General features: G+C 43.4%; 2 protein-coding genes across 3 annotated transcripts; one reads left to right on the top strand and one right to left on the bottom strand.

Annotated features, from left to right (window-relative positions):
- Positions 1 to 22227: 22227 nt before the first annotated feature.
- On the bottom strand, positions 22228 to 38678 carry SLC4A1AP (solute carrier family 4 member 1 adaptor protein). 2 transcript variants are annotated; one of them, XM_053938264.1, is made up of 14 exons: positions 38127 to 38678; positions 37231 to 37414; positions 36417 to 36539; positions 35544 to 35604; positions 34552 to 34691; positions 34266 to 34426; positions 33676 to 33745; positions 29753 to 29942; positions 28817 to 28928; positions 27997 to 28237; positions 27162 to 27236; positions 26078 to 26145; positions 23864 to 23936; positions 22228 to 22676 (listed from the first exon to the last, which is right to left on the bottom strand). In XM_053938264.1, exons 1-14 carry the CDS (start codon positions 38661 to 38663, stop codon positions 22627 to 22629), a joined length of 2085 nt encoding a protein of 694 aa, XP_053794239.1. In that variant the 5' UTR covers positions 38664 to 38678; the 3' UTR covers positions 22228 to 22626. The 2 variants fall into 2 exon arrangements, with proteins under 2 accessions (XP_053794239.1, XP_053794240.1); XM_053938265.1 differs by lacking the exon at positions 22228 to 22676 and adding an exon at positions 22711 to 23163.
- Positions 38679 to 38909: 231 nt separating this feature from the next.
- On the top strand, positions 38910 to 56790 carry SUPT7L (SPT7 like, STAGA complex subunit gamma). The gene is made up of 5 exons (XM_053938267.1): positions 38910 to 38948; positions 39172 to 39833; positions 46619 to 46943; positions 48385 to 48622; positions 51585 to 56790. The coding sequence occupies exons 2-5, from the start codon at positions 39421 to 39423 to the stop codon at positions 51845 to 51847; spliced, it is 1239 nt and encodes a 412-aa protein (XP_053794242.1). The 5' UTR covers positions 38910 to 38948; positions 39172 to 39420; the 3' UTR covers positions 51848 to 56790.
- Positions 56791 to 70892: the final 14102 nt, after the last annotated feature.

Genomic DNA, 70892 nt, shown 5'->3' with positions numbered 1-70892 from the left:
TTTGTTGTTGTTGTTTTTCCATCCACACATCATTGTCTCTTTCTCTCAACCCACAGACAACTAAAGAAAAGAGTTTTGAGAGAAAGAGGTTATTCCTAAAACCTCAGGGGACGGATCCTGCTTGCAGTGACTGTGGCATAAAATCTGGAGCTGTGATAAACCAGTGCTGCAGAGAGCAGACCACAACCTTTGGTTTACTAACTGGCATAAATCTAATGTAACATTATTGATCTCTGTGGATTTACTCTCAGCCTCATTGCCTCCTCCCTTGTTTTCTTCACAGCTCACTTTATCCATGCGGAGTCACTGCCTCTGTGGCTGCAATATGCCAGTAAATTGCAGTGTTACACCCACTTCTCAATGGTGTAAATGATTCCCTCCATTTGGCCTCTGTTCTCAGAAGAAAGCAATTCTCTGTGCTCAGTGGGAAAGCATCAGCCACAGCATCAGCCAGAGCATCTCCTCCCACCTCCCCCAACCTGCCAAGGTGTCCACAGCTGAGCCCTCCAAAGAGGGGACAACCTGGAATGGCTCTGTGCATCTTGATCTATGAGCATATATGTCCTGCTCAGAAACATATGCAGGAATCTGTAGCTGTAAAAGCCACTGCACCACCCTGTAATCCAGCCCAGATGTGCCTCTCCTTTCATGGCACACTCAAGGGACCCCTCCAAGCTGAGGCAGGCAGGGATGGAAAGCATTGCTGAGGTTCCCTCACCCCAATGAAAAGTGACCCTTGAAGAAGTCCAGAGCAAGAAGGCTGGTGGGGATGATTGACTTTGGGATGGGGATTGGAGCAAGAGCCAACTGATCCTGGTCTTGGTGCACAAGCTGGGAGGCTGGCGAGCTTGGAGCCTCTCTGAGAGTCAAACATGAACGTGTGCAGTGCAAACGCTGCTTTTGCTTGAGCTCCCAAAGCTTGGTGCAGAGATTGTGCAGGCAGCTGAGCCTGGAGTGATAATGTGGTGGGGCTGCTCACCTCCTTAAAGGCTTCAGACTTGAGAAACAGAGGCCAAGTAATGAGATTCTGGCAGGGGAGATTTAATGCTGATCCATTTGGGAGATCAGGGGAAAGAGTTTATGCTTTGTTGTAGGTCATATTTGCAAGAGAGCTACCAGGATCTCCTCATCTCCATGGGGTAGCAGCTTGGACTCGTGGCTTATCCCTGCTCTTATCAGTGACCTTCTGAGTAGCCAAAAAAGTAGCATTTCAAAAAAACTTCTGTGATGGCTGCAAAGTCATCTGGGAAGTTACTCTTTCATAAAGCTGCATGTCCCTAAATAGAAAGTGTGGAAGCAAAGGTCTTGTCCCCAGGGCTTTGCAGTCTCAGCACAAAGAGTGTGGTTATAAAGCAAGTCATGGAGTCCAGGAAGGAAATTTATGGCTCAGGAGATGGATAAATAATACGCCAAGATCAACAGCAGTGGTAATGTTGAATTGTACCGAGTGGAGTTGCTCTGCTATTACAGGGCTGTAACAGGCTTGGAACCTTGCACTGCAATGAGCCAACTGCTGGAGAGCTGCTGCAGCAGTGGGGCCCTGGCATGGGCACCACCAACTCCTGACAACACCTGAAGAGGCTGTTTGGATGGGAGAGAGCAGTGCCACTTACCAGGGATGTGTCCTCCCCAGCACGACCTTGCTCCTGGGGTCAGCGCTGGCTCATGACAAAGATGGAGATTTTACAGTCACGGTCTCACGCATCACCTCCCAGTGGTGATGTGACTTCATGGGGTGCTGACATGGCTCTGGCTCTTCTTTTGTCGGCCATCTGGAAGCCTTTTGGGCACCCAGATGTGGTGAGAGGAGGATTGGGGTTTGTGTAGCTCTTGGAGGGTGGAAGGAGACAAAATTTCAAATCTTGGCAGTCTTTTGTGGCTCTTCTCAGCTTTCCTATCCACCTTCTTCCTTCTGTTTGACTTTATTCTCTTCTCTCATCCTGGAAAGTAAAGTCACTCCAATGTTTACTTTCTCTTTTCTCTGCCTAAGTTGTTAAACATGTCCTAGGTCACCCCTGCTAATGGATAAAAGAGTGGTGGAAATCCACCAGTGGACGTGTCTTAAAGGAGAGGTTGGAAAACCATGTCAGAAGCACTGCAGGGACAGCTGATGCACTCTTGGGATTGGTGATGGACTAGACAACCTCCTGTAGTCTTTTCCAGCCCTAATTTCTGAGCTCCTCTGACCCCTAAATTCTGTGCTTTGCAGAACATGTAGCCAGTGTTTAGTTCCATACTTATTCTCCATGTGCACTGTCTGAAAGCAGAATTAATTGTTTGGGGGATCATCCCAGCCACCTCCAGCTGCTCCCAGCCCCTGTGCCCGAGCTGAGACACCAGAGATAAACTTAACCCCTCTCCTTGGAGTTTGCTCTTTGAATACCCTTGAAGCTCCAGCTCCTGGAGTGCTGTGCTTACACATGGCTCTCATCTCCCACATCCTCAAAGCAATGACAACAGGGCTCCTGGGGGCAGAGGAAAGCTTGTGTGTAGCTTTCACAGCAAGAAAGCGAACCAAAGACCTCAATCCTTTAAAAAGAAATCTTACATTTTAAGAAAGATCTTCTGATTTTGGTAGGGAGAATTGCCTGAAGCTTGGCTTTGACAATCCTCGTGGTTAGAAGACCTAGTGTGAGAGGGACTTGAGAAGCAGCTGGAGAACAAGACCTTCTAAGATGGCTAAAAGGAGCCTGGAAGATTATTATGGAGGGATCCATAGTGGGCAGCGGAGGATCAGCATTTTGCTCAGCCCTTCTGCCTATGACACAGTCTTGCATCTGTCCAAACACTGGCGCTCCCCTCCGCTTGCCGACTCCAGCCAACGAGGGGCAGCACGGTTCGCATCCGTCTCCCGCGGGGATGGAGAACTTCCCGCTTCCCTCCGTGTGGGGCTGGCTCGCTGCAGCTTGCACCGGGTCAGGTTTCAGGCTCTGGGCTCTGCGTGTGTGCACTCACATGTGCTTTTAACTCACTCTGAAGTCTTCGCAGGAAATTAATTTGTGTCAAACGATTGGGTTTTGTCTTCCCTTTGGTTTCTGGAGGGCAGGGGCTGGAGGATGCTCTTGATTCAAAGTGCTGCATCTACTGCCCTGCTCTTCTGGCCCCACAGCTGTGTGTGCCTGGTGCAGCTCTTCCTCAGAATCAACTAAGTAAGGGGAAACCTTCTGGTGACAGCTCAACCATTTTGGGCATAGTTGTCAGGAATGAGCCCGAAAAAGCAGTAGAAGTTGTTATTCTGGAGTTCGAATTGATGCTTGCACAATGGCAGGGTAGCAAGTGGCTGAATTATCCAGAAAATGAGTAAGAATGACAGGCAGCAACCTTCTGTCTGTTCCTCAGGATGTAACATCTCCAACACATGCATCACACAGCAAGTGCTGCAGCTGATCTGTTTGCGATGTAGGTGATACGCCCATGGATCTCCTCACTCCTACTGCAATCCTGTCAGTTCATGTAAGTCAAAGAGTTTTGATCCAGGTTGGCCCTTGGCTGAGAGTCCTTGGAGAAGAGGTCAGGGTGTCTCCAGACGTGACCACCTCTTTTCTGTCTCAGTAGGATTGATCTCTGTAGCCTACTGTGACAGAGCTCTGTGAGTATTGACTCCTGGAGACTGAGCTGATGAAACAGGGCCTTCACATTTCTGTGACCAGGAAATATGAGCCTGGGTCATGCATGCCTCTCACAGCCAGATTTCACTCTCTTTCTTTGAGCTGTGGATTTTTTTTATTTCTTGCCCCAAATTGCTGTGCTTAGAGATCCCTTTTGCTTGCTAATCTACAGCAATTTTGCTGGCCCAGGGGAGCTGTATTTGGGAATTGAGTGATGTACTGGTGATTAATGTGCAGTTCATAAATGCTCTGCATCCCTTCAGCTCAGTGGCTGTGGGAGGCCATAGTGGACTCAGCTATACAGCCACTAGAGTGGTGAACTGATCAGATCATTATTTTTCCACTGTCAACAATTGTCTGCGAACCCCGCAGGCGAAGTGTCCAGAGCAGGCTTACACAAAGGATGACAAATAGCTATTGCCCTCACTTACTCTGCCAGTTCAGGGCTGAAGGCTGCATAGTAGATCTCATGGATGTGAGGTTCCTGCTGAGGTTCCTGCGGGTGCAAGGAAGATATCATGCAATAAAGTTCCTTTCCTCTTCTCGCACTGTGCTTTAAAAAAAACAAACCCTATTGCTTATAACCACTTCCTGCCCCTACCATTGAACAATTAATTCTGCCACTGTGACCTTAAATTCTGCTGTTTACCACTGTTGGAGTGGTCACATTCTGACGGTGATCTTTTACCAAAAGAGCTTTGCTCACATCTGCATCCCTGAGTGGGTGCACATTGCATGTTACAGCCATCCATGACCTCTCTCATGTCCATCACCATTGGTGGAGAGCAACCTTCCATGGCATGGTGGGTTCAGCAGGACGTGCAAGTGCTTCGGGGTGGGGTGTGCACACACGTGCAGTGGGGGTGCCATGCTGCAGATCAAAAGGAAAATTAATCTCTAAAATATTTAGTTTGTAAAGTGTATTGTTGTTGCACCGCTGCCCAAGGTCTTCAAAGGGCCCCAGATTTATTGTCTCAGCACAGTTCAGAGATATTTGTTGTAGATTAAAAATGGAAGAAATAAGAAGGGGGGTAAGCATGTAGATTACTGAGTAAAAATAGAAGCTCTCACATTTGTTTGCTGTATGAATTTGGGTTTTGTTGCTTTCTTCCCCTGCTAATTCTTTTTCCCCTCCCCCTTACATTTGTTCCTAAGAGCCAAGGGGTCACGTCTGTGTTTTCTTGTGTGGCCGCACGCAGTGTGTCCTGACAGCTCTGCTATCTCTTAGGTAGAAACTGAGATTATCCAGACATGGCTTTTGGAAAGTAAAACTTACTACAGGCAAATCTGCTTTGCTTTTAGTACTGGAGGTACCGTTTAATCTCAGCCCCTGACTGTTTCTCTTCCCACAGCTCCTCTGCTTGGAGGAAAGTCACCAACACAACACATGACAAACGAATTAACTCTCTTTTGTGGCCACAGATTTTAAAAAGAAGAGCAGTCATTTGAATCCTGCCCAGCTGGTTGTGTAATGCAGCCCAGAGAGCCTGGGCCGTGGTTTCCAGCTTACTGAAATGGCAAGGTTGGCATGTCCCTGGCAGGATCTGACAAGGCACCGGCTGTGATGGTGCTGTGGGCAGGCACAGAATGCACCTACAATGCCTAGGCCCGTGCAGGGGCTTGTCCAGAGCTTCTGCCCTCTCTTACTACTTATATACTGACCTTCCCCACCAAACCAGTCTGCAGTCACTCCTTTCTGCTGTGTAGTTGGGGTGATGGTGGGAGGCGGCAGGGAAAAGCACGTGCTGTGAGGTGGAGAGATGAAAAGCATAAAAAGACAACTCTTTTCACCTTTACTTGCCTGCATTGAGCTCTTTCTCCGACTTCCAGTGGGCTGATGGAGGTTTGTTCACACCATCATGATCTGACTTTGCCATGGAATGAGGCAGAGTTGTCCACATACACAACTGAGAGAAAATATAAGATCTCAAATACTTCTCCTCACCACCTCTTACTGGGCTAAATGTGCTGGATATATCCTCACTGGGGCACTGGCTATAGCTTGTTAGGCAAAATCTCTAGGTATCAAGCATTCAGTACCAACAGAGCACCTTTCTCCAAAAGCTTACACTGCAGGCTGAGAAGACAGCCACAAGGAGGGAGATACAAATCCAGAGAGGGAAAGTACTGAAGGATTTTGGGCCAGAGATGGTATCGAACACCTTGTGTTTGATTTGTGGTTCTGGTTCTCCAGAAAGCTTTACTCCAAATGGTAAATTCCCCTGTGCAACTCTGAGCCCTACCTAGGAGGCCTGGGCAAATTTAAAGGGCTAAGATTTGGGATCCTACATACTATCACTTGAGGGGAGCATAATCTTCATGGTAAGGGTGAGCCCTAGCTGTGTGAATCTTAAAGCCACAGCTAAAAGCAGAAATACTTCATCCATCTTGTGACCCTCTTAGGAGACAGAGCACCCCACATAAGTCCCCTGCTAATGTCTATCTCTCAGGGATTCCAGCTAGAAATCCAGTAGCTTTCAGCTGAAGAGTTGGAAGTTGTGGCCATCTTGCTGGATGCCAGGAACCTCACTCAGCTGTGTTTGTGGTGTTGGGTAATCTTATGAGTGCTCACACCACATCTATCTTGTCACCTCTTACCTCTGCATCATGCTGTCCATTGCAAAGGCTGTCATACATTAAAAAAATCTCTGTCTTCAGTGAGTTTTAGGTACAGATTTTAGTATAATTACAGCATGTAAACAAAATACCACTCGATTATTGAAACCATATTCAGTGAAGCTTAGCTCCCATGCAAGAAATACATATGAATTTAATTGCTGCTAAATCTCTGCAAATGTACTTTCAAGAAGGCACTGGTATTATTTAACACACAGATTAAAACAACTACTGAACTCTAGAGCCAGTGCTGGAGATTAATCAGCAGGCTTTGGCCATTTCACTGTACAACCGGTTATTTGTGGGACACTTCCTGCATTTTGGCAGCTGGTAGGACAATGTCACACCCATGACATCCAGCTCCAGCTATTGCTCAGACCCATCCAGGGCCTTCCCTTGAGCTGTCCTCCTCATGGGAGAGCAGCTGAGACATAGCTGCTCTTAACAGCAGTGGCCAGGCTGTCTTTCATACCAGCGGGATCAGCACTGGGAATGGGCTGGTGAGTGCCAGCGGAGCTGGGTGCTGCTGTGGGGACAATGGCAATGCCACCTTTGCTGGGATGTCCCCTGGCTGGGCAGTGTGTCCATCACATCCCTCTCCCGTGGCTGCTCTGTCGCCTGCAGCTTGGCTGCTCCCTTCTGCTGCTGACATCTGGAGCAACAACGTATACAAAAGTCTTTACAGAGCAAAAACATACACAGAAGAAGGAGATTAGGTTCTTTTGAGCCTCTTCCAGGCCCAGCCTCCCCCAGAGCTCTTAGCTATGTTTTGCTTTGTACACTGGGAGGAGAAAAGCTTGGGCAGAGAAGAAAGGACATCTTACAGGTTAATGAAGTCTAGATTTGATCCAGGTGTTGCTTCCTGGGTCTTTTCATACTCCAGTGACAATTAAAGATGTTTTGCAGAGCTCAGAGGATGGTGGGGAAGCTTGGGACAGCTTACAGATGTGTGCTTTCCCTGGCCTTTCCAGCCTGACAACCCAGCAATGGCTGTCTTTGGCTCACTAAGGGTGAGCACCTCTGCAAAAGCAGTGAGCTCCCGAGGCGGAGCCCTTGTGGCTTGTGGGCACTGCCAGGAAGTGCTCTGGGCAGCAGTGGTGGTGGCACAGAGCCTCCAGCATGAGTCCTGGCTCAGGAGCACCCAGTGAAGGACAGCAGTGCCCCTCTCTGTCTGCCAGTGCTGCCCACCTCACCAGGAAGAGCTTCTGTCGCCTCAGAAATGCCTTCCTTAAAATTTCACATGCTGTTATTCTCATTTTACATACAGTTTCTCAAAAATGTTTAGATATCCAATTTCCTGCTAAATTGAGCACTCAGTACCTAAATGCCTACTTGGACCTAGGTGATTTGCTGATAACATGTTGTAAATGAAATTTTGACCTTCCAAACTGGTGGTTTGCTGGTGGCCTTAGCCCGAGGCATCTGTTTCTGCCAGAGTATGGGTCCCTGCTCCCACATGAGACAGCCAAAGAGCTTGTGGCTCCTTGGTGGGGCTCACCTCTGCCTCCGGCCCTGTTGGTGCTCCCCTGTGGCACCGGGAGGGCCTGAGATGCTGTGGGGATGGGCTTGTGCTCAGCGGAGATAGGACATCAAAGTCCTGGCCACACACAGCAGGAGATATTCTACAGCTTCTCCTCCCGCTCCTCTGCCCCCTCCTCCCCCAGCAATGGGGTGCCACCCTGTTGTTTTTGGCAGTTCCCAGTGGGAATAATTACATTGTGCATGCCTTAAATTCCCCCTTTTGCAATGACAACTGGATGCAATTTCCTTCGGAGCCTCACAAATGAAGCTCTCACATTGTTGGAAGCCATTCAGTGAGTGCTGCAATATGTTCAGAGGTGGCTGCTTCTCAACAGGACCCCAAGCGATTTCTAGAAACCTTTCCATAGCCTGTTGTGCACCTTGGGACCCACTCAGCAGGTGATACAGGGCAGCAGGGTCTTTCAGCTAAATGCAGGCTTGTTATTGCCACGCTGCAGAATACCAAGACAGCCTGGTTGGAGACACACACTCACATAAGAGAGAGTGTGAAATGCAGACCTGAAGGTTTAGATTTCATATGTTGTTGGGATTTTGCTCAGGAAATGCCAAAGCAGAACTGAAACCTGTGCTTGATGTTTGATTCTCATTCATGCTCAACATAAATATTACTCTTGCTAACCAAACATTCCCCGGAATAGCTCTACAGAGCTGAGTCTCTGCAGAGGACTTTATGGACAAGTTTTGGCCTTTGCCTGTGACAGCAAAGGACTAGATCCAGCCCAGGGCTCTTCCATTCTTGTTGTCCTGTGATGAAAGAGGGAGACTCACTAGAGCAGGCTGCTCAGGGAAGTGACCATATGCATGTACATTAAGATGGTCTGTTTGGTAGGAGGGGAAATAGTCCTTTTGATCTGGAGACACTGAGGAAATAAAAAATATGTCCTCCAGCAAAAGGCTGGAGGACATGGAGGAAAATACCCTTATGATAATACTCTTATGACAAAAGAATACTCTTATGACAATGGAAATCCCTCCTTGCTACACACTGTGCTGTGCTGAAGATGGCCAGCATCAAGCCATCAGGCTCAGCACCAAATCAGGCTCTGAGCAACCTGAGCTAGCTGGAGATGTCCCTGCTCACTGCAGGGGGTGCACTAGGTGATCTTTAAAGGTCCCTGCCAACCCAAACCTTCTATGGTTTGGTGCTACTTTCAGACTTCTCCTGTTGACTTGCGAAGGTTTTCATGCCACTGCTCCGCCAAAGTTTTTGACCACTGAAGGACAGCCTACAATGCCCTTCCAGAATGTTCTCCAGGGAGCTCATGAAAGAGCATGATAACTCTGATGAAACCCAGCTCCTGCCTGTGTGGGCAAATGGTCTGTGCAATGTACATCAGGAGGAGAGAGGAGAGGAGAGGAGAGGAGAGGAGAGGAGAGGAGAGGAGAGGAGAGGAGAGGAGAGGAGAGGAGAGGAGAGGAGAGGAGAGGAGAGGAGAGGAGAGGAGAGGAGAGGAGAGGAGAGGAGAGGAGAGGAGAGGAGAGGAGAGGAGAGGAGAGGAGAGGAGAGGAGAGGAGAGGAGAGGAGAGGAGAGGAGAGGAGAGGAGAGGAGAGGAGAGGAGAGGAGAGGAGAGGAGAGGAGAGGAGAGGAGAGGAGAAAAAGAATGACTCTAGGACTTGCAAAAACAATGTCCAAGGGAGGTAAACGACAGACAAAGGAGGAGAAATACATATTGTGGTTGCAGGGAAGGGGTAAAAGAAAGACCATGCTTCTGTCATTTGTAATCTGGAAGGGAGATCTTGCACAGACAGTTTATTCCAAGTGCCTGATCTTTGCCCTATCTGGGGAACACAGGAATTAACTCAGATATTAAGCAAATGCTTTGGTCTCACTGGAAAGCAGCTTGCACTTATCTGGAGCAAGTGAGGCCTTGGGCAAAAGTCCATGTCAAACAACACCTTGGGGAAACTGTGCATGTGGTTCTGGATAAAGAAATGCCATCTCAGTCCTTGAGCATGGTGGGAAAGAAGCTGCCTTAATAGCTGAGTATGGAGGAAACCAGCAGGCCCAATAGAGCAGTGAGGACATTTTGGGAGCTCTGTTGGGCTGTGATCACCTGATAGGGTCAGCTGTCCCTCAGTGCTTCATGAGCAGAGCTGCCCTTCCAACAGCAGCTGGGCAGGTACTGCTATGGTTGTGTCACTGTTTTTTTCCCATTTCCTGACAGTGGTAGCACCTCAGGTGTCCTTAAGGCATGGCAGCCATCTCTCTGTGCTCTGACACAGCACAGTCCTTGCCAGCCTGCAGTCCATGCAGTTCTCAGGCATCCAACAGTGCTCAGCAAATGTACAAAGAGCAATAAAAACCATAACATTCCTGCACTCGCAGTCCAGTGCGTGCAATCAAACCTGGGGAATGTAAAGGAATAAACAGGCACTTAGAGCTGAGGTTCACTTTTACCTGGGCCTAAGTACAAATCACTGTGGTGACTGTGCCATGGGATGCCTCCAGTGTATTCAGGAAAGGCTTAGCAGACCTTTGAATAAAGCACATACAAGATGCTGGTCTAACATTTTCAAGGCAGAAACTTGGAGAGCAAGATGGGAGCATGGTAAGCACATGGTCCTGAGGTGTCCAGGTGCTCAGAGTCAAACCCTGCTCTGCCATTCAAGACTCTATGGGACCTAAGGACTGCTGCTGTCCTTTGAGGAGTTCTTCAAGGCTGTACTCCTTTCTGTGGGCACTGCAGGATTGTGTTCTGCCCAACATTGCAGGCTGGTGCTTAGGGACACTGTCGAGTAAGGGCTTATGGAGCACTGGGGACAAGAGAAAAATGTCTCTACTTCAATAGCTTCAGTAGAAAAAAGATATCTTTCTGCATACAGGGTGGAATATGATGGTGCTGGCCACACTCAAATCCAAGAGCAACTAAAGGTTACAATAGCTTTCCAACACCTGCTCTAATTTTTTTCTGGTTTCACAGCTTACTTGCTGTGCAAAGAGGAAATTGTCCCAAAAGGAGGGAACCAGGGCATTTGCTTTATTTATACTTCATTTCCCTCAGTGATTGCTTATTCTTGGGGAACATCACTACCCAACCAGTCATCAAAGCATTAGGTTCTCATAGTCAATGTCCTGTCCTTGGACTGTAACCACAAAAAAATGGAAGAGTTCACTTTGCTGTGGCCATTTTGGGTGTTGGCAACATTTGGAGATACAGTCCCATGCTGGTGGTGCCTGTGTGGTCTAATTAGCCTTTATTGCTACTCTCGCCTGCCCGCTTACTTCCATGTTAATTTATGTGTCCCAAGATGCTCCTGCTCATCTGTTCCTTATTTCCTGGGAATGCATTTATTTTCTTGCTGAGTACTGAAAGGGAAGGAGATGAAATGCATTGAAGATCTTGATTTACAGCTTCAGTATTTCCCTAAATCTGTTAAGAACTGTGTTTTCATGTCCCCCTCCTCTCTACCCTCTGTGATGGCAGGGAGACACCCAGCCTGGCAAGCTGGAACATGAGCACCAAAGCAGAGACAGACTCCTGTCACTTCCCTGACCACAGCCAATAATGGGCACTGTCTGCCCTGCACCCAGTCCTGAGTGCACTTTTTGTGATATCTTGACCCTCTAGTGCAGCACTGTACACTCATCATTTGGTTCTTCCAGCAACTCTCTTGTGTCATTTTGAAGTTGAAGATGTAACTGGAGATGGTGACACACAGGGACTAGTTGGGGACGCAGCTTGTCTAAGACAAGCAGGAAAAGATGGGACCAGGTCAGAGCAATTTTAGCTCAAACAGCCACCACCCTGCCTGACCCCTTGGCTGTCCAGCTGCCTCTTCCTTGTGATGTTTTGCTACAAGGAAGAAACTTCTGTCAGTGGAACAGACCTAACCTGACTCCACAATGAATTTCATCACATTTCTTCTCCTTCACTTGCTGTGCTTTGGCCAGTGATGCCTCACACGTGCACATGTCAGAGCAAGCCTGTGCCACCAGAAGAGAGGGGACAACTCACAGGCAAAGCTCAGGACAGGATGATTCCCTGAACAGAGTGACAGCCAGACTGCTCCAGGATGTCATAGCCTGGACTGTCCTGTCCACTAAGCCTTCATGTTACTGTAGCCAGTCAGGATCACAGGGAAAAGCAGCTGCTGGTTCATCCAAAATGTTGATGTCAGTGGTTGATTAGGAAAAATCTATCAGGGTGCAACTGCCTCTCAATCCCTTGAAAAGGGACTTCTTTTGGTGGTGAGTCCTTCCTGGTTCCCCCACAGCACATAGCTGCCAATCCATGCTGCTGTGATGAGAGGGCTTTGAGTCAGCTGGGATAGCACATCTAAGAAAGGCCACTGAGATAGGTCATCCCTTCCTGCTGCTTCTGAGGTCCTGTATGACAACTAGCAAGCTTTCCCAAGCAGGAATTATGCCACTCTGGAGTTTACTGAACCATTTCTCCTGCGCTTCCCCAGGCCTTTCCTCTCAAATACATTAAAACCGCCAAAGTCATGGGAAGAGCATTTCTCAGCTTCTGGAAAAGCCTTTATTTAGGTGTTTGAAGCAGCTTGTTTGAACATGTTGTGTCCAACCACTCTCCTCACTTCATTCTTGTCTGGGCATGTATGATGAAAGGAAAAACAGAGACCAGGGACAGTTTGTGCCCTTGGCTGTTTTGGGGAATCCTGCCCCTGCACGGGTCAAACCCATATGCTTGGACCCCTGGGGATCAGCAGAGGTAGAAGAGGTCTGGAGGTCTTCTGGAAGACTTCTGGAGGAGGCAGAAGGACTTGCACTCCTGACCAGGATAATTCCTGTTAGGAGACTAAAGAGCAAACATCCATTAGCTTTAACTTTGGTGGCAAAGGAAGGTGGCAGGCACCTGGGAGAAGCTCCTCCCTCACCTGTGGCACATGAAAATTCCCTACCAGGCTGGCAGCCACACTTGGGTTGGGGGAGGGACCTCATGCATCCCTGGTGGACTCCCTGGCAAAACTGGCATGAGCCATTCATGATGGTACACGAGCTGAGGACCCTTACAAGGCACCCCAGTGTCATCCCTCTGCCATGGATGGCCTGAGGAGTCTGTGCCAGTTGCTTGGAAAACCCCTGGCTGTGCCATGGGACTAAGTGAAATGTAATTTCCCAGCCTAATAGACAGATTGTTAAATGTACAATGATTTACCAGCTCTTTCGCTGCAATAACTGTTCGCACATTGTCTCTTTGCCTCTTTCACTGTTTTTATGATTCATGCTATTTGGTTGCCCAATTGACATTTCCAAAATGAGGTTTCTAAGCCCCAGCCTTTCCTTCCTCCTCTCTCCCCTTTTTCTTTGACAGTTTATAGGCCTGAGAGAAGTTTTTCCAATCACGATAATATCTTCATGTTTTGTTGACAAAAGGTCAACCTAGGAATAAGCCAAACTGGTTTTAGAAAAAATATTTGCTTATTTAGTAAGGGGATGTGTGTAGGAGATCAAATTTATGAGGGTGAAATTGAATCTAGTTATTTGAAGGATTCTGAAATAAAAGCTTCCCACCCCCTCACAAGGGGAAGAACAAAACTTATAAATTGCTTTAGGCTGAAGCAGAATGTAGACATAAACTAAGTTTCTGTGCAAAAGGTAATAGTATCCAAAGGAAGAACTAAAACCAGAGCTTAAGAGACAACAGCCCCTTCACTCCCTCATGCACAGTGTTCATTTCACACTATCATTCCTTACAGAAGAAAGGTCATCATCAGGTTCCCCAGTATCTGACCTTCCAGTTCCACAGCATCCATCCTTATCCATTGGTCAAACACTTGCTCAGTCTCAGAAAAGAAAGATCCAGTCGCTCAACTGGTCACCTAGCCAGGGAATCTCTTCTGTAGCATGATTTCTCTGGTTTGACTTTACATTATAGTTCAGAAACAGTTCTCTCACAGCTTTTCATGAGAATGGCCCATGCCAGGAGCCCTACTCAGGTCAGGAGAAATTTGCATGAATAGCACTGCTGAACATGTGTGTTTGGAGGGTCCTGTCCCAAATGTCTTCTCTCTTTTCTCTGAAAAGTCTAGCCAGCAGTGCAACAGGTTAAGTCACACTTTTCCATAGAGAATATGAAGAGGGAATGTGCCACATACATGCATATATGTATCTTCATATATTTTAAAACTCTATATGTGAATGTGCATGTGTATGTATAAACATGTATATGAGTTAGAGTAATTCAGGCTGGAAAACCCCTTTGGAAGTGATCATGTTTAATCCCTGGAAAGACAGCCCAACCTGATTTTTCAGGCCCTTGTCCAGTTGAGTTCTGAGCCCTTCCAGATGCGAAGAAATTCTCTTGATATCTAATTGGAATTTTTTTTCCTGCACCTTGTGACTGCTGCCTCTGTCCACCATGCACCTCTAAGGACAGTCTGACATACATAGGAGTACATCTGGGCACACACACATATACACATACAAACACACACATAAGATTTCTTTTGTCCTTCCTCTATGCATCTGAAAGATAAACAAGCAAGTGGACTTTGCTCCGGCCCAGTGCAACTATTCCTATTTCTAGTAAACTCTGAGCGACTGTGGGAAGGATCTGGCATTTTCTTCCTTCTCCTGCTGTTGCACAGCTCCAGTTCCTTTGTATTATTTAGAAACATGCCCCCCTCTTAGCTTGGAACATGACATTTCTTTCCTCTTTAAGCATGATTATTACAAAACACAAATCGGAGCAAGAACTACAGTTAAAAAAAAAAAACAAAACACCTCTTTAATGAAGTCCCATTGACACTGGATGCTTGTTAAAAAGCTCAACAGAACATTAAGCAGGTCTTTGCAGCTATTAGAAACAAAGATGAGCCATTATTGAAAGAGTTCAACTGGTTTGGGTTAACCCTACTGTCATGCATGACACATTTTGGCAACTCTAGATAAAGAGGAGGCAGGATTCAAAAATGAAATCCAATTTGCTGGAGATTTTATATAATTTTTAAACAAGATAACAATATTGTTTTTAGCTACTTGGTATTGTTTATAGATATCCTGCCTCTCTTTCTGTATGTAGCCACCACAGATGATCACTGTAGGACTGGAGATGAGCTATCATCAAATCCTGCTGGACACAGGACTTGCTTGGGCACAGCTGCATATGTCTTGGGCTTAGAGCCATAAGAAGAATGAGGCCAAACTATCTCCCAGCATAGAGGCAAAAATGATGAAGCTGCTTGATTGTGAAACAATCTTCTTGCTGGGAAAGCTGCTTGGGATTTCATAGTTGTTTTGTCCCCAAACACACCACAGCTGGTGTGACCTAGCCTGTGAAAGGATGATTAGAGAGAAATACATGGCTAGTGTTCGCAGGCACGGAATCTATTTCTGATAGAGGTAAATGGAGATTAATCTATCTGTACCTGTGGGCCTCCCAGCCAATTTTCTCCCTAATGGATGGTAGAGGTTTTTTCATTCATGCTTCTCTCACTTTGTAACATGAAAGCAATCATACAGTCAGAGCTGTAACCTCTCACCATTACTCTAAGAAGAGCACATCTTCACATTTGTCTTTGGGGAACAACCAGGGCCAATTCCAAGAGGATTTTAGTTATTCCAGTGCCACAACAGCTAACCAGCATAATTATTTGGGCATAATAAAATTGTATCTCCTGCCCATTTGCTCTCAGTGGCCCATCAAAGTACATAGAAAGCTTTTTCAGTAGTAATTTCAAACATAGCTCAAATTCTGCCCTTTTCTACACAAGAGAGCTCCTGTCATCCTCCCCTCTCTCCCTCCCACTCCAAACACCAACCCCATCTCCAGGGGGAGAAGACACGTGGTGGCACCTGGCTAACAAAGCTCTTCACAAAGGCCCTACGTGTACTCCCAGTGTCTCTCACAGAGATCACACTCACCGAGTGCAGCTGTGTTTCTGTAAAATTAGCCACCCTTTACTGCTGGATGTGTCAGGCAGCAAGAGGTAAAAGCCATAGGGAAGTCAGAAGTTGGGAGTAGGTCAGGGTGCAATCTCAGTAGCTGATTCTGCTTGGGCCAGAGCCTAAACTGTTTAATATTTGTCTGTGTGTTTTGAGCAGTCAAGGAGAACGCGCAGAGCATCAGTGCTTCACAACATGTCTCCTTGTCTGACTGCTTTGCAAGAGCAGATGACAGTTCTCAGGCAAATCTGCTAATTTGGAGGGAGAAAATGGTTTCATCTGTCTTGCGGCGAGACACCTGAGAAGCCAAGGGAGCTGTTTCAGGAGAAAGCACAGAGAAGGTCTGTGTAATTACAGCTGTGCTTTCAACACAGGAAAATAAATCATCTTTCCACCACAGAGCCCATTATAGTTACCCTCACATGTAAGAGCAATTAGGATGTTACTGCCTTGCTGTCATGGAGCAGCCTGAAGAGGTGTAATGGGAGTGGGGTTATTATTTGTGGTTGGGGAATAAGAGTATGAATGAGTGAATTATGAGATTTCAGATAAATAATCCTCCGGCTTTTTGCAAAGAAGTGTTGTCCCACCCCCATCACAAGCTGACAACTCTGCCATTTCCTGCCCAAAGAAATTCATAAGAGCAAATCTCAACTCTTCCCTGACTCCTCTCTGATGAGGGAGAACAAGAAGGGAGAAATTTGGCAATGGCTGTTTGGTGTTGTGCCACTTCATACTGCTGGCTCAGAAGCCAGCAGCCTGCTCAGCTCTGCCCGAATGGCAAACGCATCTCCTGCCCAGGACAGCTGCCACAGCGGGAGCCAGCCCTTCCTGGCAGAGGTAAGGGCGCAGCATGGAGCTAAACCCAGTTTAGCCACAGATACTGCCCACTTCACTCTGTGCTGGATGGACCCACCCGAAAAGAAAGATGTGACAGATCCAAAGAAAAGGAGCAGCTAGGAGACAGTTGTGTGTCCCCCCCCCAGTCTACTTTCCCAAAAGAAAACAAATCCCAAAAATTGGTTCAGGTTCCACTGGGATTGGAGGCTCCTCTCAAATCTTTGAAATACTTCAGATTCTGCTTCTTGGATGGGAAAAAAATCATGGTTCAGGCTGTTTCTGGTTAAATTCAACTCCCAGCAGAACCCCTTGTGCAACTCAGGAACAGAACAGAAGTGTGATGGGGGTGTTTAGCCATATGGGTTAGTAGAGTTGGGCTCAAGAATGAAGATGAATAAAGGAAGAGGCTCAGCACAACGATGTCCTGTCCCATGGGAAACAATGAAGCTTGAGCTGACTTCAATATACAGAAAAAGCAGCAGTGGAACAGAGGAGGAGCAGCAGCAGCAGCAAAACAGTCTGGTGTGAGAAAAGATACAAGATCAAATTAAATCAGGAATGCTATTGTCAAGGGGTGGCTTCAAGAGGTGTCTGTAAGTCCCCAGCTTCTGCCTGAAAAGAAAATGATCACTTGCCAAACAAAAGAAACTCAGAGAAGCCACTGGGTAAATCTTTCCCTTTAGGAACTGCCTTTTTGGAGCAAACTCTGCTCTGCTTGTATTACACATGCCAGCTCTTAAAACCTTCCATATATATGAAGATTTTTGATTCACACGAACATCAAGTTTTGTCAGAGTCCATGTGCTGCATTTAAACCGAAGCACTGTGCACGCTGCCTACTGGCCATGTGGTCAAGGTTTCAGCAAGAATATCTTTGCATGCAGGGGTATCAGCATGATCCATACAGCAAGTGAAGCTCTTTGCCCTGGGTCTGGAGGAGCTGGTGAGCCTTCTAATGTGCATCCAAGCACCCTCATCACTTGGGCCAGCACAGATGGGTTTTGATCTGCTGTTCCATGAGCCTAATCGCCATTAGACTTCCCTTGAGCAGTCACCTGCAGGTGGATTCATATCATATGCTATTCTTAGCTTACATATCTCATTTCTGGGTGTTACAAGAAACTGGATTAGAAACAGGTACTCAGCATAAACAGGCAAGCTGCTCGAAATGCCCTGAGACTGCAGTTTCAGCAGCCTGCATCCAGCAAAAGAATAAACTTGAGTTTCAAGTGGTTTAACAGAGCAGAGGAACAAAGTAATATATTCATGGTTGAAAGAGTGCATATACACCTGCATATACATCCACACAGCTGCACAACAATCAACAAAACACTGCCACAATTTAAAAGCATAATTAAACAAATTAGGCTGATATATAGATCTTTTTTTGACTTAAAGAACATTTTTAACGTCTTACCTCACATTCATGTCACTGAAAATGAAACTGAGAGCTCTTAAGACAGCATTTCATTTTCAGAATGTAAAAAAATAAACCTAAAAATGTACCCCCTCATCAAGTCTACAGCTATGCTGAGTTTATTCTGTACCTCAGAACAGCAGAATGTGATGCTACACAGCTTTCAAAAATATATATTCTTTATGCATAGAACTGCAACCAGCTGCCCAAACATTAGGTGCTCAAGGGCCTTAGGGCATTGATGCCTCATAAATTTGAGAGTATATATTAGGTGAGTACAGAAATGGAAGTTTTGTAGCTATGGAAAGTAAGTATGATAATGAGGTAAACACATGTTCCAAAGAAAATACGAGCTAATCATGCCCTCTGTGCAGGAGACAGCAGCTTTAAACAATCACTTGGGGAATGCTGGAGCAAGGTCTGCAAGCTGCTACAGGATGGGCTCCTTGTTAATGACATCTCTCTGTGTCCTGTAGCTTTTTAATGCTGTAAACACAATTTGACAAGGAGGTAACCAGATAGCTGTTCTGCTCCTTTGAGTGCTTTGAAGAACCTTTTGAATGCTCCTTTCCATTCCAAAAAAAGTGGAATGTTACATGCAGCCTCAGTTTTTCTTAGACAAGTAAGAGGAAGCATCCTTCAGGGACCATAACCACAGGTACAGCCGGGAGTCCTCCTTGGGTTGCAGGACACCTCAGGTGTGGTGAGGTCTGTGCATCGTGGGCTCCATCTGCAGGTTGCTTGCTCTAATCTGTACTTTCGGAAGAAATGGAGAAGAAATGCAGCAGTGCTGGGTCAAAGTCACCAAATCATCTGGAATAAAATGACTGTGCAAGCTGATGGGGAGGTGTCACACAGAGGCTGGCGGATGAGCTCTTCTTGCCCTTGGTAAGGGGAACCTTACAGCTATGCCTGAGATGAAACCTTTGCTGCAAGTTTCCTTATCCATTGGTCAATGCAGCAAACATGGGACAGAAAACCCAGCACACAGCCAAGACTGTCCTGTCAGACTGCTTATGGTGGAAGCAGCTGCCCTGACAAGTCCTCAGGGTGCGTATTTGAAAGTCTGTCTCTACCCCCACTTTCCAATGTAAAGAGGATGCTAGAGGAGACATCAGCCCGATCTGTGGCTTCCACAGAGCAAACACAGCAGTGGGAATGGTCACTCCAGAGGTTCAGGGTGAGGTAGCACGTGAAAAAGGAGAGGTTTGGCAATCTGAATGAGGTACTGATGCATGCAGCTCACAAAGCACTTGTCTGAGATGGGACAGAGCAAGTTCCTGATGACTTATTCCAAATGTCTGATCCTGGCGGTGTTGCTCAGATCTTTCCCACAGCTTCCACTGCAGTCTTCCACTGTCATCTTAAGCAATAGGAATGATGAGAAAAGTTTCAGACTGAGTCATTATGCTTGTGCAAAGTCAAAGAGAACTGACGTGTGACCAGGCTTTCCACCCACTACTCTGGCAGCAAAAGCTGTTGGGAGTGGGGTACACAGGACCCCACAGCCTCTCCCTGTTCTCATGTTAGACAAAAATCAGTGCTGCCTGGTTAAAACCCACCAGTGATGGTTCTTTCTGTTTTGCTGGAGATCTCAGAGTGCTTGTAGCAGTGAGGGATTGGAGTGGTGCAGAACTGTTGAGCAAAGCAAGAGAGTTCCATGAAAAACCAGTGTTCAGTGCATAGAAAGGTCATGCTGAGTGGGATCTCTTTGCTTGAGGACCTGCTGCATGTTAATGTACTCATCATCCTCTAATCTGAATGGGAAAAAATGCTGGGGGGTTCTTAAGCCAAGGAACCGTTCCAGATATCCTGGGGCCCTTTCCTCTTCTGACGCAGTGAACATCATTGTGGGGTTAGGGAGGTCAGGAAAAGTATTTGGGGTGAGAAATGTCTGTGACATTTGCCATACACCCTATAATCACAGCCATAGCTGTAAATATTATTGCCAGCTCTGCTTGCTGCGTGACCATGCACTTCACACCACCACGAAAGGAGATGTCCCAGCTGCAGACTGCTGCATGGGCCTGGGGAACCCAGATTGTTTAGCTCTGATTTTATGTGGAAGAGCACCTCAAAGGTAGAGGCTGGAAGTGCAGTCTGTGCCATGAACAGGCCTGTAACAAGCCAGCAGCAGCACTCCATGTCTGGGATCAAAACCCCATGAGCAGGGCTGGACTCTCCTCTCGAGATGGAACGTGCAGGAAACCGTGCATTGCCCAAATTATATTTTTGCCATGGAGTGAGTGCCAGATGTCCCATGGGATGAAGGAGTGACATGGAAAATTGAAGGAGAATGGGAGTTTTAGGGGACACGTGGACTTTAGTCAGCTGCTTAATGACACAAGTTTCAGGGCTACACTTCTCTAATGCCAGAGGCTATCACGGCTGCTCCATTGTCAGGCAGCTTCTGAAAGAAAAAACGTCTGCAATTAATTACCCAGGGTGTTAAACTGATGTGCAGAGTTTTCATTTTCTTTTACATTTTCATGAAACTAAGCAGTCTTCCATAAGTTGTGGGTATCAAGTTATTGCAAAAGTTATTTCCTCCATTTTTTGAACAAAAAATCAGTTACATAGGTCCACTTCCACAAGAGGATTATTATAGGCTGTACAGTGTGGTGCTTAAGGAAAAAAAACCAATTATTGACATGTACACAGACCATCAGGAGATCTTTGACTTGCAGGAAAAGCTGAGTTACTATTGCCAGCAAGATGTAAAAATTTGGAGGGAGGCCTGCAGATCATAGAGATAAGATTATGGTGATGGACTATCACACAGTGGATGAGAAAGGAGTTGATGAAAAGATGCAGCTTTATTGCTGTGTAGATCCCTTTCTGTGTAATATGGTGACCTCTACTCCCATGTCTACGTACTGGTTTATAGCTCTTATTGGAGGAAAAAAGGTTTTTGATGAATGACATACACACCTGGCCCAAAATAAGAACATTCAAACCTGTCATGCATTACACAGCTGTTGAGTATCAAGAGAGAAACTGCGCTGGGGATGGCAAAGTGATCATTGATAGGAGGACGACTTTCAAATAAAATGGGTGCTTTTTCCATGGTTTTATCAAATGCCACCATGAAAATGACTGGAACCATCCAGTGGGGGTGACCTTTGGGTGTTCATGTTACATAATGAAGCAAAAGATGGATGGCCTAACGAAAGCGGGGTTTACCATGAGATTCAGATGGGAGCACAAGTGAGCTGCTATGAAAAGAAACAGATGGGGAGCTCATGGTCTTAACCAGGACCAAACTGTCCAGGCCCTTATCCCCAGAGATGTTTTCTGGCAGCAGGTCAATGCCCTTTGTCTGTACTACAAAGCAGCCCCTGATGAAAAGATACAGCAACCACCTACTTCAGGATGGTAACAATAAAGGTGCACTTACATGGGCTCTTTGCCCTAGTGCTTTTCATGAGCATAAATGGCAAATTATTATTTTTCCTGTCTGAAACCTGCCAGGCCTGCTGGTGCTGAATGGAACTCCCTTGCAGTTGCCTGGTACACCCTGGAACTGAACAACACTCTGGGGAAGTGCTACAGCTGTGAAACCTATGAGGCCTGGCATTTGGAGTAGAGAGGCAGCAGCCTATCCTTGGATTACATGAAGATACACCTCTGCCAGAAACAGGAAGCTTTAGGCTGCCCAGCCTGGTGTGCAGATGCAGACAAAACCCAGTTACATATGCTGAAGATTACAGGCAGAAACATGCTGTTCTGTGGCTTGAGCCTTTTAAGTAAGGAGCTGTATGGTTATCCCTTCACCCCAGCTTCTGATGAACCCTCCTGTGATTTGTCCATGAGGATGCAGCCACTGGCTGGTGGAACCACCCCAAAGGATGTGTGTCTGATTTTCAAGACAGTAATTTCTACAGTTCTCTTTGTCCCTGTATGGTTGTGCCTACAGCTATTTAAACCCTCACACTTCCTGCATGACTTTGCCTTTACCACAGCACAGGCTCTGGGACAATCCTGAGTCACCCAGGGGATTCCTCCAGACAAAGACTATTTATCAGGCATGCCTTGAACTGCATTAAGATGGCACTTTGCTCATGTTGTGGCTCCATTATAGGCTTTTCCAGGATATTCTTCCATCTGTTTCTTCCGTTACCCCCTGTGCCAAGCAGTGCCAGCCTCTTCAGTTATTTGGCATTTCTGGACCTTTGTAACACTGTACACTCACTATTTCCTGTCCACTCCATACCAGGTATTCCAACAACTGTATGAGGGAGAAATGAAAACAATTTTCTTTTCAAAATGTAAGTTGTTCTTTTTTCCACAGAAAATGAAAAAAAAATGAACCCTCAAGTTTTACCAGTATTTTCAAACAGCAGCCACAGAAAGATACCAGTAGTGTTTCTTATTTTAATTGCATAAACCCAATATGAATAAATTTTATCAAGCCTGTAAGCATACAGATGTGTATTCCTTTAATATTTTTGTCTACTTTTATTTACAAAAGGAAAAATGAGCTTACAGTTTCAAGCCAAATTAAAAAAAACCAAAAAACAAACAAGGCTAAAAGTGAAAGAAGAGGCAGAAGAATGTGTGCGCATTTACCTAAAAAAAAGTATCTGGAAGACAAACACAAAGGGAGAGCTAAGAGCCAGAGCAGCTGCTGATGCCCTTGGATTTAAACAGCATCTGAAAATCCAAGTCTCTTATCTGTCACTTAACGTGTAGTGAGAGAGCCCAAAACAGAGCAGTCCTTCAAGCCTCAGATGTACTCTGGGGCACTGGAAGCTTAGTAGCCATATTTTTCATTGAGATGAGTCTTGCCATCACCACTTTGACCTAATGGACAAAGAGGAAGAGTTGAATTATTCCTTTTACCCCTTACCTAAGAGAAATGTGTATTCCTGTATGAAAAAGTCTATAGGTAGCACCAGCCATACAAGCACAGAGGATAAAGTCAGACTGCATATTGCAATGTGTCTTTTGATGTACTCATTTCAATTTTACTAACAGTGTTAGGAGTACATCAGGTACTCCTGTTTTTGTGGCTGTTTTGTTTGGGTTTTTTTTCTGGAGTCCTCATAATGCCAGCTTAGAAGGAACGTTTGACTGTTTATTGTCAGGCAGAGCCAAAGAACAGAGCTCCCTCTTATGGACACTGCTTGCTTAACTATCCCAGATTATACTTTGCAGTTACTGAATCCAGTATTCTGCTCCTGTGGATTCATATGTCAGAGATGTGCAGTCTTTTCATTGAAGGATGATTCACCAGATAACAGTTTTCTTCAGTGAAATTTATTCTTATTTCTGTAACCTTGCAACAGCCCTACAAAAATTATAGTAATGAATCTATCAAGTGAAGGCTTAGCTTTGAACTTACTCTGAAAACCTCAATGCATGAAAATAAGTTTTCTATTTTAGAGGAACTGAACATTCATTACCCTGTTTAAAAATAACTTCACCTAGCTAAAAACACCCTGGAACTAAAGATAAAAAAATATTCAAGTTTAACCTATGTTGGATGAGTGCATTAATTATTCAGTGCCTTCACCGAAGCATTATTGAGACTTTCTCTGAAACAGCTGACCCAGTGTTTGTGTTCCAACGATTTTTGCAAAAAACTGCAAAGAAGCATTTTTGAATTTCACATACTTCTGTGAAAACTGACAATACTAACATTGCTGAAGCATTTATCCCTAGGGAAGGTTTGAGCTCATCTTTCAACTAGGTTATCATACCACCATGTGTGAATGCAGGTAGCTCTCTCAGATGTTACAGAACTGAAAAACAAACTTCAGGTCTATCTCTCCATTGCCATGAAGCTACTACAGATATAGTCTGTATTTCACTGCAAGACTTGCATGACCATACAACAAACATGGGGCATAGCATGCCACAAAACATCAGGTTCTGGGTAAAGTATTCCTGAATTAGCTTTTTTTCAAGGACTTGCAAGGACATCCTGACGACTTATTTGGAAGATTCCTGAGTTATGAGACAAAAACTAGTAAGGAAATGGTTGATACCTGCAGGAGGAATCCATATGCAGTAGTCTGGGTCATCATCTGGGTATTGTGAGGAAAAAAAAGGTTGTTGAACCTGCAAAGAGAGGAAGATTTTTTAAGGTGATGTACCCCCCCACCACTGTGTCACAGCCACTAAATCCCTCACTAATTCAAAGACAAATAATGAGAGGTGAGGATTATTTCTACAAGAGTCAAGGATGAAAACAGTAATACAGAAGAAAAATCAAACTCTCAAATAGATCCAGTTCATTTCCATTAGAGTCACAGACTAATAAACATGCTGTTTAGAGGGGACCTCTGGAGGTCATCCAGTCCAATTTCCTCTCAAAACAGAACCTGTCAACTTCTGGACAGTTTAATCCTAATGTTTGGTGATGTCATTTGACATAGGATTTCTTTATGCAGGTAAAAGCTTTAGAGCAGCATTTTCAATAGGTGCTCTACTGATTTCAATGCGCAATACCACTGAAAACTTTGGGTTTAAAGTGACTTTCAAACTGGAGCTTATAAAAGTTTAGATGTTATGTAAGGGTAACTTAGTTTTCAAAAAGAAAAGAATGCTCATTGTTTTCAGGTCTCACTGGCATCTTGAAATGTTAAAGCAAACCACAACAGGTCACTTGCAATGAAGTTGTTGACACAGCAGTATCTTTTTGTCCCTAGATTTTTAGATTTTGCCACATCAGCATCATTTTCTCAACAACTTCTGTTTCCAACAACTGCAGGTAAAAAAAATCATACAACTGTAGAATGAAAGACTTAAGAGCTCAAAATAAGGCCAAATTACTCAGCACTGATTTGCATTACTCTGTAGCATCATTACAGTCTAAAGTTATGCAGTTGAAACAAATTTCATTCCCTCAATAACTTTTTCAGAAGACTAATGTTTTCCAAAACATTAGACTGCAGAGTTGTACAGCTTTTAAATATGGCTTGTGAACAATCACTTGAAAATTATTTTTCCAGTTTTACATGATTCAAAGTTATTGAAATATTACAAAAAGAAAAAAAAAAAAAACAAACAAAAAAAACCCCATAAAAACCCAACTGACTTCTGGTTGATACTTTCCATGCAAGATCTGAGCCCAAAGGCAGAGACAGCATGTGGAAAAAGTGATTTGTGATGGGAGAAAGAATACACTTAAGCCATCTGGCATTTGGAGAATGCTCAGTGTTAGAGCAAACTCTCTGCTGATGAGAGGTGCTGACTTGACTGCCTCAGCATGAAAAACTGCCTTGTCCTCCCATACTCATAAAAGTGGTAAAACTTGGGCTTTACCAGCATAAATAAACTCTCGATTTCTTCAGCATCTTTAGTGAGGTCAGCAACAAAAGACAGCTCTGAGGACTGTGCCTACCCAATCCCTGGGTCCTCAGCCAGAACTAACAAAGCAGCAGTCAGCACACACAGGATGCAGGGCTCTGAGGTTCAGTAAGTGCTCCAGGACTAAAATTAGATGGTTCCCACAAAGAAACTGTCCCAGTGGTCAGAACTTGTGGTCCACCAAGTCAGCAGAAGGGTGGGATGCCCTCTGAAGGGAAGAGCCTTACAATAATCATTAGGCTGTCAGAGAAGATCCTTACCAGCTCCAGGAAGTCAACAATTGACTGAGTCCCAAAATGTGCAAAGTTTACATACTTTACATTTTAATACAAATCTTATGCACAGGAGAAACATTATCTGGTACAACTACTCAAATTTAGTGATAACTTGGTTGCAAGACATTAATCTCTCAAACTCATCTCTTTCACATATTACAGAGAAGGATGAGGTTTGATACAGACTAACTGCAGCTTTAGTACCGTGTGTTCTGTGTCAGCCAATATGTATTTCCCAGGCTACTTTCCATGGAAAGATTTGCATTGACATTCCAAAGCCTGGAGAGCACCTATGTTCTACAACACTTCTGATACAGGAGAAGCAGCAATCAGTAACTGCCAAGTGAAAAGGTGTAAAAAAAAAAAAAAACAACCCAAACCTTTGTGGTTGAACAGAGAGCCTCTAGGATGCCTGAAATGCTGTGTTTTACCTTTTCATCCGAGACCCCAAAATCTGTGTTCAATGGCAGTGTATAGTTCTACATTTGAGTCTTAGTCAGCAGAGGAGCACTGCAACCACCAAGTTAGACTCCATCAACTTGTTACTATTTCACTAAAAAAGAGCCTACAAATTACTTCCTCTTAAGCTGCAGGAGTCAATGTGTTGTAACTGACCTTGCTTGAGTTATTGATTTTAACTTTCTCAGATGTCTCTTCAGGTTCCTTATTTACTACCTTGGATGCTGGGAAGAAAGCAGAATTGTTTTATGACACAGCGCAAATGACCAATTCTACAGATATAAACTTATAGGAAGTTCACATAAAAATTAATACATCCATAAGGAAGATGAATCCAAGATATTTCACTGTACCTCAATTCTTACTTGAGAATAATACTGCTGAACACCTTATTGTTTTTCCTAGATTTAACTTATGTTAACTACACTATCAGTCATGTAACTGAATGTAGTTTAGTAAGATCCTCTATTAGTGATTCTGTAATACTAACTTTTTAGCTGAGTTAATGTCAAGATATTTATTTTCTAAAAGACACTACCTGTAATCACTGCAGTGATTGATTTAGAAAGGAAGGAGTAGGAAATGTGCAGGACAAATTTGCTTTTTAAAAAAACAAACAAACTCCAAACTTTAAGAGTTGATGGGTGAAAAGAATTCCTTGGTTTTCTGCCATTTAGTATTTGAAATACTGATACTCTCATGGCTCTCTATGGGTAAGATGATGAGGACAGATTCTAAGGAATCTCAGTTACAAAAAAATAGAAAGGTCATAAAGATCTCCTCTATGTACACCCAACATTCTTCATTTTCAAGATCTGATTTTTTGTGCGTACATGCAGAGGCATCATCTACGTCACCAGCAGATTATTACCTAATGTTATTTGTCACTTTATAAAAGAAAGTTTTGTCCTTCTGTATTGTTAAGAGTTAGTGCAAAAGAATAACAGAGGAAAAAGCATCATCATAGTCTCCTAAATTAATTATTCTTCTCATGATGATTTTTTGGAACACAAAAACTCTAACCAGTTAATGACTATGAAAAGCAAGGGCAGCTGTAATATAATGGAAGTGCCCAGTCTTTACCATACCCTTTCTACTTCCCAAGCAAAACACCATCTTCATTTTAATTCTAGACTCTAGATTAGGCTCAGTTTCCTTTGACCCACATAAGATAATAAGTCCTTTAGTCAGTTTCTAAACCCACATCCTATTACAAAATAGCCTGTATTGTACTGTTCACCTTGGGATTTCTCTTGTGAGGGTCCCATTTGAGATTCACTCCTCAGTACCTTTGGCTCAGGCAGAAAATCAATCCCTGTAACACAAAAAAGGAAGAGCTTAGAGGCTCTACAGTAACTCTGATGAGCAGAGTGCATCTCTGAGACCAAGCACAAAAGGGAACTCTTTGCTACATTTGTCTCAGGAAGAACTCTTCTCTCAAAAATCTTCCAAATTATTTCATCCAACAAGTCCATTGCAATACAATAAAGAAAATTCTGTGATCTGTTAAAACACTTTTCTGCAGCAACATGTCCAGCATTAAGTCAAAAAGCTTTCTGTTATCAAACATATTGTTCACTGAGAAATATCATTACTGACTTTTCAAATGCATCAGGCTGATACAGGAAAGGAGGGATTGGAGATACCTCACAGGTACCTTTCCATTACCACTTTTGAAATTGTTTTTCTTCCTTACAAATGGATCTGAAGTTTTGCACAGACTTTTTTTTTCTTATTATGTCACTTTTACTGCCAACAAAACATTGCAGTTGTTTTCATTTGGACAATCAACTGAATGGAAACAGGGCATATCAAAATAGGACTTCCTTACATCCAGGAGATTTGTTCTAAGTCACCAAAAAGCATGAAAAACTGACTGCCAAGCAGACCTTCACCTTGAACCATGTGAAACTCAGCTGCTGCCACATGGACTCTGGACTCATGGCAAAAAAAAAACTGTGGAAAAGAAATAGTCTGGAGAACCTGTGACTCAAAACATTTGATTCACATAGTTCTTAGAAGTTCAGCAGTAACAGACATCTTCATTACTAGAAAAATCAGAAACAATGGTTTACCGTCCTGAAGGGATTCTAGATTTTTGTTACTGCAAGGGGAGCCATCAGGAGCATGAGTTTCTTCCCCTGTTTCTTTCTCTATTGTCATCTTCATTTCTAGGTTTGACACTCTGCTGTTTACTGCATGTGCTTCTTGCTGCTCTTCAATTTCTTCTTCTTCTTCTTCCTCCTCCTCCTCTGGTCCATCATCTTTCGTTTTTAACAAGCTTTCAGGGATGTCTGGACGCTTAACAGGCAACTTCTGCAAGACAAAGACTTGAGCATCAGTGCCAAGACAGAGGCAGGTGTCACAGATACTCATTACAGGAAAAGCACTGACAGCTGGTAAGGAAACACTCTCAGGATGACAAATAGTTAGGGTTTAAGGAAAAGCTATTAGTAGCGATGGAAGATGAAAAAACATGTCCAGTCCATCAACAAGGAGTGCAGTCTTTTCTTAAGAGGGACACTGGAAACTGCATCAATCATAGATATAATCTTGGCTATGAGGATGGAGAAAAACAAGAAAAGGACTGGCAGCTGAGGCAGAGCACTGGTTCAGCCTCATGTCCCCAGACTGCCTCTCTTGATCCTCTGCCTTTTGACCACAGCTGTGCCCCAGGAAACTGGCTGTACAAGGACACAGAATGGCAACTGCTGGCAGCAAACGACATCCAACAGCCCCTGCTCATTGCCCATGCACCTTCCACTTGCACAAGCTGCACCTCCATCCTGTTTCCATGCATGTTAGAAGACACAGTTGCCACCTACAGCCTTCACAGCCTGAGAAGGTGGTCCTACAAACAGCCACTGACCTGCAATGCTTACAAGTCCAACTTACCCCTAGGCTTCCAGTTTTCAGTTTGAATTTGCTCCCCCCTTTCATTGCACCAAAGAGAGGCAGGTTCATCTTTTTAGGCTTGTTCTCTGCATTCAGACTGTAACTCCCACTCCTAATAAAAATTAGACACAAAGGGAAACAGTATACAAAGTATCAAACAAGTCATATATACCAATGCAAAAAAAAAAAAAAAAAAAAAAGTCTGCCTATGAGAAGTGGATATATAAAAATCATTTTCTCTCTCCCACTTGCAGCATCCAGGGAGGATGCTGCAGGAGATGATTCCTCCCATCCTACATATATGTTATAGGATTCAGACACATGCCATAATAGGAAGCAAAAAATAAACGAACAAGGGAAAAAACCCTCTGTATCACATAGTCTCACTTAAATTCAACTGCATAAATACACACATATTTATATATAAAAACACACTTGGAGGCCAAACCTTAACTTAAATGAATTAGGTAATTAACCTCTAATCAAGCTGCCACTAGTAAATGAACCCAGCACATACCCTCTTAAACTGCAGTGATGCTGCTAGGCAGTAGCTGAACAGCCACTACATTTGACTTCCAAATACATTTAACAGAGTGAAAGTGGGTTTCATGATGTACATAGTATCTGTAAAATTCTTCAGTTCCTTTTGGATGCATGTGGGAAAAAATTAAAGAAGCTAACAGTCTGCTTCCAGTCCCTTACCTGTGTCATCCTGCCAGCTTGGGCTGGTCTCACTCCAGTGCTGTGCGTTTCCCTCAACCATAGATGCTGCAACAGCCCAGGGGCATAGCAGCTCCTTAAAGAGACGAGCCAGGCAGTCTGGAAGGCTGTCCTGCTTTTGTGATTGGAAAGCTGCCTATTTACTGGGCTTGCACAACTGCCCATGGATAAGAATAAAGGGAAAAGTAATTGTTTTATGTTTTCACCAAGACTTACTGGGGCTTCAGCTCAGGCAGTTCTGTAGGCTTGACAAGCTTTATTAACCCTTTCAGTCTCTGCTGCTCTTTCTTCAGTTCAAACGACCGCAAGTGAAGCTTCTTTCGTGCCACGCTGTCTAACGTGCATCCTGATTTTATTTCAGTCATGAACTCATCCAAAGAATCTTGAGCTGCTGGATGGGACTGGACTAGGCAAGATAAAGGGAAGATATATAATGTTATAGGGGGGACATAACTGTAATCATCAGATCCTGCCTTTAGAGAATAAGGTACATAGGAACAACTATCCTCCCTGTGAGTTTCTGTTGAATTGTGAAATAATGGAGGTTGTTAGGCCTGGAAAGATGAAAGCATTTCTCCTAACAAAAGCCTGAAAGTAAACTTTAATTCACTTATCTGAAAAAGCCTCTCTTAAAACAGAATGTTTCTTTGTGAGTGCTATTCCTGGTTGTTCATCTCACTTCAAGATCCGCTCTCCCTAAAAAAGTGGCTTTTAGGGATTTTTTTGTAGTCACAAACTAAACTAATCCCAGCCACATGAAAACCTACACCACTGCATAGGGAATCAGATTTTGACATTTCTGGGATGTTTATATCATAACATTTGCAAAGTTCAAAATCAATCAACGCTGCCTTCTACTCCTGAAAGAGTGCATACAAACAAAATTTCATGCATTAGGCCAATCACACAGTACCTTTATTTTGACTAGATTTTCTGCAAGAAAACTGCTTTGAACTTGAAAAAGAGTAATGACAGTCTTTCTACTCCACCTAATTTCAAAATATTAACAATATTATGCATACTTGACTAATTAAAATAAAACTCAGGAGGTAAAACTAAATCTCTAATGACTAAGAAAAAGAAATACTCTTCTAATACCTGGATTTAAAATAACCAAACAAAAATATCCAGAAAATGCCTTTCTTTGACTTGAACAGTGTTTCAGAAGTTGTTATATGGTATTCAAAAATAACCTGGAGGCAAACAAAGAAAAATGTTCTTGCCAGAATTTTAATGAGTCTTTTGACAGATAGTTTTCTGCCTTTTAATATTCAATGAAAAGTGGCAAATCCAATATGTATTTTCTGCTTTAAAAGTGTTTTTGTATATATGCACAAGTGTAATTATTTGATCAATGAGTTATTTTCAGTTCAGCTTCAGCTAATTAAGTAGCACTTGAAATTTTAAATGCATAAAAATAAAACAGACTAAGTTATTCTAAAGAGTACATATTTGAGCAGTTTTACTGCTCAATTAATAATATTAAGCAGACTTATTACTATTAAGACTTAAATAATTAGAGGAAAGTCTAATAAGACTCATGCTTACAAATGGATTCAATTGAAAAGGATATTTCTGATATAAAACAAATTTGAAAATATTTGAAAATACACAAAAGCCGTAACAGTAACTGTTCAAAGCTATACAGAATTAATAGACTTCAAAAGATAAGAAACAGTTGTAGCATCCACCTCCATGCAAGCAAAAATGATGACAAAACATGTCATAAAAGAAATTCTGATAGAAATACTCTTTCTTTTCATCACAACTATTTATATGAACCGAGATAAAAACCAACAATGAGAAGGTATTGTTAACAATGTCTAAACCTCCTTGCAGGCAGGAGCTGAGCAGAATGATAATTTGATTTAAACATAAAATTACAAAGATGTGGTTTAGTGAGTAGTCATATTCTTCAGAACAATTAAAGCTTCACAATTAAACCCAGAGCTTGCTGTTGCACTGCAGAGTGGTGTAAGTGTTTCAGTCAGTGAGTGATGCTGAGGGAGCTGGATCACCCCTTCTTGCAAATTGGATTCTCTGCTCAATTCCACTAACAGTGCCTAATATCAGCCAGTTCAGCTTGCAGGGTTACAGTTAGCATGCCTTATCTGCTGCAGCAGTTTTCTACACTACTGAATTAAAATCTGACATTACTAGGAGGTGAATCAATCATGTCTATTATACTTTATATCCCAGTGACAAAAAGCTACAGGGCTATTTAATGCACCATCAACTTATTGATATTTTTCCTGAACAGGCAACCAAAGATGAGAATGAAGAGCTCCACATATTTGATCTGCATTCAGCAGCATCAGTGAGTGAGTGATACCAAGTCAGTCCACCAGTAATTAGTTCTGAAGAACCCCAGGGAACTATTTGTGAACTTCTACTGAGACTTTTTTAGACAACTACTTCATTTCTCCAAGCGCTTGGTAAGAGGTGTAGCAATTTAGCCTGTCATTCACTCACTGGTGTCTCTACACTCTTGTCTTTAGGCTCCAAATACTCACTTAGAGCAAACAAACATGCATTGAGGTTTGAGAACTGGATGTAATGCAGCAGTTTTGCTGGACAGATCATGACACTGGTACAAATGTTCCATGGTCAATAACCCTGCTCCTGGCTTTCTCAACATCTGTGATTAACCTAAAACATTCAAATAAGAGAAAACCAAAGGAACTACAAAACACCCAAACAAACCAGCTGATTGATGCAATATTTGCTACGTTTGTTTTACTCTGGCCTAGTTCTAGGGAATTCCCATCCAATACTGAATGATTCTGTGTTTCAGTAAGTGCCAAGACTGCACTTTTTTCCAAGGCTCTAAACTAGCTGTGTAACCACCTGTAACTTACAAAAACACGTGCATTGGGATTGCACAACCAGGTTTTGGTAGGGAAGGGGCCTACAGCATTATATGGTGTTAGCAGAAGTATAAAAATGACTTTACTCTCCCTTCACCCAGTCTCTACTACAATGTAGTTCAACAGTCTTCTTGAGAAACAGTATCAGTAGAAACAAAGGTATCAGAAGATATGAAAGCTTGGAATTACACCTCTCAGACAATCTAAGCATTAGCTTATTTTGCTGGTCAATTGCTAAATATTTATCAGAAGTATGAAGTTGAAAACAATTCCTTCAAACATGCAGAACATCAGTTTGAATGATTGGTGGAATGGTACTGCTTTTTGAACAGGGATCTGGTATAATCAATCACCAACAAAGATGTTGATACAAATGAGTTTTGGTGACGAGCTGAATAACTAGAAAGAAACACAGCCATGTAAGGCACAGCAGATAGCCCAGCTGTCACACTGCTCTAGGCTTCTTGGAGACTAAACTAATGGCGCAGCCTTTATTAATGCCAACTTTGTTAGTAAGGTTTTTGTGTGAACAACCAGCCTAAACACATTTCCTTCCCACCTTCCTTTTTTTACTCCATGAGACATCATCAGTAACAGGAAGCAAAATGCAGCCATTGGTACAGTTTGCTTTTAAATATAACTCACTAACAGATACCATCACTGGTCTGGAAAGGCTCTGCTTTTAGAAACAAAGGCATAATCCTAGAACCTGAATGGCACTCTCCTGTACTGGCATGGTCACTGAACAAGGGTTAAGTGTCAACTGCTTTGCCTCCACATTTCTCACTTCCCACCTTTCCTTTATACAATGTGTTTACAATGAGAGAAGTGAAGTAAAATATATTACCTTTTTTATGAGTTTTTTCCTTCTCCCTTATAGATGTTTTTTTAAGGGAGAGGAAAACACAGCGTTTATCAAATTGGGTCACTTTCAGCAATATGGGCAGATAAACAGTAATAATACTCACCCTCTCAGAACTCCAGGAGCTTGTACACTTGCCACCTTACTTTAACTTAGATGTTGCTTGCTTTGGAAAAAGCTGCATTCATTAGCAAGTGACTATAAACAGAGTACATAAACTATTGAATGAAGACTCTAAGAATTCTCTCAAGCTAACTCAGTGACCTGCAAACCTTCTTATCCCTTTGTGAAAAGTGGACACTGAAAAACAAAAACCCCAAACCTTTGAAAAGAGTAATCCCTAAGATAATTTTCGGCTCTGTATTATTCTTTATGGAAAGCATTAGGATGAAATAAACTTCACACCTTACCTTTCCCTGAAACTTTCAGCTTCTCTGTTATTTCAGAAAGCTCATTTTCTGCTTCTTTTAGCTTTGTGACCTGTGAGAGAGAAACATGTTTAGAAGACTTTACCTTGTTAAAATCTCATTTTAACAGTTCTCAAGTATCCTATCAAATTACTTCCACTTTTCTACTTCTGAGCTTTGACCAGGAGTTCCTGGGCTGAAAAAAATTAGAAGTCTAGATTCTTCCTAATCATTTTTTGACATGGAAAATTATTTCTGAAACACAACAGTATGCATAATTCTTCTACAGCAGTGTTATAGCACCACTGAACCCTCCAACACCTCCTATCCCTCACAACCTACTGTCTTTGTAGGATTTATTGTTGTCATATGCCTGTCAATCCAGGATTCTTATTCTTTGAAGGAGAATGAGATAGTTCTTTGGGATGTGTCCTGTGGACTTAAAAGCTTGGAATTATTTAAAACTAATTTAAAACTACCTTGTTCTGGCATTTCCTTCATCCACTGCCATGATCCACTAAGATTTCTTCTTAGTCATAATATAATACAGACATGAGAGATTAACCCTGACATGTCATAAGAATTGTTCTTACCAGGGAGTCATAAGTCTCTGGTTTTTCTTCTATTTTACCGGCTTTCTTCATTCTGTTCAGTCGTTTCTTTTCCACAGCACCAGTTCGATCGAGGAAGGTGTCATCATCACTGTCATAAAAATCCTCATCTTCCCAGTTCTTTGATTTCCTTTTTCGGGATACTGAGAAAGGCACAGGAGAAGGCAAGAAACAAAATGATTTGCATATCACTCAGCAATAAAGCAAATTCAAGACAGCAATCTCAAATCCCTAATTTAGGGCATTTAGAATGATCCCAGTTACTCACCTGCTTCTTGCCTCAGTACTCCTCGAGCATCAAGCAGCCTGCAAGCTTCCAGTGCACATTGTATCATTGCTTCCTTCTTTTTTCCTGAATGGAGAACTTCTGCCACTAGCTGCTTCCCTGATGCATCATCCACAGGCAACCTGTTCAGTTTGAAGGATCAGAGAACAGCTCAGATACAAACAGCTTTTCAGGGATGCTACTCAGATATTTTACAATGGCATTGCCATTTCATTTCAATCTTTTTTTGTGTCAAATTTTTCCACTTTTCATTTCATACACAACCAATCAAAACACAAACATGATTTCCTAATCATGTAAGTCAATTTGTATTTCACTGGTCCAAACAGTAATTTTTCCTCTATTTATTCCATTAGAAATACAGGAAGTTAAAAGGTTAAATGTCAATCCCTGAATCATCTTAAGTACAGGTATCTTGTCTCCATACAGCATGGGTAACAAATAGTTTCCATGACAAAGCAAAGGATTTTTAAGCAGTACAATCATTACCATGTTGAGACTTGTTAACTTAATTTCCACCTCACCTTCTTCTGTCTTATAAAAGAATTACATTAGTGGTCTCTAGCAGGAACCCCTCAAAAACTGTCTTATACCATACAGGAACTGAAATTGGACACACAGTAGAATTGAGTTTTTTTTGATCTTTCTCATTAGGAATTGAAAGAGATTGTTTCCTAGTTTCTTCTCTTGTATTTCTATTTTACATACTGCTCAAAACAAGGGGAGCTGAAAGAACCTAGACCCTTGCTTTCCCAATTTTCATCCTCTAGGAAAACCAAATCTTGTAAGAACAAAAAAGAAGCGCAGACATTGAACTAGGCACTGATCCTTGAACTTCTGTCTCAGTATCAGGTCTTAAGTCTAAATTTAGTTGGCTTCCTTGCCAAGTGTGACACAACAATTAATTCCTTCAGTTTTGTTTGCAAATTCCAACAGTCAACTTCCATGTACCGAAGGAATGGAGATGTACATACTTGATCCTGCATAGCCAGCTGTTGTGACCACGATCATCATACTCATATTCTAACTCTTCTCCTAGAGAAGAAAATAAAATTGATGTAGTAACCAAAATTGAAATAAGCAGGAATGATCTTTACAGCATTCTTCTAAACAAAAGGAATAACAAGTTCTTGCTACATTCCATGATTTAGCTTTACTTATGCCGGTTTGGTTTTTTTTTTCAAAATCAAGGCTTTTTCAGACCAAAAAATCTCTAAGTGGCCTGTTTAGGAACATGTAATTCAAAGAAAAAAAAATCTTGTCTCTGTATGTATTAAAGTAAATGATGCTGAAGCAACAACAATTTACAATCTGAATTCACAGATACTGTTTGTCTTCAAGGTTGCTTTTTCACTTCAACAAGTAAGTAAATATTCTTTAAGTTTCACTAGCAACCACTGAAACTTTAGACCACTTAATTATTGCCTTTTTTAGATTTTCCCATTTTACAGTTATACACAATTACAGCCATCTCCAAAGCAAATAGTCTGGAAACTGAGGGGTTTTGATTTTTCCACATAGCTCCAAAGCATGGGTGAAGTTTGAGTGTCACTCCAGAGGATACAAGCTGAAGAATATTCCAGAATACAAGCTGCTCACTGCAGTTTAGGAATTAGTAACCAAGACTCAGATATACAATGGTGAGCCAAGTTTTAATGAAAAAAACCCAAAACAAACCACCACAAATCCCCACCAAAACCTGAAACAAAAAAATGTTACCCACAGTGTAACAGAAAGTTTTGCTCCCACATAACACCTTATATTCCCCTGAAACATAAAAAAACAAAGTAACACTTTGCTGAATAAAAAAAAAATATCACATTTAATAAAAAAAAAGAAAAAATTACCTTCTCTATCAAAAAAGCCCTGTAAGGCCTTCCTAGGGTCTTTCATATAAAAGGCATCTTGAACATCCTGAAAATCAACAGCAATAGGGTTTTCTTCAACCTCATCCTCCTCAGCATCCTCCCCTAGAAGACAAAGTCCAAAAACACCCCATGAAACATCAGAAAGAGAACACCATCATATTTCAACTTTCATTAGTTTGAAAGAAGTAGCAGCTACATCAGAAAATTACTTCCCTTACTTCCCTTAAATTTATTATTCCTGTACCAAATAAAAAAAAAAAAGTTTTTTTTTGCTATTAGTTATTCCAATACATGATTCAGTTTTGCAGATCAATTCTGCAGTTTCAGTACTTTCAAAGGTTTATGACCTTATATATTTTCTCTCAAAAAAGCCCAACTCACTTTGTTGCAAAAAGCTCATTAATTATAATTTCTCTAGCTCTAATACGTGGACTTCCTGTTTAAATGTAAAGATAGCTATAGTGCATAGAAGTCTCAAGCAGTTAAATTTCACCTCTTGGGCAAAAGTGTGGACATCATCACAGGAGCAACCCAAAGTGCATTAATTAAGCTCTAAGTTTCATGGCCTTTTATAGGTATAGGAAAATTACCTCCTCCTGTTTAAAAGGAGCTCACTGGATGGTAGCTTGCCACATACCCTTCTTTTTAGCAGCAGCAGGATTCATTTGTACTCAAAAACTTTGACTTGATTGTGACTCTTGGTAGCCAGTTGGAATATTAACCCTAATATTCACTGAAAACGGGCTTACAGACCTTCTAATACATATCAGCCAATCAATACATCCTCACTTACCCATGCCCCATGAGCAGCTCATATCACTATTCTGACTGCTTTCATTTCTCTCCTCTTTCTCATCTTCCTCATCAGAGTCCTCTCCCAACATTGTCTTTTCTAATTTTGCTTGCTGCTGCTTGCGTAGTGCCTTCAGTTCAGTCACAGTTAGCTCTGACTCAGACTCCTGGTCCTCTTTGGGTCCCTAAGTCAAAACAGAAAATTAGCAGAAGTGTTTTTAAAAAAACCCAAACAAGTATTTCCAGCACACATGCAGGTTACATATCATAACATAGGCACATCATTACACCGCTCTTCAAAAAGAGGAATTATTTGACTATTAGTTATGGTTTGCATTCCAAAATATATTAGTTTTAATGGTATTTTCAAAAGAAAGGCACGGAGAAGTAAACACTATAGTGTACTTGCAGTTCGATCCATCTCACATGTAATTGTAATTAAAAGACTAAAGGCAAAAATTCACGTCAGAACTACATGGGTGAATCTGAGGAATGAGCAGCTTCTGAAGTGTGTGTACAACAAACAAACAAAGTGCTGTCCAAGTCCCTAATAAACACTCCCCTTTTTCACAAAGAAATATTAGTTCTTTATTTATTGGGGCATCATACTGTCAGAAAGACATTCCTAATACATCACACTGTTGGAGAGAAATGCCTTTTGCACTCACAGCACATCAGCAGAAACCCGCAGCCCCACACCTCACTGCAGTGCCGGCAGCAGATAGCCACAGCTTTTCTCCCAGTCAAACAACCGCGGCAGCGCTGGGCTGCTACCAAACCTCCTGACACCTCAGGCGGTCACCCGATGAAGCCGGGAAAACTCCCGAGCCTGATCCGGGCCAGCCTTTACCACCCCGCACACGCTCCGGAGCCGCCCGAGCCCGAGCCCCGACCCACCTGCAGGAGGAAGAGGCGGGAGCTGCCACCGAAGCGCAGCCCGTGGCCCACCCGCACCCGGCAGTAGGTGCGGGGCGGCACCCGCGCCTTGTTGAGGAAGGTGCCGTGGGTGCTGCCCAGATCGTACACGTAGAACCCGGCGGCATCGGCGCCTCTGGGGTCGTCGGGGGAGCAGCCGGCGCCGCGGTACTGCAGCACGGCGTGGTGCCGCGACACCGACGGGTGCTCCAGGGACACGGCGCAGCCGGGCAGCCGCCCCACCAAGAACCAGCTGCTGTCCTCCAGCCGCACCGAGCCCAGCACCACGCCGCCCTTCAGCACCTCCAGCCCGTACCCGGAGCCGGCGGGCGGGCGGCTGCCCCACGGCGGCTCCTCGTAGCGCGGCGCGGGCGGCGCGGCGGCGGCTGCGCGGGGGGCTCCCGGCGGGCTAGGCCCCGGGTCGCCGGGCCCGGGGGGGGCGGGCAGCGGGCGGCTCGGGCGCTTGAAGGCGGCGGGCTCGGCGGGCTCGGCCTCCGCTGCCTCGGCCGCCTCCGCCATCTTCCCGGGTCCGTTCCCAAACGGAGTCCTCCAGGAACGAGCGCCGCGGCGCTGCAGTGCCAGGGGCAGGGCGCAGCTCCCGGGGTCGCTCCGCCGCCGCCCAGCGCGGCCCGGGGCAGCGTGAGGGGCGAGGTGGGGAGGGCGGCGGCGGCGGGCGAGGCGGCGGCCGCCGCAGGCGCTTTCCTCACCCAGGCTGGAGGAGCGCGGGTGGCGGGGGAGCCGCTCTCGGCGGCGGACCGGGACGCAGTTCCGGCTGGGCGGCCGGGAGGGGAGCGGAGCGCAGGGGTAGGCGGGGGGCGGGCGAGCCGCGGGCTTGGGGTGCGGGGCGGCCGCGGGGCTGGGGAGGGAAAGAGGGCGAGTGGCGGGCGAATCGAGTGCGGCCCCCGGAATTTCTCCACGCCGCGGGTCCCGTTCAGCGAGGCCCAGGTGGGTCCACACCAGCCCGTGTTACACATAGAAACGATTTCCTTCTCACGAGTGCGTTTGTTTCTGCCCCTTCTCCCCTCAGGAAAAGCCGCGATGCCATCTGTAAACTGACAGACTGGCAGCCTGATGCCGTCGAGGACACTGCGCTGCTCAGCGAGGCACTGAGCGACAGCGTGCTTGGCAGCCGTAACTTGAGTCGGCTGGAGCGTCGTCCCAGCTCCTGTGTCTGTTGCTGCCCAAAGTGCTTTTCCCTGCAACAAGGGTCCTTTGTACCCGCAGTACTTGGTAGCCTTCTTCTGGGTTCTGTGCACGACAGGTAACCTGTGCAAAAATGTTGCGATACTGGGGCGAGATCCCGGTTTCCTCCAACCAGGCCAACCGCAGCTCCTTTGACCTGCTGCAGCGTGAGTTTCGTACTGTGGAAGTCCAGGATCCTCCACTGCACCAGCCGTCTGCGAACAAGCCCCGTCCCACCACCATGCTGGACATCCCCTCCGAGCCCTGCAGCCTCACCATTCACACCATCCAGCTCATCCAGCACAACCGGCGGCTGCGCAGCCTCATCGCCGCGGCTCAGGCTCAAAACCAGCAGCAAGCAGAGGGCATAAAAACCGAAGAGAATGAACCTCTGCCATCTTGTCCTGCCTCCCCACCTGTCCCTGATGACCTGCTTCCTCTGGATAGCAAAACCCCCAAAATGCCATTTCAGCTGAGGCACAGTGACCCAGAGAGTGATTTCTACAGGTGTGTTGGTATTTCTTTAGGTTCTTGGCTGAAGGAAAGCTGGGTGTTCTAAAATATATATGTAGTTATGTTGATTCCCTTAGGCTGAAGGGTCAAGCAGTTGTATGTAAAGTATAAAACAGGCTTTAGAAAGTAAATACTTGGATTTTTCCTGTGTGAATAACATGCATGTTGCTTGCTTTTGCTTCCTCTCTGTAAAATGTGGATGTGTGGTGCTGATTTCTTCTTGTTAGTGCTACGCTAAATGTGTGTGCATGGTTTTGTCAGTGGCATTTCGACAGTTTTAGTTACAGAATGTGAAGTCTCTTCTGTTCAGATCACTTACAACTAAAGTTGTGTTACTGTAATTGCAAATCCAGAAAACACATGACTAGGTTTAGGCTGTTCAGCTGTAGGTTCTGAAAAGATGATTTGATAATGTATTTGTAAGATTTCGGTGGCCAAGGACCTGTGACACAGTGACTATCTCATTCCACCCAGTTTGGTGGTCTTCCAGTCAGAGCTGGAAATGAACACAAGTGAAGGGAATTCTTGCTTCTGCTACTGGCTCCACCAGCTGGAGAAAGTGTAAAGAAAATCTGCGCTGCTTCTACCTCTGCTGCCAGCCTTTGATTAAATAGAATTGCCACCACTGCCTGTCTATCCCTCTGACAGGCACTAGTTTCACAAGGAGGTCTTGCATTTCTTGCAGTATCTTACAGTACTTTGTAGGTTATGTGCATTTAAATTAAGGCATTAATCCTTGCTGCTATGTCCACCAATGAACATTTTGAGGGAAAGGATAACACATGCTAGTTTTTAAAATGGTAAATATGCATCAACGGAACGTAATTTATCAGTTTAGTGCCACTGAAATCTTTAATGGCCTGAGGTCGTATAAAATGCATTTTATTGAAAAATGTTGCATTTGATAACAGAGTCTCTCTGAACAATAGCGTGATTCTTTGGCGCTGTTTCTGGAGGAGCACCGTCATCCTTATCAGAAGATACAAAGTAATAGCAGAGAGCAGAGACTGAAGGGAAATAAGGTTTTGTGAGAGTAGTCAGGGCCTGTGACTCCTGCACTGTGGTCCTGTGGTTTGTAGAACTGAGAAGTGTTCTCTTCTGTCCTCCTCAGTGGCTTCAGCCTGAAGTTGTTTTCTATGGCTCTGGCCATGTTTTGAGGGCTGCTTTGTCTTTTTTGTTGTTCCGTCCGAGCTTTTGGGGTCCGGGTAAAGAAATGTTATTTAGTGGTCAGCCACGTGGGGGAGTGTAAGGACTACTTGTGGAAACTGGAGAGACAGTTTTGAAATGAAATGTTTTGTGGTTGACAGAGTGGATTTATAATGAGCTACAGTGTATTCTAGAATTTAATTGTGTGCTTGCTAACCCAAACACATATATGCTTTTCTAGGGGGAAGGCTTTGAGTTGTTGTTGCATGTTTGTTCCTACCTGTTTTGAGACACATGAATTAAGAACAGCAGCTGTTTTATAAGTGCTGTTCTAGTTGCAAAAATGAAGTTCTATGATTTGCTGATGCTTCTGAGTGTGTAAAATCAAATTAAAGCAAGAACATTCTTCCCCCTAATAAAACATGATAGTGCTTAATTCTGTGCTGCCTTCTGAAGTACAGTTGTCAGAATTACAGTATTTGGATAAATCCATATTTTAAGTCTGTTTTTTTGGTCAGTAGCCTGGGTCTGAGAAGTAGTGTATAGGTACATTTAGATATGGGAAGAAAGCAAGCTAAGAGTTGCCAGCCTGAATCAGAACACAGTTTTAGTTAATGTAGGCCTGACCTCTTCTGTTTCCCTGTTATTCATTTTCATTCTTTGACACACTGTCCCCTTGTCTTATATTTTGTTATCTCCTGAATTGGTTTTGGTTTTCCTCTGCCCCATATGTAACCCTTACCTCCTTGTATGATGAGGAGGAGGCAGAGCTTAATTTATGGCTATTTTTGAGTTGGTTTGGTCTTATCAATCCTCCAAAGTCTGTACTAACAATGGTTTTATAATTACTACACTGTTCCTTTCCTACAGTTTTCCAGACTTGTTTATAGTTTATACATTTATAAACAAGTTTATAAACTTGTTTATAAATATGTTAAAAAAATGTCATAAAAATATGTTGCTTCTGGCACAGATCCCCCAGGGAGGACCTGGACTCCAGAGTGGAGATCTCTGTTCTACTTGCTTGTTGATATATTTGGAGGACTCTGATAGGTTTGTGAAGCAGGTTTTACAGTTAAAAAAAGTTCTCTGGGTTCTTTCTGAGCATAACATATTTACTTGTGTGTCCTCTAGTTCTTTGAATTTCCCTGATGCACCAAAATATATCCACACTTCCCAGCCTGCAGTTTTCCACATCTCTTCTGAAGGTATTAAAGGAAAATGTTTTCACATTTTCTGTCTTCTGGTCCTCATGGGCCAAGGCAGTTTAAAGCAAGAGGTGACTCACCACAGCTATTCAGCTATTTTATCCTTGCATTTCTTTAATATTCTTGGATGAAGTACCATCTGGTGTTGGTGATGTTACAGTTCTTGGAATGCAAAATAAGGGATTAACATTTGGTTTTGCTTGGTGTAGAAATAGAAAAGAAGCTTAAAGTATAATTGATGAAGAATGAGTAAGGAACTGTAGACTTGAAGCTACCATTTTGACAGGAGACTCTTACCATACAACAGCTGCTAGCTTTTCCATCTTTTCTGCTCAGCTTCCTCAGATTAGCATACATCCATCTTCAAAAGAAGCCTGACCTACTCATGTGCTTCTTCTTGTGTGTGCATGGTTGGGTTCTTAACAGATTTTCTCAGTCATTTGGTCATTTGCATTCCTGGCCACATTGGATTGCCTTGAAAGGTAATCTGTAAACAAAATTGGGAGCTTGCAGTGGGAAGACAGCTCTTGGCAGAAGGACTTGTAATGAAGAAATGTCTGTACAGAAGTAGAGGAGTGCATGTCAGTGGGATAGCAGTTTTAATGTAGGGAAGGATTTGGAGCAGTGGTAATTAAAGTGGGCAGGAGGCACTTCCCCTGATGGTCTAAGTGCTTTGGCTTAGTCCATTTCTAAGCTGACTGGTCTGGGTTATGCCACTGAGATCCAATTTATTTTTGCCATTATCTACTGAGCATTTTTTTTTCATACCTGTGCAGCCTTCTGTAGAGGTAGCAGAAGTATTTAAAAAGAGACTTAACCAGGATGAGGTGTAAAAAGGCTCTTTTCTGAAACAAAACAACTTTCTGGTTTTAGTTAGTGTGCTGTGTTCTTTGGTGCTCTTTCTGACTAGTGAATCTTGTTTGTACAATGTTCTCCTTTATTTTACTGCTTTGGGAAAATGGCTCTAAAGCAGCCTTTTTGCAGCTCATTTGGTAGAACTTCAACTTCACAGTGTAATGTTTCATCAGATTGTTCTGTTCATAGGAAAAGCAGTCCCTCCCTCTATCTGCTGCTGGCTTATGCTCACCTAGGAGGGAGCAGGGTACTTCAATCCATTCCTGCAGTTGATTGAACCTGCTGATCCTTGTGCTGGCTTAGCCTGTCTCCTGAAGACAGTTACATGAGAAAGGAACCATGAGGTCCCCTTCCCTCTACGAAAAACTGCCCTACAGGAGAGGAGCTTGGAGGAACGGATTGTGCTGCCTTTGTGGGGTGCCTCGCTGTCATTTAACTGACACACAGAAAGTGGGCCTTTTGTGAGCTCTGAAAACTGACTAAATCAGAAAATAAGTCTGGTTGGTATAAATGGACACTATTTTTGTGTCTGCTGTTGTAAAGTTGTGCATGTTTTTGGTAGTGGTGGGAGAAGGCTGACCTTTGGGTCTAATTAATTTGTAGCTTGACAGGTAGATTTCTGTCTGGAGCATCATTTAGTGTTGGTAACCCATATATAAAATATATAGCACTCTGTTAGAAATACAAAATTGAAGAGTGGCAAGTTGGCCAGTATTTGTGATAAATTTCATACTGTATATTCTATATATATGCCTCCATGTCACAGGCCTAATTCCCTGTCCTGTTAATCTCTGGTGACAAAACTTCAGGGATTAAAGCATTCATGTTTACTTGCAGGTATATGACTGAGCCTTTCAAGAAAAGAACTAAGTAGTGCAGAGGGTGGCATTCTGCATAATGATAATATCTGGATGGGTGCTTCTTTGGTGCTGAGTATCTGGATGAAATCTAAGACATAGGCTCTTTAGCTGTGATCATTATGGAACAGAAGTTTGCTTGTTCTTTTTGGGAAGGCTTGACATTAGATAACTGCTTTCAACATAAATGTGTGTATGACTGTTTTTGTTCATGTGTATTCTTACCAGAGGGTACCTGGAAATTAAAGGAGATGAAGAAAAATTATTTTCGTTATTGGTTTCTATTAACATCTACAACAATATTTCAATTTTTGCTCTCTGTTCTGGCTTTTAATCATATTTCTCTGTTGTTTATTATGAGGAACAGGAAAACAAGAGAAGAAAACATAAGAAAAACAAAACCAAATTGACTGGCCTTACTAAGAGCAAGAGATGGAGATTTGGATTTGAGTACAGTACCTGAAATGTCTTTCCTCTCTGTCTTTAATTGATTAGATTTCAAGTTGATTATATGCCTTCCAGCATAGTGACCTAGCTGCATTTTAATGCTCACTCTTAGTTTCTTTTCCTCTAGGAGTTTAAAAGAGACAGAATATTCTCTGTTCTTCTGAGCAGTGATAGGCATTACTGAATGGTTTTTAATCTGCTTTGCAAGTGGCAAAGTATCCTGCGTGGGATTGCCAAAATCTGTGTAATTTAAGTTTGTCCACAGTGTTTTTAGTGAATGTCTCTGTATTAACAGAAGCCTGGCATTCAGTTTTGATAGCATAAGATGGTCTCCACTGCTGGCTGCTGGACAGCTAGGTATGTCCTTTATATATAAAAAAGAGATTCTTTTTTATAGGTATGAATTTTAAGATTGTCTTCTACTTGACTTTCTTTGGTGGTTGTTTATTTCTGTTGTAAACTCTTGGTCTTGGTGTTGTGTGAGACATATGGCTGTTTGTGAACTTCAGAATTCTGCTGCTGAGGTGGGGGGGGAGTGAGTGAGATGTAAAAATAGTATGGGTAACGCTTGTTTTATAAAGAAACTGATGATCTTTTAATTCATCTTGTCAGGGTGCCTGCTGTCTTCTTTGCACAGTAGTTACATAATTGAGTAGAAATTGGGATGCTAATCATTTTCCATCAATTAATAGCTGGGATGAATCCATGACCTGAGATTCACATTCTGTTGTCAGTATCTACTTAGAAATGTGATCATATGCCACTCTTAATATAGTGTGATTCCCCCTTTATTTGAATAATTAGAAAGTGTTGTGCTGGTATTCTTCAAAATGAATAATCTTCATCCTGATAGCTTGAAGTTTCACCTTCCTTTTCACTCCTCTTCACTTTTTTACTGCTGTGTTTCAGTGGTTTTACTGCTGTGTTTTCTGTGTGTCAGCTCTGAGGATCAGGGGAAGCTGAGGCTCTCTGGCCCAGCTTCTCAGTGAGACTGAAGGGTACCTATGAATTGTTGGAGAGACAGAGTAGTGAGAACTTTACCAGGCCATCAATACTGTCTGTGTGCTGTTAAATCAGGTGCTTCTACTGGAAAGAATGTGTGGTGACGCAGGCGATCTAGGGTAACAGCGAGGAGAATCTCCCCGTGCGATGTGGAAGATGTTGGGAGAAAATGATCAGAAGCAAATGGAGAGTGAAATTGTTAGCTCACTTCTGCCCCTGGTGCTGAATGGAGTGTAAAAAAGTGCATGAGTATCATACTTAGCAGTAATGGAATTTGATTTTTTGACATCAGCGTTTGAAGTCCATGTTACAGATACGGGCAAATAGATTACATGCGCTTAATTGTAAGTTGAGAAATCTGGTAGATATATGTTTCTCTATCAGAGGCCTTGCCTTAGCTCCTCTGGGGAGTTTTTGTCAACATGTTAACTCATGTTGATAAAAAATTTGGTTGGCTGACTATAAGTCAATGAATGATGTTTGAATTGCTCATGTCAGTTGTTCTCCATCTCCTCCATCCTGTGTTGTCATGCCTTTGTGCTTAGCAACAGAGGAGGGAGGTCTTAAACCCAAGACCAGGGAATGGTGCTTTATGGCACCTCCCAGGGCCTGGTGTTTGCATCTTAGGTTGCATATGGGGATACTTTCTTCAGTGTCATGCTTAGTGACTACTGGAGATGAGAGCAGAGAAACAGTCTTTTTGGCTACAGTGTACCTCAATGAAATGTATCTGTGTCCCATTTCTTGCTTTTTCATGTATGCCTTTTGCTTTAGAAATTCCCATCTTCTGTCTATCCCAGAAGCCTTTGTATCTGACTGTTAGGCTGGTGACATCAGAGATAATAAGGAAAAGCAATTTAATTAACTGAGAGGGGAAATGATTTGCATCCATGTTATTTAAAATGCCTTTTTTTGTTTGTGTCAAGGACCCATTTAATTCACATCTCCAGGAGAAAAGCTCTTGGGTGGGAAGGGAGATGCTTAAGGGTTCAGAAGATTTGCATCCCACATTCATGAATCACCCAAAGAATCTTGTGGCATTGGAAGGGAAAATGAAACTTGGAAGTGCTGATTTGGAGGGAGGGGAAGAAGGAAAAGCAGACAAACACTTATTAGGTGGTGTTCATATGTCACAGAAGCTGTGGAGAACCCCAACCCCCCTGCCTTCCCTTTGTAGTCACCTTATTATTGACAGTATCTCTTTAATTGATACAGTCCTTCAGGTTTTTGAAAGTGTGCTATTTTTGTCTTTTCTGTTTTTCAGAGGAAAAGGGGAGCCAGTGACGGAGCTGAGTTGGTCCTCCTGCCGGCAGCTTCTGTACCAGTCGATGGCCACCATCCTGGCACACACGGGCTTTGAGTGCGCCAACGAGAGTGTCCTGGAGACCCTGACAGACATCGCCCACGAGTACTGCCTCAAGTTCACCAAGCTGCTGCGCTTTGCTGTGGATCGAGAGGCTCGGCTCGGGCACACCCCTTTCCCTGACGTCATGGAGCAGGTCTTCCACGAAGTGGGCATTGGCAGCGTGCTCTCGCTGCAGAAGTTCTGGCAGCACCGCATCAAGGATTACCACAGCTACATGCTTCAGGTGAAAAGAGCGCTAGGGACCTAGCAGCCCAAGAAATGTACCCCCAGTACAGTTGCTTATTCCTGGGACAAGTCCTGAGTCTTACTGAGGGGAAATATTACTGGAAAACCTCCTGGGTGTGGAGAGGAGTCATCAAGGGAAAGAGAACAGGAACTTTTTGACTGGAAGACAGAGCCCCTTATTTGTCTTCGTAGTGAGACTAAAAATGCCCTACTGATGGCTTGCCTGAATTTACTGAATTTGCCCAGTCAAAATTATCAAGTAGAGTTAAAATCAGAACTGATTGAGGAGCTGAATTTTCTCCTTTAGTAGGATATTTGACAGGTTAACATTTTGGAAAACATGTAAGCAGACATAAATTTCTAGGCTGTAAAGTGGTTTGTGTTCACTTAAGCAAGGAGTGACTTCCTTAAGCTTTAGGAGTGTAGGGTAGTATTTTGCTGATCTGAGTTGTCATACAGTTTGTTGTCACTAATTTCTTATATAAAAATAACATCCTAAAGAGTTGTCTTTGTTAGAAACATTCTTGCTCAAAATATCAGTTCTGTACAAATGTTTTGTTCAGATGTTTTGTCCTTTTGGAATCTGGATCGTTTTCTGCACCATTCTGCTGCTGCAGTTCACTCACACCCTGCAGCTGATCATTGTCTTAACAGTCATTGTTCTTTATGCAGGACTGAGGTCCACAGTAGCCCCTTTATTTGCAAGTATGTCTTGAAGGGGGAAATAGGCATTGCTATTCTTTTTCCTCCTTGTTTCTGCTGTTAAAAAGTCTTGCGATTTTCCTGAGCACAGGTCACTGACTGTTGGGTGTTAGTTGTATAAACAAGTATTTTTTAGAAGCAGATGAAATCTGAAATGTTTAAATTTTATTGTTTATTTAATTGTTAAGTTTCTGGAAGTACAGGGTAGTTCTAAATCCCATTCCTGTATTTGTTTCACTTCTCTAACTGGAGAAAACTTCTGTGTTTTTTGCTGTGAATCTGGCAGAATATACTCTGGCTTTGCTCAGAGGGGACTACAGGGCTGTTGAAGATCTGAAGTGCTTGGTTTTTAATGCTGGGGTGAATTTGTTATTGGAGGATGGAGAAAGTCTTATAGGTAAAACCAAAGAGTAAGACTGAAACACTTTGCTTTTGTTTCATGTTCTGTTTAAATTTCTGAGCCTCATCATCTCTGTTTATAAAATAATGGTGCTCATATTTATCAGTCAGATGTTAGTGGATTAAAACTCTTATTGAAGTTCCTTGTTACAGCACAGAAGGTGCACTTAAAGGGGAAAAATAATCTCTTGTGTAGCTGGTAAGTTGTTTACTTGTTCATTCAGGTCAGATGTTAATAATGTTCATGGAACAGAGTGCACTGCAATGTAATTGCCATCAGAGCCTCTGAAGTCATTCTCACCTTCCTGGCCTCTTTTTCACCTGCTGATCTTTGACAGGTTAGCAAGCAGCTCTCTGAAGAATACGAGAAGATTGTCAACCCTGAAAAGGCAGCAGAAGACACAAAACCTGTGAAGATTAAGGAGGAACCTGTTAGTGATATTACTTTCCCCATAAGTGAAGAGCTGGAAGGAGATCTGGCTTCTGGTGACCAGTCTTTGCCTGTTGGAGTTCTTGCAGCTCAAAGTGAGCGCTTCACTGCCAACTTGGAAGTAGAAGCTTCCCCACAGACTTCAGGTAGGGGTTTCTTGTTTCTCCTGGAAACAGTCTTTCAGCAGTTCCATGTGATCTTGTTTCCCCTGGTTAGGTTTGGATTTGTGTCAGAGATTCATTTTCCTGCAAACTTGAACGCCGTGTTCCTTACATAGCTTAGGCACTGAATGAATTCTGGAAATATGAATGGTACTTGGTGATGTCCCCCATATTCAGAAATTACCCTGGTAATGACAGTCACTGTTTTATGAAAGCTTATCAGTGACTTATGTGAGATGAGGTCCTGGGAATCCCTCCTAGTGTCTGTACCCCAAAGTCTGCTGTACTTGGCTGAGGCCATGGAAAGTGAAATGGTGAGTGAATTAGGGCAGTTGTGGAGACCACTCTTTTCCTCAAAGTGCCATCCCTTGGTGACATTGAAGCACACTGGTGGCAAGCATGGGAGAATCTGCTATGGCCGTGCCTGCTCTGTATCTACATAGAAGTTTCATTCTCTTCACTGTTCAATGAAGCTGAACATCCTGGAATGAAAAAGAGGCAGTTTTGATTTTGCATAGAACCATCTGAACTCTGGAAGTCCCTGCAATAATAACTATTTCACTTAAAAATCTGGTTAAAAAAAAAAATGAAGCTTGTCCTCCTATCAACCCTAAGCTAAGTAGCATATATACTGAGGTTAGAGTATGCCTCTAAGTCAATTCGTTTTTTTGCATTATTACGAGTTTTAAAAAACATAAATCCATCTAATGTTTTTTTAAAAGCTCATGCTGTTTCCCATGTCACCTCTGAAATGTAAACTGTTTGCAATATTGTGGGAGAAGGAGCAGCAGATTCCTCTGGCCCATCCAGGGTTGCAAGTGATTAATCTGGAAGGCTTTGTATTAGCATCTTCCACTTTGAGACCACGAGGTTAGCACACTAGCTGTGTGCTAGCACACTAGCTGTGCCTCTTGCTTCTCTGATACAGAATTGATGTTTTCTAATTAAGAATACAAGTGCTCTGTTCCTCCCTGAAAATCCCTCTTCACTTCACAAGAGCCTTTGGAAATCTCATCTGTGAGAAATTCCAGTCTAGATCTGGGCAGGCTGGAGAGTTGTAATATCCTAAGGAGCAAGAAAAAGCTGCTGCAATTAGACCACTGCCATCTCAAAATGCAGGTGTGAAGCCTGCAGGGAGGGCAGCGAGGCTTCAGTGTCTGAGGGCAAAACTTCATTACAGCTTTCCATGTTCTTCCTGTGTTTTTGTGGATGTCTGACTTTGCAGTTGTGAGCTGGCTCCTTACTTTCATTGCAGTTGAAAAAATGGAGACAAAATTGTTCCTTGTTCCTCCGCGTCTCAGGATAACGTGAAGATTAGCTTATTTCTGAAGTACTTTGAAGTTAAAGTGCTTTGAAGATGAAACATCCTTTGTTGATGCTTAAGTACTTTCAGTCATTAGTGACACTCTTAGTGACAGGTGACAGAGCTGAAAGGAACAAGGCTGAGCGATGAAGAGCAACTGATGAAGGAAAGACACAGTTTAGTTTAGTGAGCACCTTTGATTATTATGTAGACTGGAGCTGTAACTCTGGAACAGCATTTTAATGATGTGTCCATTGTTGTTGAGAGAGATGCATTTACTTACGATTGACATAGGAAGGACTTCCATTAAGGCAACTGAGCTAATGTAGGCTGTGTTATCAAAAAGGTCTCGTAAACCTTGTTTTTGGCTAAGCTGATCTGGAAAAGATTCTTGACTTCTTCATAAAGGAGGATTCTTGGCACAGACACATGTTGGAACATTGTTCTCTTTGTAATTTCTACTAATAATGGCCTATTGTTACTAGTATACTGATAATAGGGAATGGTCATAGATTTGGCTTAATACAAGAGCTTTGGTTGTGCTTTCAAACTGTAGCCATGCTCTTTAAGACATGAAGTTTGGAAAACGGTTGAAAATGGTTTGGAAACTGAAGTTTATTAAAATGGTTTCCTATTTTGCTTGTTGTTTTTTTAGCGGGTCTTTTCTGTTGTTTTTGTTTTTTGGTTGATTGGGTTTTTGGTTTTGGTGTTTTTTTTAAATTTTCCATGTGAGCTTAACACCACACAAGAGAGAGAAGATTTCACAGTTTATTCAGTTCTGGTCTGTTTATGCCCATCTCAGCAAGGAGACCAGTTAGTGTATTTTTAATAGGATTTTTGTCTCACTTTAAACTTAAAACAGATATAATGCAATCTGTAATTACTTCTCTTGGGGAGAAAACACTTGCTATTATCAAGGAATATGGTTTGGTAATCTTGTACAGAAAATCATCAGTCAGTGCTCAGATTGCACACTAGTCCAGAAATGTTTTATAAAAAAGTGAGGCGAGGGGAGCTATTTCCTTGCAGGGCATCTGTGAGGTTGAGCCAAAAGGGTTTCTTTCCGTACTCTGAAGGATGGGATGAGACCTGTGGGTGTTGAGTAGAAGGAGGCAGGCAGGCAGGTGGCTGACTGCAGCTTTGATGCCCCTGCATTTCAGTGCTGAAAGTGGTATTTGGGACTGTTCATCTACCTAGTCCTCTGCCCGCTCACTTCACCTCCCCTGCAGAAGCCCAGGGTGTCTGACAGTTGCGAGGACCTCATAGTGACTTCTGGACTGCCTCAAAGTCCTGCTTACACAAGGTCTAGTCCACGTGCTGTTGGTGTACTCATTGCTGCTGGGACACTCCTTCTGGAGAGTGATGTGGAGTTGTTTCTCATGGAGAAAATCACATGGAGGCTAACAGTGAAAGGATGCCATCATATTTTTTTGTAGTGGTAATTGCTGGACTATTAAATAAGTCAACAGATATTTTTTTATTCATCACAGTGCTTGGTGTGTTTTGTTTGTTTTCCCCCAGCGTAGTTAACCTGTGGCTTTGCTTTTGCTCCATCTTTACTTTTGCTGCTGTCCCTTGTATCTGCGTGCTGTTTGTGATTTATCTTTTTACTCAGTTACTGCTGTTTGCTTTTTCCTTCTCCAGGGGCTGAGGTGAATGCTTCCCCACTGTGGAACTTGGCACAAGTGAAAATGGAGCCACAGGAAAATGAGGAGGCTAATGTACACGGCCATGGGGTTCTAGGCAGTGATGTCTTTGAGGAACCAATGTCAGGAATGAGTGAAGCTGGGATGCCACAAAGCCCCAATGGCTCTGAGAGCAGCTACGGTTCTCATTCTGCTGACAGCCTGATGGGATCCTCACCTGTCTTCAACCAGCGCTGCAAGAAAAAGATGAAGAAGATGTGAAAAGGAACAGTCTTTTTATTTAGTCCTGATGGTGTGCAACAGACACTTGAAAGGAACTAGTGGAGTACTGTGATGATTCTAACACAGGGCTGGCCCTGGTGTGTGAGGGACCTGCATAAAATTACTATGAGAGGTTTGATGTGTAGCTCCCCTCTTTGCTGGCTTCTGTACTCCATCCTGATTCATGAGACTGAAGATCACCCTTTACATTTGATAGTGGTATGGCTTGCTTTGGCAGATTAATGAGGAACGTGCCAGTGAAAAGTAATTGTGAGGAGATTTTCTAAGTTACAGAGCTGTTGAATACTTTGGATTAAAGGGACCTTGTGTCATTTCTACTCCAGCCTCCTATTCAGATCTCAGCCAGTTAGAGCAGGTTGCTAAGGGCTTTTTCCATATGAGTTTTGAGTATCTACAAGGATGGTGATACCAAATCTCTCTGGGCAACATTTTCCTGTCTCTGGCAACTATCACAGTAAGCAAAAGAATATATTTGCATCTAGTTGGAATTTCCCATGGTCCAGCTTCTGTTCACTGCCTCTTATTCTGTCATCTCTGAGAAGAGTCTGACTGCCTTCTCTAACCCAGTTATTAAGGGATTATATACAATGAGATCTCTTTCTAGCCTTTTCTCTTTTTACATGTGGAGAAACCATGTTGCCTGAGCTCTCCTTACTTGTCCTGTGCTCCAGTCCCCAAACCAGCTCTGTGACCTTCCACTGAAATTACTGCAGTGCCCTTGTAAGGGGGAGCACAAAAATGAATAACATCCTCCAAACACTATCTCGCAATTGCTGAGTAAAGAGGAACAGTAATTTCCCTCGGTGTGCTGGCTACCTGGTTGCTGACTGTTGTGGGCAGCAAGAGAGTCCTAAGTCAGGGTGTATTAGTTGGAGAGATGATGATGATGATGATGTAGCAAAGATGCTGTAGTGTGGTCTCACAGTGCCATTAGCCAACTCCCTCAGTGCCTTCACGTTCAGCCTGTTGGTTTCAATGGGCCGAAGTTCTCACTAACTCAGTCTTCCTCTGCTGTAGGCAATGCTTTATTCCTGCATGCTGCTAGAAGGCTCGAAGACCTGGCAGGCCTTAAAGCAGAACTTACAGTGGAAACAGGTGAAAAAGAAGTTGTGTACATGAGCCTGAAAGTACAAAAAGCATTCTTTGGTACCATATTGTTTGCATTGTTGAACAGTAAACCATATTTTGTTTATTAACCTTCCTTTTGCTTCCAGTGTACTTAAAGAAGCTCTTCGTCTTACTTCTTACCAGTTCAAAATCTAACTGAGCTTTGGCTTTCCTAATTTTCTCTGCGTACTTGGGCCATGTCTCTATACCTCTTGGCCAGCCCATCATCACTTCCACTTCTGTGTACCTTTCTGTTTGTGTTTGAGATCAGTCAGGAGTTCCTCAGTCATCTGTGCTGGCCTTCTGTCACGCCTGCTGTAATTTCTGTTTGTCAGAAAGGACTGATTTTTTACTTTGAGAAGGCTGACTTTGAAGATAAAGCAGCACACTTGGGTTCCTTTGGGCAACCAGGACAGAATTTCCCTTGTGAAATTCTGCTGAGACATTCCTTGAATAAAACAAAATATGTTGACCTAAAGGTACAGGACTCTGTCTTGTACACATTTCTCAGGATTTTAAATGCCACAGTTCTATGTCTTCTGCAGCCAAGACATTCACATTCTCCACCAATTCTTTCTTGTTAGAAATAAGACCAGCAGAGCTTACTCCCTAGTTGATTACTTCATCATCTATTCAGGGAAGTTGATGTGGTTTTCTGGAGAGAATGGAACAGCTTTTACTAGTGGTGTGAGCCTGTACTGGCAATGCAAACTTTTCCTTTGCTGTCGTTGGATTGAGTGCAGCAACTTCAGGCTGGCTGAGCTTTCATATTCAAGGTTGTTATCTTGACAGCTTAGTCTGAACAGAATCTATTTTGCTGCTTGCTTTTATGGCTCAGCTGACTGATGGAATTTTTTTTGTTCTTCACAATCCTCAGTTGATCAACTCTGTCTTTAACTTGATTCAGTGTGTCTCTCTCTCAAAAGAGCTAGAATGAGCATGAATCAAGAATGAACAGCCACTTAAACTGGCTTTATACCTGTAGCCCTTGGGATGGTTGAGGGAAATTTACCAAACCTACCATTTATCTTTACAATTGCAGGTTTATCTTTTGAAAGAATGAGCTTCAGGCATAGTATTTTTGTTTCTGTATAACATGCCTGGCCTTAATTCTTTTTTCCTAACTGTATTTCTCTTCCACTTTATAGAAGTGGAATCCAAACAGAAAATTCCTCAATGTCTAATAAGAATGCGTGACCATAGGCTTTTATGGACAATGGAGTTAAAATTGTCCATCAGAGTTTTAAAGATCTCTCCTGGGGGGTAAATTCTCACTATTTTAAGACTAGTCAGTAGTAGAAGAGCGTATCAGGAAATCTTTATTTTGATTCCCCCTGAGTCACCATTAGCCAGGCTGCAATGTCCCTGTTTTCTCAGCTGTAAAAAAGAATAGTAATATTTGCCTTTTAGAAGTGTGTTTGAGATTTAGTTGCTCTGCAAGAAAAAGGCCCAGTGATCATTCAGAGAGTTTTGTGAGAGCTGCAAGCTTTTATTCCACTTCAGTTGGACTGTTGCTGGCTGGAGAATGCTTAGATGGTCATGGAAATGTCCTATATGACACAGATTTTAAACAAAACTGCTGATCACAAAGAACAACACAACTCTGCTGTTCAACTGTCCAGGTACAAGGAAGGCATTTGGAGTGGTACCTTCTCACTCAGCTTTAGATGTCTGCATCTAAACTTGTTCCTTTGGGCCACACTTCCAGATGAATAGAAATAATCATTCTTTGGTCACTGTCCTTTTGGCCTTGAGGTAGAAGTATAAAGCAGGTTGAATGAATGGCATTTTTAGAAAGGTCTATTTTTACTTTGTGTGCCCATGAAGTGAGTTCAACTTGACTACCTCAGCTGAAGACATCCACACTGTCAGTGTATGAGTTAAGTGATGTGACTTAAGCCTTTCCTGGATGGGAATCAGAGACTTCCTCCTGCTGGGCCAGTGCTTTTTCTTTTCTGCACATTTACTAGAACTTGCTGTTCAAATGGTAGTACAGGGCTAAGAGTAGGCTGCCCATCTCAGCTAAACCAGCGGATCCAGCATTCCCCACAACACACAGAATGTGCCAGGATGGGGCCTTGAGGCTCAGCCTGATTTGCTCCTTGTGTCATTGACACTGTGTGAAAACACCTGTCATTGGGCCTTTCTCTGTAGGTGCTTTGCAAACTGGTTCTTGTAGTAGTGTTCTTGCGGCCAGGGTACTTATGCAAAGTCCATTGCACTATTTTTGGGAGCCAAATGACAGAGTGACTGCTGCCAGCATCGCTTGCTCATTTGCAAGATTTCAAGTGGGCTAAAAATGAAAATCTAGTGTTCTTTAGGGCTTTGGTTAAACCTCCTAAGTGTTAATCTTAAGTGATTTCTATGTATTGTTCATGTACAGATGTTCTGTCTTTTGTGATTTTTTTTTTTTTATTTGACATTCCTTTTCCACACCCATTTCACCCTGTAACACACTCCGCAGCAAGCCAAGCCTGAGTGCTTCAAGTGTATTTAAATGCAGTGCATATTCACTGTCCTTTGAATCAGCTGTGTTGTTGCAGTGTAAGGGAGAAGTGCTATTGATTCTCTTTGGGATGCATGTTTATGCAGAGGTGAGAAACCTATCAGCATCACTTATACACTTAAAAATAAAGGCAGAGTAAATAGCTGTACCTCCTGTTCCCCCACTGTGCTAAGGGTTGCAGCTGATTTTTGTGTGCTTGACATTTCCTTTTGTGCATGTGGAAGCTTCACCTTCTGGGTGAGCCCTTCGCCTCTGAACATTTATGGTTCTTATATTTACAGTGGTGTCCATCATGCATGAAATAGTGAAATTTAAAAACTAGCTCACAAGTCAGACACAGACTATATGCTCTTTTGATGAATCAAATAAGATTTTGCTAGGTGTTAATGCAGCCTTGGGCAACTAGTGAGGTGTGTTCATTGACCATGTAATCCCCAAATTTTAAACCACAGTGAGATTATGCAGTGGGTTGGAATGAAGCTCTGCTTTCGCAGTTGCTGTTTCTTGCTGATGGCTGGTGAAGCATTCCGCTGACCCACCTGCTTCAACAGTCTGCAGTTTTTACAGTTCTTTCATCTTTCTCCTTTCTCTTTTCAAAAGTGGGTGGTTGAAAAATGGGAATATTGAGTATTGACCATATCCACATCCAGTAGCATTGATGCCTTACAGTGATTTTTTTTTTTGCCGTGATTGAAATTGGTAGGAACTTTGCTATCAATTTGGAGAGCAAGATCTGTAAATTACTTGGCTTTTGAAGTGTTTTGCATAGGAATCACACAGGATTGTAGTTGAGAGAGTGCTGTGTATCATATTCCTTTTCCCCCCTAGCAATACCTTTTTATTCCTTTTGAAGAGTTTTGCCTGGTATCCACTAAAGTTCTCTGTATAAATGGCAGTGTAACAACTTATGTGTACAGCTTTATGTCAGACTATGCTACCTAGTGATTTAATTCCAAGGCCATCCATGATAATTTGAATATGCATAATGCTGTGCAGAAAAAAGAGATGTTTCCTGCATAGAAATGTACAATTTAAAAAGAAAACAGGAAAACAAGATTAGGTAGGGTAGGTGAGGCCAATCTGATTATGTGCTCAGTTCTGAGACTAATGCACATGTTATGTGTGAAGGATGTTTTACTTAAAATGTTTTTGTACATGCATGTGAAAGAAATATGTAACTTTGCTTTGTGTTTATATGGAACAAAATTACTTGGAAATTTTTCAGGGTTGGGTTTTTTTCCCTTGCTCTCCTGGAGAGAGTTGCTTTGTAATTTCTAAGAAAAGAAATAAAGCTATTCAGAAATAAAAACTCTAAAGGTGTTGTATGTGTTTTTTGGTTTGTTTCGGAGAACAATGCTGTGAACACAAAAGCCAGTCTCGGGGTTTTGTCTACCCTTATGTGGGATCTGGAGGAGACATTTTGCAGGCCTGAATAAGGTACTGGGATGATATATCACAGCCAGGAAGACTAGAAATGTTATTCAAGGATGTGGCCAGGGGAAATGGAAGTCTTATTTGCACAGGTAACAGTGCTAGTGAGCCCCTGAAGTGATATTAGAACCACAGTGCTACTATTGGTATTCATCCAGCATAAGCAAGTTCTGTTTCTGGGGCAACTACTTATATATACTTCTACTACTTATATTAACAGACTACCTAGGAGCCCTGCTCCAAGCCGTGTGCTTTGCTCTTTTTATGTGCTGGTCTGCTTATTTTACATTCTGCTGCCTTTTTTTTTTTTTTTTTTTTTTTTTTTTTTCTTTTTTTTTTTTTTTTTTCTTTTAAATTGGAGAAGTGCTTTTGACTGCAGTGAATGAAGCACAATGTGCTTTCCCCTTCTGCTCAGTCATGGTAGGGCTGAGGAAGGAGGTTTGATGCTTGCTAGTCGTGGTAAGCAATGGCAAATAGCACACCCTAAATTAGGATATTGGCCGGTGCCGCTTGCCAGGAGAGGGAATAGTGCTTGCTTCCCATCACGCCTGTGCTTGAGCGCAGTCCGCCGGCACAGCTGGTTCTTCCAAGCCTGTACAGCTGATTTGATTTCCCGGTCCCAGTCCGGGGCTGCCAGGACCGGGAGGCAGAGGACAGCAATCCCCCTTCCCATTGACGACCACCAGGTTAAAGCCTGAGCCCTCGGATCGCTCCACTCCAGCAGCTCCGGGAGCTGCCGGGAGCCCGGGTGGCAGCGGGCCTGGGGGTGCCCGACACCGCGGCTCTGGGCTGGCTGCTTCCCGGGTGTCGCCCGTGGCCGCTGCGGGCGCGGCGGTGGCCACGGGGTGGTGCTGGCCGCTCGCCGCTGCGGGGGCTGCCGGCCCGGCGGGGCTGCAGCCCAGGGACGGCCGCTTGCGGTGCAGCCGCGGCCTCTGCGCTCCCCTAAAAACCCCAAACTCCAAAGCGTGTCATCTCACCGCGTCTTTAATATTGGAGATTAGAATCGCCTCTTTGTTGCTATAGAAACGCTGCGTGAGAGAAGTCGACCTCATTATGAGTTGGGATGAAAAGTCCTTAGGGGTGGGCTCGGCACCCAGCACCCTTGCAGTGGGGAGAATGGGGCTACGGGATCTGTGGCAGGGGCGTCGCTGCTTTTGCAGGGATCCTCAGTGGTTTGTAGAGCTTGTCGGTCTTTCCCTTCAGGCTCATCAGGCCAGAAACAGCCCCTGCCCCTGGACCACTCCCCATGGGAATCGGCTCAAGAGTCGTGGCAGCACCACTGGTGCACCTGGACTGCAGGTGCCCTTGCGTCAGCGTGTGTGGAGGCTGTCACTGCAACAGGCAGCGGGGCTGCAGCAGTGAGCTGGATGAAAGGCTTGGGTGTTGTGAGGGATCTTTGCTTCTGGTGCCTGTGAGGGCCTGGCGTACACTCTGTGTGCTTTTCCCTCAAATCTGGGCAGCCACCTCTGAGCCCAGACTGTGCCTGTAGATGTGCCTTACTGTCAGTGTTGTGCCCATCCAAACATCCTGCTGCCTCTGCTCATCCTTGCCACCCAGCTTTGTCTCGTCCCTCCCCTGACCTTCTCTGCTCATTCTCCTCTTGAACTCCTGACAGCATTTTGTGCTCTCGCTGCCCAGCTTCTTGTGGCAATTATTGCTGCCCTTTTTGAGTTGCAAACACACTCAGAAAGCAACTTTTTTCCCCCAGTGAAAAAACCACCAAACGATTATTTATCTGAGTTTTAGGCAAAATTTTCTTTCTCTTGGTGGAGGAAAGTAAGTTGAAACTTGCTGTAAATATAACAGTTGTAAAATCTGATGGCTCTTCTCAGTTATTCCATCTTGTTGCTGTTAGACAAACTGCCCAGCATGGAGGTTGTGCTGGAGTCCAGCTCTGGTATAACCTCCTCCATCCCCAATGCCTTCTGGCTGAAGTAGGAGGACAGGCAGAACTTGTACAGCCAGAGAAGATGAGGCAGGGGGCTCTGCAGCAGCCAGGGCTGAGCATGGCATGTGCTCTGGGGTGGGGTCTGTGTTACCCTGCTGTGCCAAAGCTGGCATTTGTTGAAAGGTAACCCCATGAAAGATTTTGTGAACTACAGTTTCTTAGCCTTTCTGGATATCAGTTTCAGAGTATTTGGAGAAAGGCTGGAAAAATTATAGTATTTGCCAATAGTAATACTAAAAACAAGAAAAACAGGCCTCTTTTTCCTTGTTGGTGGGTTTGGGCTCCTCTCCTCTCTCCTCTCCTCTCCTCTCCTCTCCTCTCCTCTCCTCTCCTCTCCTCTCCTCTCCTCTCCTCTCCTCTCCTCTCCTCTCCTCTCCTCTCCTCTCCTCTCCTCTCCTCTCCTCTCCTCTCCTCTCCTCTCCTCTCCTCTCCTCTCCTCTCCTCTCCTCTCCTCTCCTCTCCTCTCCTCTCCTCTCCTCTCCTCTCCTCTCCTCTCCTCTCCTCTCCTCTCCTCTCCTCTCCTCTCCTCTCCTCTCCTCTCCTCTCCTCTCCTCTCCTCTCCTCTCCTCTCCTCTCCTCTCCTCTCCTCTCCTCTCCTCTCCTCTCCTCTCCTCTCCTCTCCTCTCCTCTCCTCTCCTCTCCTCTCCTCTCCTCTCCTCTCCTCTCCTCTCCTCTCCTCTCCTCTCCTCTCCTCTCCTCTCCTCTCCTCCTTTCCCCCCTTTCATTACATTTTCCACTCATGGAGCAGCCACAATGTTGGTTTTGGTGTTCCTGATTTTGCTAGAGGAACTTCAGTGTGCTTGGTGAATGCGACATTGGTGCTGCTGCAGCAGCTCCTTTGAAGACAGTGATGCTGAATGTTTAGCCAAACCCTTCTTTTTCATCTGCAATGCCCAGTAGTGAAGAGACTTACATGAATGTATCCAGACCAGTTTGACACTCTCCATCTTTCCTTTTTGACAGTCTCTTGACTCTTGTAATACCATAATTTTGCTATTATTTGAGTCGATACAAACTCTTCTATTGTACAGCAGTCCTGGATTTCTCTACTCAAGAAAGGAAACAAGGAAGCCAATTGCTGGTAACTCTGAATGCCTAAAGAAAATTACATGAACCAATTCTAATCTAAAAAGCTGTAGTATAGAAAAACTGTCTCAGTCTTCCTTTTATAGTCTAAAGAAACAAAACCACACCTCCACTTCCAAGCTTCTTTGATGGTCACATTGAAAGCAAATTAGTTGCATTTATATTGTGATATCTGAATTAAATTTGTCTGATATGGCTGAGATGTCACAGCCCTATTAACTACAGATGCTCTATAATACAGTGTCTTTTTAAACAGGCAGGTAGGATAAAATAAAATACGATTCTTTGTCTCCTGAATGGATTTTTCTGTGGGAAACAGTGAGCAAACCAGCTGCATCTCAGTATAACCAAATCTTTCACAATGACTTCAAAGGAAGCAGAGAAATTAAATAACTAAAGAGACACTGTCCTTCATGTATTCATCTCCTCTAGCCCAAAGCTCAGAGACCTTCCTACACTCATTTTTAGTCTTTAAAAAATTAGCATTTCACAAAAAAATCAGCAGAGCTCTACAGCTCTCAGCAATGATTTCTGTTGTTGTATTTTGTCATTCTGTTTGCATGCTCAGTTTTGATAAATTATGTTCTTCTTGGGTTGGGTGCAAAATGCATTTCCGTAGTGAATGAATGTACTTCTCGCTATAGAGCGTCTAATAAGATACTGTCTAAGATCCCTATCTTGTGAGGTCTTTAATTATACAGAATCATCCTAGAAAGTACTAGCTGATGTTTGGGTCCTGAAGCAAGTGTGAGTGAAAGATATCTGATCTTGAAATTGTGGGCTAGAAAGGAGATTATGGGCCAGCTTGTGGGCTGGCCACAGACCCTTATGCAGAGACACTGCTTTTTCTGTTTTATAAATTCTTCATGAGTCTGACGTCTTCCATGGTAGTAAGCAGTTTCAGAAACTACAGACACAGACTTTAGTGCTGTTTGTGGGAGTTTCTAGGTGGTTTTAATGAGGCACAGAGGTAATTTTGCAGAGTCATGCTGCAAGTAGATGTACCTGTGAGCGCCAGTGTGGGACTGTGAAAGAACTGGTTTCTTTTTCGAGTGACAGATAGAAGAGAAAGCGACAGTCTGTGCAGAAAATCTGTGTGCAGCCTCCTCATGGGGAGAAAACATGAGCTCTTGGAGTATCTACTGAAAATTCATAGAGGGTGAAGGATTTAAAAGTGAAAGGAAAGGCAGAAAAGAGAGAAAGATGAAACAAATTGTTCTAGGACCTGCAGAAGTTAAAAATTGCAAGGCTTGATTCCTCCCTCTCCCTCTGCCTGGAATCCCTCTGCATCCATGAGATGTCAGTGATTCAAACTGACATAGGGAAAGCTGAAGAGATACAGAGGGCACTATGTGTGGGCATGTATTGAATTAGGTGGTATTTGTATATGCATTTATCAAGGCAGAGATATACAGAGCAGTTATATTTGTGGCTGTGCTGTTGCCATCATATAATTTGCAGTTCCCAAGGATTATGAGTAGTTCCTGTGCCACTTCTGTCATCATCTTGTGGGATGTGTGACCTGAGGAGTTTTGGGTGCTTGTGATAACCACGTAGTGCTCCCAGTCTTTCATCTAGCAATTCAGATAAGCATGCCTATGATTTTAAGTGTATGAAGAACAGGGTGTGGATGTGCTTTGAATTATGTCTATACCTCAATGCTTTGCTGAATAAGGGCAGTACAGCAGAGTAATGAGCAAAATTAAAACAAAAAAAAAAAAAAAAAACAAAAAAAAAACAAAACAAAAAAAACAACACAAAAAACCCCAAACTAAAACTGCTTATTGGGCTAAATTTAGGTCAGGATGTGCAGTTCATTTCTCTGGACACCTGATGCCTCCAGCTAACTGGCGTGACTAGGCTGCTCCAGGAATGATATTTTATTCCACTGATCTGACAGCACCCATCGTTTTCTTAAACACAAATGTCCATATCACTAAATCACCTCTGCCATTGTTAGTGCTAATTGGCTCCCTGACTGTAACCTCAGAGGAGCTTGATAAGCCTGAATGGAAGCTAAAGGCCTGTCTCCCCACAGAATGGCACTGGGACAATCTGTGAATATATAACAACCTCTGCTTTCACATTATGCTCCCTGGTCTTGCTACAGAGAGGCTTTTAAAAGCCAGGGCTATCACCCTCACCATTTTCTGCCAGGACTGAGTTTGCCCACACAGAAGTTGAAGCGTACTAGCCACTGGTAAATGTTTGCTTTCCATCATATTTTTCTGCCTGTGTGTGCAGTTGAGTGCACTGGGCAGGCTCCAGCTCCTGGTAAACAAGAGAGACAAAATGGGGACATGAGCAGAGTGGGAATGCAGATGGGTGTTGGCATGAGGACAGATGCTTTTACAAAATACCACCCTTCATTTAAGCTGTGTCATGCTTTCTGATGTGTCATATCTTATGATGGATTAGACAAAGCTAGCAATTTTTTGGCAGACTGAACAAAGCTTATGCAAGAGTAGATCTTTTTACTAAAATTTCCCTTTCAGAACCCTTCTGAGAAATCTTGAATTGTCCTGGAAATTCTGCTCTACATGTAGAAGTTCAGTGTGTAATCCTGAACAGATTGTAGGTTTTGAACAGTAATTCTTTGAGGACTAGTAAAAATGTATTCTTTGTCTAGCAAAGATTTTTTTTATCCTTTTCCAAAAGGAGTGATGAGCTTCTCCTATTAATGAGAATAAGAGAAAGGGAGAAAGGGAGTGGCAGAGCTGACATCTGTAGTTCCTGCATCTGAATTGGGTTCCAGCATTTATTTTATATAACCAGAAAATCTTCTTTTGAGAAAGGAGAAATGGAGCAGGCTGTGGAGAATGGAAGAATCATTGTTTTGTTCCAAGGAAAGTGAAGGAGGAAAACCAAAATTCTGCCAACATAAAACCAGTGTTTGTCCTCTGTCACTTTCATTGCCATCCCACCTAGTATAGTGGAATCCCAAAGGGAAACAGAAGTAACCAGAAGGCACAGAAGTATTTTCATATGTTTTCAAAGCATGTTGTCAGGCAAAGCTATTTACATTCTCTCTTTATCTTGTCAGTTTTAGGCCTTGAGGGTTTTCTTGTCTTTTTGCTTTCAGTGTGTGTGGGTGAATTGTGGCATCCTCTCTGCTCCCCTCCATCTTCTTTAAGGTCTCTGCTTGATTTCCCAGTGAGATGCACATAGATTTTCTACTTGGCAAAATGTGGCATCACTATTCCACACTCCACTCTAAGTCTTAAGTGTCAGTCTCCTTCCAGCTTTGCAGGTTTTGTTTGCATAAATGAGCGGATTGCAACAAAAAGAATCTGGATTGGCAGCTCTGAAGACTTTAATCCTCTTTTCATCCACAGAGCAAAAATAATGCAACAGCAATGTGACTGGGATGACTGCTATTCTGGCTAACACCAGGGGCCAAACTGGGGAACTTCCAGAGCTTAAAAGCACAACCCCTTTCATAACCTGAGCTGAGGCAAGAGGTTTGTATGACACCTGTAAACTCTAGGGACTGGGAAGGCAGAGGGACAGCTGGGCCACAGCTAGCTGCTCAGGTACATGCCTTTGCTCTGGAAATGAACTCTTTCCAAGTATCTTTGCTTTACAGCATTGCAAATCCTGTGCAAGTCATTACCTAAGTGATAACAGTATCTTACTGGCCATACCAGACATTGGATTCAGTCCTAAACCTTAGGAAGACTAATCCTTAAGTCAAGTTAATCTTAGATTCTCTGCAGATGTTACTGGCAAGTTTACTGGGCTTGTTCTCCATTACAGATTCTGTCATGGTTACAGGGTTAATGGTGCTCCTGGCTGTTCCTGATGTCAAGTTCTTGGATAAACTGTGTGGTCATTCTCCTGTGCCTCATCTGGAATCCCCTGTGCAGAAACAGAGCTGTCCTGCAACAGGTCTGCTTCAGAGTTCATTGGAAATTCAGAGGTGGAAGAGGTGGCCCTGTAGTCCATTGTCTGATTCAGGATCACTGGTACAGAAATGATTAATGAATGACATTTTTCTCCATCTCTCCTTGAAGATCTTAAGTGATGGGAGACTCCACAGAGTCTTGGTACATGAACAAACTCTTCCCTTACTTTTTAAATGTATTTTGTAATGAGCAGCCTATATGTTCTTTGCTGCAGGTTAAGGTTCCATAGGGTGTGTTGTTGATTTCCTGTAAAACTCCTATCTTATTCATGCCTTTAAATCCTGGTTTTGTACTTGTGGTTATTCAATTGTGTAAAATCCCATGCATACCCCTTGTCTAAGACTTTCCTTCCCCAGTCCATTTCTACAGCCTGTTAAGGTCATGATGAGTCCTGACCTTGTTCTCTGCTGTACGTGCAGTCCTGTGCAGCTCAGTGCTAGCAAATTTAGTAAGCATAATCTCTCTTCCATCAAGCAATCTGTAGTGAAAAAAATGGATAGAAGCAAGCCAAGGACAAGACATACTGAACAGTTTTGGAGAAACAACAGTGGCAAATAACCGAAGGCAGGTCATATAATTCTCAAAGCTAATACTTTTTGGTTTTGCACTAAATTCCAAGATCTGGGAAATTCCTATTTGAATTCAATATATTTTTAAATAATTTTTAATAATGTTTTCACTAGCTGTTGTACCAGTGGGATTTCAATCTCAAGGTTACATTTCACCACTCTGAAACTATTTCACAGAACAGAGTGGCTCTACTCATTGCCTCGATTAGGTCACTTCCAGACAGGTGGCTTATCTCTCACTGAGAGGGCTGCACTGCGCTGGCTCCAAGACTGGCTGTGCCAGCCAGGCATCACACTGCCTTCAGCAGCTAGAACATGGGCAACTGCTCTCACAGTCAGAGTCAGTGGCAGAAAACACAGGATTCCCCCCAGTAAGGTGGGAAATATGCTGCTATATAAACTTTGGCAGAGTTTACCCCTAAGATATCAGTCTGGTCTGGGTAGGAGGCTCCACTGTGAGGAGTTCTGGCACATAAGTTTCACAGACGTGACTGATACCTGCTCATTTAGAGAATAAATAAAACAGGTATTTAAGAATTGGTACACTTACAAGGCTTGCTTTTTTTTTTTTTTTTTTTTTTTTTTTTTTTTTTTTTTTTTTTTTTTTTTCCTGGATGGTGATATCATGCCTTAAGAAAAGTATCTGATACAATTACTTGTAGAAAACTACAGGCAGGTAAGCAGCTTCCTGCTTTGTCCACCTCTTCCTACTCCCAACCTGACGTTGAAAAAATACACAGCTGGGGACCCTTGTGGGAGGTGCCACAAAGCAGGGGTCTGACCTTCTGTTTATATTCTGTCTGGGTCATTTATTCACTCTGTTAACAAATGTCTTGAGAGTCCTGAGCCACAGTAGTAAAATAGGGATGAAGTTACGTCCACTCCTAAATAAATTTCTCAAGAGACTGTGAGACCTTCAGTAGCATGACTGATTTCACAGTCTCCTGAGCAGCTTGAGGAATCACAGAGCTTGTCCCAAGCCAGTGGCCAGAGGTTCTGGCAGTCCTAAAAGTGACATTGGCTACTGGGCCCTTCTTTAGGTGGTGAGAAGAAAAAGATGCCAATGACGCACATCTCAGCCCAGATACATGTGGGTTGTTGTGCTTATCATTACCATTGTTCATTTGCTGCAAAGCAGGTGTTAGCTCAGAAAAAAAAAAAAACATAAAAGCTGCATTCTGGATTGTTTTTTCCTCGTTAAAATGATCTGGGCCCCCGTGGGCATGTGTTGTCTTAATATTCTGGTGCTGAGAAGTGCTGCATTTTCATAATGAAAGCTGTTGCAGGAAAGCAATTCCAACCTCAGATAAAGGGAGAAGATTACACTTGCCACTCGAGTTATAGTATTAGAACAACTGATTTTATTTGTTTTCATTTTCCCTGTCAGCTGCTGCTAAACCTCTATGCAATGTTCTTCAGAGATGTTAATTGTATTTTGTATGTCTGGATCCCCCTAAGAAGTGACAAACATTTTCAGTCACAAATTGGATGTCTCTTTTCATTTAAACATCAACAAGGAAAACTAATTTAAGAATGGTGAAGCTGTTTTTCCAGCAAGGGCCCTAATATGTGATGGGAGCTGACAGATAGATTTAGGGACATAAAGCAACAAATTCTGTGTTGGGAATGTAAATCTATAAAATACTCATTTAATTTTTCCACCAGCTGGGTCATGATTGAAGAAAAAGAGCCACATGTATGCAGTAGAACAAAATAATAAAGTAACTTCATTCAGTTTTCAGGGGTACAGTTGCATAATTTAGGTCCAGCACTGAAGTGGACAGAGCAATCTTTGGACAAAGTTCCTGGGGACACCTATGGATGCCTTTGCCTTAAGAAAGACTGGATTGCTTTTTTTAAGTCTTGAGTGAAAAGGAGAAAATAACAGATAAATAACATGCAAAGAGATGAGGAGAACATTGAGTACATGATCTGTGCAAAGTGGGATGAGGGAATAAATCAGCGGGTCCTCCCAACAGCTGAGCTGCCGAATGGAAAGGGAGGATGACCAGAACCTACTTCTGACAGAGGTGCCTAGGCAAATTCCCCTAACATGACCAAAGTCTTGTGAGGCTTGACCTGAGTACAGTACAGTCTGAGTTCCCTAGATCTGGGAACTCAAGCCCAATCTTGAGTCTGTCAGCAACACAAACGGGTATTTTAAGAAGAGCTGCGCTCCCCATACTGGAAGACTTCAGAGTGCTGAACAAAGATGAAATGAAGGTGTCCAGCAGGTGTGAATGATTCTTTCAGATGCCCTGGAGAAAAAAGACCCCAGCAGAGCACTCATTCCTCTCTCAGGTACCTCTCCCATCCTATCCTCTGATTCTGCATGGCCAGATTACATATGGTAAAAGAGCATGTGAACATCAGGAAGGCAGTGAAATATTTTCCTTTTGTTTGCAAGTCAGTGTCCAACACACGTTTCAGAGCTGGAGTTCTCTTCCCATGAGTTCAGGGTCTGTTGCTCATGGTTCTCAGTTTCAAGCTAGTGTGGGTGTGCTCCAAGCAGAGGGAGCTTTTCAGCACTTAGGCAGCAGACACTTTCTGACAGGTATTGTGCTCTCCTGTGAAATGTGCAACAATCCTTGACCAGAGTCAGTCACTGTGTTCTTCAGTAAATACTTGAAGGTGACTCCAAATGCGTGTTTAAGTCACATTTCTCTTGTCTCAGTGCTCAAGAGAAAAGAGGCCATCCTGTAGTTGCTGGAGCAAGACTCAGCTGCTGTGCATCCTATTGGGCCATGGCCTCAGCTTACACATTGTGGGACGGGCTCTCTTGTCTCTATGCTGGCCAAAGCAAATTTCCAGCCTCATAGTCCTTTGTCTTTCCCTGTGGCTCCAATAACTTGTCAAAAAAGAAGTTCAAAGGAACTTAAAGCGAACTTGCTCCTCCTTTTTGGTTGGTGCCGAGTACAGCATAAACCCTTGTGGAGAACAGCTGCCTGTTAACATGGAAATTATTGTGGTCAGCAAGAAGGCTGAGGGGACAGGGACTGCCACACTGAAAATTCTTTCTGGAGCAGCTGCATGTTCAGCCCATGACATGAAAGTGTCACTAAGAGCTTCCTTCTTTATTTTCTAATTTTCTATTTTGGGCAATAGACAGAACTGCTAGAAAGCTAATTCTGAGGGGAGATGGCTCTGCCTGCATCCCTCAGGGTGTAGCTCATCAGGTACAAAAAGCACACAGCATCTCCCAGAACATCCTGCAGACTGTAAGTCGGGTTCTGGAAATTTTACCTGTGCTAAGTAGCATCTTCCTCCACAAGTGGTCCTCCTGCAATCAGTGCAGTAGGTTCCTACCTGAGTGAGGAAGTCAGACAACAGCTGGTCCTCAAGAGCTGTGAGTTAAAAGTGTAGCAAGCAAGCTGATTTCCATAAAAATGGAAATGAGTCAGAGAGGGGAGAACTATATTTGAGTGCAAATGCAAGCAATTAGCTCAAAGCCATTACTGTAATGGCTAGAAGGACTTTTTTTTTAAATTATCATTACTGAAATGCATTAGCAATATCTTTTTTTAAAAATGTAAGTATACACAGTACAATCCCATCTATCTGCCAGAGCATGAAGTAACCCCATTTCAGTGGTACGTGCAGAGGAGTCTGTGGAGACTCTTAACTACAAACAGAACTTTACACAGGAATATGAATGAAGGCATTACCAGGGAGAACTTGAGAAAGGCAGCTGTGATTAGTACCAACACAAATATTTGCTCAAATGGGAAGCTGGACTTTCAGAACAATTTCTAGGATTACCTGCCTGGCACTACCTGTCTTCCTGGCTTTGAGCTGTGCTGATGCCCCTCTTCCCCAGAGCACTGCTTTTCTCTCCTTCCTCAGCAGAGCCTTTGGAGGATGCCTGGCTCAGGTACAGAGCTCACAGGTTCCATCCTAGGACATGGCAGCATGGGGGACTTTCAGGGTCCTGGTGGTGTGGGGAACGTGTGTTGAATGCAGTGGTGCTCAAGGTACTCTTGGACAGCCTTGGATTTTTGTTTAAAGAGAGTTGTCTTGCCACTTCATCTATTCTCTGTAGTTACATTTGCAACTATATGGTTAAAATAAGTGGCCAATGAATTAAAAATATTTTCTGTGAAAATGTGATGAAAGTGATAAGCTTTGGTTTCATTCAAGCCGGGAGTATGTGGAGGACTTCTCCCTGACTGTGAGTGGAAGTGGGTTGATTATTAGGTTGCTTTTCTCTCCATCTTCTTTTTGCCTTTGAAACGAGGAAACAAAAAAAAAAAAAAAAAAGAGAAAACTCCCAGTTCCATACTATAACAAATGTTTTGGCCAAAGGCAAAGTTCAGCTGAAGGTTTCGGAGCCCTGTTGCCCACCTGCAAGGTGGGCTGTGCAGCCCACAACACTTTCACATCTCCATTGTATTGTTTGAGAGGAACTGTAACATCAGACTGAGGTAACAGAACGAAGCATTACTTGCATGAGAGCAACTTTAGACACAGAGAGGAGGTTCTCAAGCATAATCCAGAGATGATTTGAGGGAGACACACCACACTGATGTAAAAACTATTCAACTGTAAAAACTGTTCAACTATTCCTGAAACTCAATCCAGGAAGCATGATTGCAACTATTCCCAGGGCTGACAGAGTCTAGGACAGCAGGAGAAAGGTTCTTCTGGTGAGCTGGGGAAAGTATCTATGTTTTCTAGGTTTTCAGCATAATTGATGAATTTAGGACCAAAACTATGCTTCCTTGGAAAATATTTGCATTTGTAGGGTTTTTCTTGGGCAGCCACAGTGGTGGATGGTGTAGGGTCCTGCTCTTGTGGCTCTGCAGTCCTGCTGCAGTTCTGGAAGAACTACGCAACTTCTCACATAATTTGGTAGAAAAACACCTGGAAAAGCACAGCATTACCAACATTTGCAGGTTCCCTGGAGTATCCTGTCTATGCACAGTCATTGTGTAAAAGTGTAGTTTTTTTTCACACCAGTAGTCTGCAAGTCTCTGAGGTGTCACTGTGTTGAGAAGGCAATGTAGCATGACAGTCAGCTTGTCTGAAAATACAGGGGTTTTGCTTTGTTAGACACTTCAGGTGAAGACTTAGAAGCCAGCCTCTGCCTTTGAGTACACCTTCATGGTTTTCAGTGGAATCAGTAGGAAGAATAGGCAGAAGTGGTGGTGATTGAATCCTCTGTGCAGGAGTTTCCCCTACAGGAAGGTGGTCAGTTCACCATGTTAGGTGCTTGTGGAAGTTCCTTTGTGCACACATGTGCATGTAATCTGTACCTTCCTTCAGGAGCCTTAGGGAGGCTGAACCTGGCCTGCAGATGATACAGAAGACATTGTCTGCTGGAGAAAGATGAATCATATTTTATGCCTGGATTCAATGAGGTGACAAATGTAAGCCCGTTTTTTTATTACCATGTGGCTGCTGTATTTCTCACAACTGCCTATCGAGGGTTGTCTGACAGAGACAGAAAGTCCTGGGTTGTGCGTTTCAGTTATTTATGTTCTAGGTCGCTCTCTGCCATCCTTTCAGAGAGATGACTGATGCTCTCAGCCCTCTGCACAAGGTTCTTTCCTCCCCCTGAAACAGCTCAGGGTGTGGGTGCTTTCACCTGGGACCCTCCCCATGTCTAACAGACCCTTGATTCAGTGATGCTTTGAATCATGTGCCAAATCTGGGGTGTACAAGTAGCCCCACCAGCTTGTGGCTCAGTTCACAGATGTGGCTAATTCCACCAAACATGCATTATGGACCAACAGAAGATCTTCAGGCAGCTCCGGTGCATGACCTTGTGCTAAGCCAGTCCAACAACAAGTGCTGTTGCTGTTCTAGCACTGCTGTAAGTGCAGAAGGCATCCTGTGGCCTGGCATGAGCCTGACAGTTCCTGCCCCTAGGTGGGCTCAAAGTCATGGCACTGTGATGCTTTGGCGATAGAAAGCTGGGGACATGGTCCTGGAATGATCTGACAGCACAAAAAAGAGTGGCACTCCTTGCCAGCAGGAGCCTTGCTGGGGCATGCTCACTCTGTATAGGCTCATCTCTGAACTCAGAGACTTTTTTCTAGGATGGGTCCCAGAGAGCCAGTGGCTGAGGCCCTGTGTGCATGATTCGATGTCCTCAGTTATCCTCCTTCCAATTTACCTTTGTGAGCAGCATATTCCACTCCTGTCACATTTTCTGTGGGGGAGTGGGGGAGGTAGCAGTCTGGGGCTGTCACCTTCCCATGCTTCCCCAGCAGACAGATTCTGAAAGGGCATGAAGCCCTCTCTTGAGCCCCTGGCTGAAGGTGGCTGCCCTGTGTGATTTAAAGGAGTCAGGATAACGATAAGGAGTCAGGGCCAGATGAAGGAACTACATCTGCTCATTTCATGCACCATGGCCCCCTAGAGACAAGATAATGACACTCTGAGAGGACAGCCGTGTGTGGTGGGGCTGGAAGGATTTCAGTGTGACCACTGATGGGGAAAGGAACCCTAGGGTGAAACAAGTAGAGAAGGA

This window comes from Vidua chalybeata, chromosome 3 (genome assembly GCF_026979565.1).
Source record: "Vidua chalybeata isolate OUT-0048 chromosome 3, bVidCha1 merged haplotype, whole genome shotgun sequence".
Classification (NCBI taxonomy): domain Eukaryota; kingdom Metazoa; phylum Chordata; class Aves; order Passeriformes; family Viduidae; genus Vidua; species Vidua chalybeata.
This window is presented reverse-complemented; position numbering and strand designations above follow the sequence as displayed.

Excerpts from the sequence above, each read along its gene's own strand:
- SLC4A1AP (XM_053938264.1), bottom strand. The coding sequence starts at position 38,663 with ATGGCGGAGGCGGCCGAGGCAGCGGAGGCCGAGCCCGCCGAGCCCGCC. Across the intron at positions 36,540-37,230 it reads GAGCTGCTCATGGGGCATGG|GGGAGGATGCTGAGGAGGAT; the intron begins GTAAGTGAGGAT and ends TTTGTCTTCTAG. Across the intron at positions 35,605-36,416 it reads GGGCTTTTTTGATAGAGAAG|GAGAAGAGTTAGAATATGAG; the intron begins GTAATTTTTTCT and ends TTTCTTCTCTAG.
- SUPT7L (XM_053938267.1), top strand. The coding sequence starts at position 39,421 with ATGTTGCGATACTGGGGCGAGATCCCGGTTTCCTCCAACCAGGCCAAC. Across the intron at positions 39,834-46,618 it reads CCAGAGAGTGATTTCTACAG|AGGAAAAGGGGAGCCAGTGA; the intron begins GTGTGTTGGTAT and ends TCTGTTTTTCAG. Across the intron at positions 48,623-51,584 it reads AGCTTCCCCACAGACTTCAG|GGGCTGAGGTGAATGCTTCC; the intron begins GTAGGGGTTTCT and ends TTCCTTCTCCAG.